Genomic DNA, 60948 nt, shown 5'->3' on the forward strand with positions numbered 1-60948 from the left:
CCCTTGGACGGAGTGACCCTCCGGTGCCATTGGTTTACTGAGATATATATGTATATCTCACCCCTGTTTGGGGCACCATTTCAGGTTCAGGTGAGCACATTGGAGCTTCGGGCAAGAGGCCTACCTAGTGGTGGAGATACATTTTGGTGCATGAGATTTATACATCATTTTGGAAGATTTGTATATGTAGCATTCATTGTGTAGAGGACTTAATATATGAACATGCTATTGCATGTAGTTGTAATCACCATGCTTTTGTTGTTCGTGTGTAATTATAAGTCTCCTGATCATTAGTTGTATTTTGGAATCCAATTGTATATGCCTCATTTTATCATTTTGGATATTGGTGAGTATGGGAGATGTCCATGCCACTTGGATTATATTTAAGACTTGGTTGTTGTAAAGAATATCATATGGAGGTGTATAAATTGATGAAAGGGTCAATGACCTATTGGATGTATTGAGTTGTGAAATAACCAAGTAAATATTGGATGATAATTGATTAGGTACATGATTGAAAAATTGGCAATGGTTGAAAATATAAATAGAGTGCTACCCAATTTTCATATCCCATATGACAGAATTAGACCCCTTGGCCTTCTTGGAATTTATAGATCTTTCTTTGTTCTTTCCAACGAGACCAAGATTGTGTAAATTAGATTAGTATAACTCAAGTTATGAGTGAAACTCCAAAGTAGGTTGAAATCCCTTGTTTTGGTGCCTATCTCTAGACCTACAGCGCTTTTGGCGCCACAAACTTTGAAAATTTGTATCCTCTCGCTGTTGGCGTCGTACCACTGTTTCGTAGCACTATTAGCGTCGGGTTGGCGCTTTCAGCGCGGGGCTCTTGTGAGTTTCAGCATCCTTTTCTTAGAAAATTCATAACTTGAGCTACGGTGCTCCAAATTGAGCGAGGTTTGAACCCACGTAAAGCTAACGAAGAAATCTATAACATGTTAAGAAATGCGAATCATTTGGTAAGTATAAAATTCCTAGAGTAAATAAAAAAGTGAAGGCATTTAGTGTTAACATGGATAGAATGAGTTTGAGTTTTGTTGGTTTATGGGAACCACTTAGCAACCTTCAAATGTAAGTTGTATGGTATTAAGATATTGTATTCCTAATTATGCTATAAGTTTTGAGATATGATCACAGATTCACAGTTAGTATATTGTCTGATACGGTTATTTTAAAATTGCAAACGATATTAAAAAGAAAAAGTTTTTTCTCATAATTTCAAATAACTATTGTAATTGTGACTGCACTTAATATCATAATTGATGATAACACATCGGTCTAGTAACAGGGTCTTACAAATTACATATGGTGTTTATAGATCTTGAGAAGACGTATGATAAGGTTCCAAAAAGGTTATATGGTGGGTTCTTGAGAAAAAATAGTACCATCAAAGTATGTAGAGGCAATTAAGGATATGTATGATGATGCTACTATATGTGTGAAGGCTTCTAACGGAACATCAAGTTATTTTCCTATCACGGTAGTTGTACACCAATGTTATACTTTTAGTCAGAACCAAGTGATTAAGGATTTATGGCTTTGTGAGAAGCCTAAAGACATGAAACAAAAAAGAAAACGTTGTTGTTATGTCTTAAACTATTAGATGATGGATGTTGATATGATTGCTGGTCTAAAACAGATTGTGATTGTGATGTTTGTGGACTTTGAGCTAGTGTGGACTTTGGCTTGGATTGTTAGCTTGCGAGATAAGCTTTCGTGTCCTCGGTTTAGCCATTGTTGGTTCCACCATACCCCATTGGGGAATGGTTTATATGCATGATGTGTTTTCATGTTTGGATATTTGAAATGTTGTTGAGCTATTATGTGCAAGTGCCTTATGGTATGCATGTGTTGTTCCACCTAGACGGTAAGCCTGAGTATGTAGGAGACATACAATAGGGTGATTTTGTGGGTGGGTGCAAGTGGTGTCTTGCACTGATTGTAGGTAATTGACGTATGTAAATCCTGCATTTCTCTGGCCAGTAGGATATTTGACACACATGACATGATTATTCTGCTGCATTGCACTGATTTTGGAACTTATACTGTTTTACTATTTTTAGAACTCATATTGCACATATAAGTGAGCTTGGGGTGGAGAGATCCTTGAGGACCCCTTGTCTTACTGAGATTTCTGTTTAGAGATCTCACCCCACGTTTGGGGCATTTTTTCAGGTTCAGGTAACTCGGGGGTTGATACCTCGGGCGGCAGGAGGCCGGAGCTGAGTTGAGATTTATGCTTTTATGATGATATGACTTGGATGTTGACGTGTTTTATATTTATTACCATGTTATTTCATTTGAGGCTCTGATGGACTTTGTTGCCTTATTTGGTGAGCATGGGGGTTGTCCATGCCACATTGATTTGACTATGTGGTTTTAAATTCGAGTTGTATAATGTATCAGGATTATGGTCCGGACTACGTGTTGTAGTTCAGTGACTTAGATACTCACTTATTTATATACGAGGTATTTGAGTTAGTTGTTGAATTGCAATTTACATACAGATAATGTTTTGAAAAAAGATTAAGTAATCAACTTAGCTAAGATTAATGACGTCATAATTGAGAAGAAAAAGTTATTTTCGCATTTTAATTAATCAGCGCTTAATACGATGATATGATAACAAACCGGGTATACATGGGTGTTACATGCTCCAACGAGAGATGGAGATAAACATTCCATACATTTGCTTGGACAAGAGTTACTAAAAAAGATGATTTCTGATATCTGGGATCAATTTTGCAAAAAGATGGAGAGATTGGTGAGAATGTAAATCATAAAATTAGATTAGGGTGGATGAAATGACATAGTGCATCAAGATTTTTGTGTGACCGTAAGATTCCTCTTAGGCTAAAAGAAGTTCTATAGAATAACATTAAGGCATGCAATGTTATATGGAGTTGAATGGTGGCTAGTACATAAACAACATATGTATAAAATGGGAGTAGTAGAAATGAGGATATGGTGGATGTGTGGTCATACAAGGATAGATAAAGATAAGATATGAATATATTTGTCGAAAGATAGGAATAAGTACCAGTGGTTGAAAAGATGAGAGAAATATATTGAGATGGTTTAAGCATATAATGCGAAGACCCTTAAATGCTCCCATAAGAACAAAAATATGTTAGTAAAGAGCTTTACACAAAGAGAGGAAGAGCTTAGCTGAAACTTACTTGGAAAATGTAGTAAAAAAACTTAATGGAGTGAGATATAAATTGGGGGATGATGTGTCTTAGGATGAATTGGAGGAAAACTATTAGCATCACGAAAGGTTAAACCCGTTTTTCTTCTTATGTTTCACACAATTCCTTTTTATTCTTTTTTCGGTATATCTCCCTTTATTTATGTCTTTACATCTCCCTTTTTTCCACTCTATTTTTCTTCTCTTATTTATTTATTTTTTCTCTTATTTCTATTTTTTAATTTTTCTAAAGTATTATTTATATTTATTTTTACTTTCTTTTTTCTGTTATGTATTTTTCTCTCTTATTTATCTTTGTTTTTTTATATTATTTTTGGTAAACTACTTTATTTTTAATTTTTTAATTTTTTGTTGTTAATTTTAAATTTTTAAAAATTTTTACTGTTATTTATATTTTTTTAATTTTTTATGTTTTTCCTTTAATCTTTTCATACTCTTCATTTGAGTTCATATGCTACCGAGCCTAACTAAGTTGAGATAAAGAAATTGTTGATGTAATGATGTTGATAAGATAAGAAAGAATAATAAATTGGTTTTCCAAAATCGACTTTCCAATTTATTTTTTATTATATGTGTAGGGAAGTCAGTTTCGTATAAACCGATTTCCAAAGATATTGTTTATAAATATTAAATTTACAATTAATTATTTGAATTTAAAAATATTTTTATTTGTGAACTACAAATGATAAATGGAAAAAATATATTTAATATGCAACACTTATTAAGTTATCATATAAACATTGAACATAACAAAAAAAAAAAGTATAACTTTTGGGGGGAAGTTATACTTACTACATTTTTTTCTTACTACCTCTTAATGTCAAATCTTAACCGTTGATTTCCGTCAATCTAACAGTTATAGTTTTTGAAAATTAATAGTTAGTTAATAAGTGTGACCAAAAAAATTATAATCGTTACATTGACGGAAATCAACGGTTAAGATTTGATAGTAAGAAGTAGTAAGAAAAAAGGTAGTAAATATAATATTTTTCTAACTTTTAACAATATAAAGGGATAAGTTATTCTGCCTACCTTTGCCTACCTCTTTCAACACTGTTAGATTACAATTTCATCCAACAGTAGAGATTTGTGGAATAAAATAAATATTTTTTTTCCTTTCTTTCTCCTCACTGTCTCCCACACTCTTTTTCTCTCCTCCCCTTCTCTCTATTGATTTGCGTAATTTACGACCTGAATTTATATTTGAATCTAAATCCATGCAATGATTAATGGCACGATAGTTTTGCTGGATGAGTATAATTTTCAAAATTCCTTGAATTTGATATAGTTGAACACTGCAAAAACCACAAAAATACAAAAAAATGAAAACCACGAATAATCCCTTCATTTGAATTAATCCACGATTACCGTAACGTTTCTACTTTGTTGTTGAAATTTAAAATCTAATCAACTTATCTCCTTATTCTTATCTTGTTTTTCACCTTGAAGTGGGGAAAAGATTTCGATTCTCTCTATGTTACGCCCAAAACAGGCCTACCTGGTTCCATAACATAGGGCATCTGGGTTTGTTTCTTCTTAACACCCTATTTCAATATTTTATGTAAATGCTCATATCAATGGTTGAGTTGGATAAATTGAGAAAAAAACTTGCACTTTTTTTTATGCTGAAGCGCCATTGAAGAAAGAGAAAGGGGACGAGAGAGAAAGAGTGAGAGGCAGTGGGAGAGAGAAAAGGGATAAAAGAGTTTATTTTATATTATAAATCTTCACCGTTGAATGAGATTGTATTCTAGCGGTATTGAAAGGGGTAGGCAAAATAAAGATAGGTAGAATAACCTATCCCCAATATAAATTACTCAATTTGAGGTGGTATGTGCAGAATTCACATTTAACAAATGTTTTTGGAATCTATTATGAGTGGCCAAGTCATAAAAACATTAAGAACATAATAATAATAATTTAAAGAAAGCGGTTATATTTACTATTGAAAAGTTTTACAACTCTTACTACTAAACTAATAATAATAATAATAATAATTTAAAGAAAGCGGTTAATTTCTACTAATCTAAATGTTATGATTTATTGGGAATTAATAATTAATTAATAAATGTACCCAATAAATTATAATTATTAGATTGACAAAAATCAAGTGATTAGTTTAGTAGTAAGAGTTGTAAAACTTTTTAGTAATAAGTATAACATCTCCCTAATTTAAAAGAGGAAAATAATATTATATTAAAAGAAATTAAACTATAACAAAGACAAACTGAGTTCCAGTTACTCCTATTCTCAAATGTATAATATAGAAAGACATAATGAGGGTGGGAATAAAACTAATGCATTCTTGGGGAGGGGGCTGAACCTTTAGCCATCACTGACCCCCGCACTCCGGATTAGTCCCATAGCCGGCTCAAAGAGTCGAAGCTTGTGGGGATACCGGAGGGAGCCAACTCGCCTCAAAGAGGTAATTAGGGTTTGGTAACTCCAAAAAAAAAAGAGAGGTTGGAGTAGCTTTAGAAGAGACTTCTCAACCCGAAACTCTCTACTAAATCCTCAAAATACAATTGTATATAAAAAAATAGAGGTTCAAAAGAAAAACTCTTGCCAAAGATCCAAGGATCCCTATTTATAACTTTTCAATTGCTATGGCATTTCATTGCTCCAATGGCATCACATTTAATTGGATGTGTGTGATACATATATTCTCTTTATTTCTATGCATTTACATAGTCCAATTCTATATTCGCTCACTTTCCAAAATAATTTAGTGTGTTTGAGTGTGTTCTGATTTTTTTTCTTAAAACAATTTTGTAGAATAGTTGATGAAATATATATATTTTTTAAAGTTAAAAGTCAAAACATAAAACAAAAACAAAAACAACTCATATATGTTCTATAAATTTGATTCTAAAAACAAAAACAAATTACATTTTTAATTTATTTATTTTTTACAAAATAGGCCTTATCAAACATTTTTTTTATTCTGAAAATCAAAAAACTAATTTTCAAAACAAATTTCAAACAGGTACTTATTGGCGTAAAATTGCTCTATTATCCTAAGTCTTGACAATTGAGCGCTCCAAACCTAGAGAATTTCTTGATTTGAAAAAATAAGAGAGATGAAAGTAAGTCACTCAATTAAGAAAATGATAAACCTAAATGCAAATCCTAATTATGAACTAACAGCAACTAAGGCCATGTTTGGTACATAGTATAGGAGAAGGCCTGATAGTATAAGGTATGATTGTATAAGACCTGATTAAATTTTAATACTATCCAGCGTTTGACATGATATTGTATAAGATAATATCATCCAATATTTGGTAATACACTTATAATACTAGATAGATTATAAATAACTATTTTGTCAAAAATAACTTTTAATAATGAATTTACACAATTCTTCCAAATATAACAGATGATATTATTTTTGGGTAAACAACTTCTCCTTTCAAAGGAGAAGTTTTTTTGTTATCAAAAAAAAAAGGAGAAGTTTTTTTTGTGCAGCTAAGTTAATTTTTTGGTGGGTCCATTGGTTGTTTTGGAAAAAACAAAACAAAAAAAATATCACACATTTCAATGCTAGTAGAATGTGTCAGCTGCACCAAAAAAACTTCTCCTTTGAAAGGAGAAGTTGTTTACCCATTATTTTTTATAGAAATATGTTGATGAGTGTGTCCAAAAAATATATTACTTTTTATAAAAATAAAAATCTCCAATATTTTAAAAAATTATATATTGAAAATTTATTTTTTATTTTAATATACTAATATTAAAATAATATATTAATTCTTGATAATTGCATTGGTTAATACATCAACCCCTTATCAGGCCTAATCCTACCCTCCTAGGCCTGATTAAGTTATACATCATTTTGATGTATAAAAGGATCCTGCTATATAAGCTTATAATATACGATGATCACACCAAACAACTAAAACTATTGTAACGTATAGTATAAGCTTATACTATCATGCCTTATACATCACATCAAACAGGCCCTAAGAGCTTTTACAATCTTTTTGCACAAGAAAAGCAAATAATCTAGATAAGATGAATACTAATCTAGAGAGATTCATTTTTTTTTCCAATGATTTTTTTCGTTATTCAATAATTGCCACATACGTCGTGGATATTACATATATAACTCACCGACTAGGTCATTTTTAGATATTACCCACATCGCCAATGTTACCAACCAATTTATATTTTCTTTACCTAGATATTGACATATTGCATGTTCAATGATTATTCAATTCACACCCTAGCATAGGTGTGCATCATGAATCACTTTAACCTCCTTGAATGTCATTCAATCATCCCCCATCACAGCAAGAAGATGCTCATGCTCATCTGCATTTGAAATTGACTGGTATACTTTCATTGTTAGTCAGAATAAATTTGTAACTAATTTCTAACCCATAGACATTTGGTACCCCTTCACTTTTCAAGCACATAGTGTTGGTTTTTCAATATTAGGTATTGTTCTGCCTAAGGCAGATGTGTCCAATCAGGATTGGATGATTGATCTATGATTCAGGTGCCTTCTCTGGATACCTATGAGTTAGGTATCTTGGGAACAGCAAATCACACACTATCTGATGGCCTTAGCCTTGGGAGAGGTGTGTGTGTGTACTACCTAGGCTGCGTAAATAGGTAAAAAGAGATTAGGTCATACCTGTAGCTTTTAGCTCCTACTTATAATGCTTACCTGTGGGCCTGTGCTGATCATGGGCCTTACTGATCATAGGCCTCATTCTGGTCCATAACAGTTGCCCCCCAGCCTGGTATGCTGAGCCTTCAGGATGCCGGGGTGTCATGCCGAGTAGACAGAGCCTTCAGGATGCCGGGGTGAAAGGTGCCTTGCCGATTTCCTTTCTACCGCAACGAATCTTCCTTTTGCAGGCAATCATTACAACCCTCCACGTGGCCCTCTCATATCTGCGCGACATGTGCCACTACGCCTGCTCGAGCTGCTGGCATTTATTGAAACTGCCCCAGCGTCCTTTCAACTGTCTTTCCTTGCGAAGTTACCTTTTTACCCTTGACCTTTGGTTTCGCGGGTTTCATCTATTTGATTTGCGCTTCTTCCTTTCTTATTTTCTTACTTGCTGCATTACGCTGAGAGACTTCCTTCAACATTTCCTGTATTACGTTCCAAAAGACTTCCTTCAATTCGCCAGCTTCTCGTCGTTTGCCACCTCTCGCATCCTTCACTTGCACCAGGTATGCGCTTCAACCTACTTGTTTTCCTTCCTCTCTTGCTTTGATTCTCCTTTTTCTCGAATGTATGTTCGACAGGGGCGCATTTTCTGTCTCTGGGTATTCTTGTTTTAGTTATGCGTACTTAGGCATACACCCTTTAGAATACTTTGCCTGTTAATGCAATGTTCTCCCTTGGGTACTTGACTGTGGGTTTCCTGTTGTCACTTTATTACCTTGTCCACCTGTTCATCCCTTGCTCTCCTCTTAATAGCATGAACGGGGGGAATTTGCACGGTAGAGGGACGTCCACCTGCCCTCGTGTTTTTGGCCGTAGTGATGAGATTCTACTGGAGGAGGAAGAACAAGCCACACGGGAGGAGGAGAGATATGTCCAGAGCCTCCCCCCTGGCGCGAGGTTTTGGTTGTATGGTATACCTCGGACCCAGGACGAAACGCTAGCCGCCCTACTTAGGAGCTATCGCGGCAGTAGAAGCGGAGGAAGTTCTTCATCCCGTCCTCCCACACGAGGACGTCGCCAACGATCTGGCCGTATCCCGGTTGTTCCATCCCGATATTCCAACCCAAATCTAGGTAGAGGCTTAGGTTCCGCCAATTCGGCTCCTAACCCGGCTTCAAGCCTCACCCGGGTTCAAGTTCTTGTTCAGTCCGAAACCATTATCCCAGGTGCTAAGAACATAGATCCGTGTTTTAACTGTGTCTATCTTAGCAGCCGATTTATTGAGGGAGGGAACGACTTTATGGCCGATGTGGTGCTAGGAAGTTGCACCCACTATCCCGGCTTATCAGATCCTGCCTCTGCTTCCTTGTCTTCTTCTGATAATTTGTCCGACTCTTCCCACGATAGTTTGTTTAGCTCAGGTATGTACACTTTTTGTCACGTACTGTTTCTGTTTTTAATCCCCCCCTTTTGCTGTTCTAGGTTTTGATGGAATCCCCTTCTGCAGAATTTGCCCCTGAAATGACCTCGTCAAGTCATGGTCGAGAAGCCGACGCCAGCCCTGCCGAACAAGGCTCTTTTGCCGTTGATACAACTCTTCGTAAGCAGTTTCCCTGGGTGACCGAGGAGGTGCTTAGCTTCCGGTCATACATGACGACTGAGGAGATATCCGGGCTTCCCATAGGCAACCCAGTGGGATTTGATACTTTCTGCCCTGCCGAAGACGAACCCGTCTGCTCGGGCCGGAATCCCGAAGAACCTCCGTTTTTCTTCTGGTATCGTGACTTAATCACCAAAATTGGTATTCTCTTTCCTTTTTCCGCTTTCAAAATTCAACTACTGAATCACCTTCACCTTACCCCCACACAAATTCATCCCAATGGTTCGGCTTATATTGTTGCCTTCGAACAATTATGCACCTCGTTGTCTGTATCAAGCACCGTGCCCCTTTTTTGTATTTTTTTAACATATACACCCCCAGAACTGGGTCTGAACCTGCTGAGCTCAAGGGGTGGACCAGCATCCGGGGTCATGGAGGAAAGAAGCCGACTTCTAGAAGATTGTTTTCAGTATACAGTGACTCCTTTAAGGACTTTAAAGGTGCATTTTTTAAAGTCGTTGCCGAGGTCGGTGCCAAGCCGTGGTTTCTCCACGAGAATGGGGAAGGGAAATTCCCCCTATACTGGTCATATGATCACCACTTGCGGAAGCCGGCAGACTACCGGCTGGGGTTGTCAGCAGAGGAAAAGACACATGCCAAGACTTTGCTGGCTCACATCGGGGCTCAAGGGCATCTGAACGCTGCCTCTTTAGTGGCAAAGTCTACAGCCGACCTTCCCCAAACTAGTATGGATTTACGCGTACATGTTCATATTTTGCATTGTAGGTATGTGTTGCTTACTAACCCTGGCTTGCGTTTTCCTGTATGCAGGTTCCCAAATGAATCCTTCCGCGGACAAGGTTCCGGACTACGTTCTAGCCCGGCGAGGGAAGTCTTCTGCTCGGACTCAATCCCATGCCCTGAAGCGACCACGGACCACTAGTCCTCCTGCTGGGACGAGCAATGTTCCTCCAGCGACAACCGACGTCTCCGTGATGGATTTAACCAGTGATGAAAGCTGGCTGGATATTGGGAATTACCAAACATCCGCCCCCGCAGGGTCAACTGGGGTTGCCGGGGCTGTGACATCTGCGGAGCATGGTAGTCCGGCTCCCTCACCCCTTCCTGCCGGGCTCAGGAGAGGCGCTCTGTGGGCAACTGGAGTGGCTACAGAATTGCGTGGAGTGACTCGTCCCCCGCCAGAATTTTACGGGATCGGCATTTTGTCAAGGGCCCAAGTGAGAGAGCTGGAGATGGCTGAACTGTACACTTACAAAGCGGCTTCTTTGGTGAAACCGTACTCGGTTCTGCTGGAGAAGCATTCCGAGCTTCGTGCTGAAAAGGATACCCTCCAAACCGACAGGGATACCCTCCGGGCCGAGCGCGACAAGCTGGTTGAGGATAATAAGAACTTGACCATATCCGCTGCTGCTTCAGTGGCGTCTTTGGAGCAATACCAGGCTGACATGAAGCTTATTTCGGACTCCTTCGACCTCGAGGCAGATAAGGAGGCCATCATAAACTTTGTCAAGGGAAAATTGTCGTCACTATCCGAGTTGGAGAGGAACAACACTGCTTTGAATCAGCAGGTCCAGAAGCTGGAGACTGATGTCAGGAATTTGCAAGCTGATTATGACAATAGTCAATCTGTGCTGGAGAACGCTACTGAAACTGCGTTCAACAATGCCGTCAATCAGATCAAGCACTTCAATCCAGACGTGACCCTGAACATGGACCGGCTTGATTGCTTTGGATATGTCTTGGGTGACACGTTCTTCCCTTCAGCTACGGAGACCGAAACCACCAACGATGCACCTCCCTCCGGGAATCCAGTGATGGAAGCCGCCGCACAGCAATTCGAGCAAGAAATGAGGGAAATTTTTCCCCACATCCCGGATCAACCTTGAAGACCCGGAATGCCGGGGTATTTTGTAATCTTGATTTTCGAATTAACATTTACGAATTATGGGCCGCATGTTGGTCGCTGTTTTTGATTCTTCATGATATTTGGTAAATTCGGACATACTGTTTTGGTGTATCTCTACTCTTTATATATCGTTTCCTTCTTTCACCTTTGATCCTTTCTTGGGAGAACGAGTTCAAATACCTCGTCCCGAGCTGCGGGGCTAGAACACTAACCTGCGCTTGAGGCAAGGAAGGTTCAAATACCTCGAGTTTGTTACCGCGGCTAGAACGCTCAATTCCACCCTTTGGGTAAGACGGGTTCAAATCCGACAGATTTTCTTACGGGGCTAGAACATTCTATCCTGCCTTTGGGCTGGACGGGTTCAAATACCTCGTGTCTATTTCCGTGGCTAGAACACTCAATCCCACCCTTTGGGCAGGACGGGTTCAATTCCTCTGAATTCCCTTACGGGGCTAGAACGCTCTATCCCACCCGTTGGGCTGGACGGGTTCAAATACCCCGGATTCCCTTGCAAGGCTAGAACTCTCAACCCTGCCGTTTTGGCGGGTTAGGTTCAAATACCCCAGATTTATCTTCTATGGCAGAAAAACTTTAGTCCTGCCGCTTCATAATGTATTCGCAATTGTAAGAGGAAACAGAATTGTTCAAATTTATTCATAATTCAAATTACGTAATACAATAAAAGAAAAGACGAAAGAAAGGCATTGAGGTTTCCTTCAACTGTAATATTTTTTCAGCTTATCCGCATTCCATGTTCTTGCCAGGCGTTTCCCCTGCAGGGTTTCCAAAACGTAGGCTCCTCTTGAAAGTTTTTCTTTTACTCTGAACGGGCCTTCCCATCTTAGAGCCAACTTCCCATCAGTTGTGTTTCGTCCTCCGACATCTGCTCTTCGGAGCACCAAGTCTTTTGTCTCAAACATCCTGGGCTTCACCTTCTTATTGAACCTATTAGCCACGAGCTGCTTGGCGCTAACATTTCTGCAATGTGCCATGACCCGACCTTCGTCTATCAGATCCAGTTCTACGGCTATTTTGCTGCTGTTCACTTCTTCTGCTTGCGACAAGGCTGAATTGTGGTTCTGTACCCCCCTTCTCCAAGATGGTTCTCCTAATTCTACCGGGATCATAGCCTCGCACCCGTAGGTTAGCTTGAATGGGGATTCTCCAACAGAAGTCTGAATTGTGGTTCTGTACCCCCACAAGACATAATATAACTCCTCAACCCACCTTCCTTTGGTGGATTGCTCTATACGCCTTCGAAGACCTTCCACGATGACTTTGTTTGCAGCCTCTGCTTGGCCATTTGTTTGAGGGTGTTCAACCGAGGCAAAGCAATGCCGGATGTGGAAATTCTCCATCAGGTTCTGAAACCCTTTACTTGCAAATTGAGTCCCATTATCGGTTACCACTTCGGCCAGAATCCCAAACCGACATACTATGTTCCTCTCCAGAAATCGCTGAATCCGGGCCGAAGTGATGGTCGCGACTGGCTCCGCTTCAATCCACTTAGTGAAATAGTCAACTGCCACCACTAACCATTTAAGCTGGCCTTCAGCTGCTGCGAATGGACCCAAGAGGTCCATTCCCCATTTGTAAAACGGCCAGGGAGCCGTGATTATATTCAACTCCTCAGGGGGAGCCAACAAGTTCCTGACGTGCTTCTGACACTGATCGCACTTCTGTACGTGGTCCTTCGCATCGTAGACCATGGACGGCCAAAAGTATCCAGCTTGAAGAGCCTTCCGGGCTAACGCCTTTCCCCCAACATGTTGCCCATTGATTCCCTCATGGATTTCCGCTAGAACATACTGGGCCCTATCCGAGTTCAGACACTTTAATAGAGGGGTGAAAATACCTTTCTTATAAAGTTGTCCCTCTATTATGGTGTATGACGCTGCATCTCGGATTAGCTTCTTGGCCTCTGCTCTCTCAACAGGCAACGTTCCATTTTCGACGTACTCAATAATGGGAGTACGCCAATCATTCACCTGGGAAATCTGCATGATGCATGTCGGTTCTGGGATACTTTGTTCAATCACGGTCCGATGGTTTCCCCACCCCTTTGTGCTTGCCAGCTTGGACAGTATGTCCGCTCTGCTGTTTTCTCACTTCTTGGAATGTGACTAACCTCTGCCGTTTCGAAGTCTGCCATTATCCGTCTTGCATGTTCAAGATACTTGGCCAGTAGGGGTCCTTTGACCTGGTAACTTCCTTCAATTTGTGAGGTGACCAACTGGGAATCACTGTAAACCTTCACTTTTCGAGCTCCGAGCTCTTGTGCCTGCAGCAGTCCAGCTATGAGGGCCTCATACTCAGCCTGGTTGTTGGAAGTTTTGAAGTCCATTTGCATAGAGTACTCAATTTCAACGCCATCAGGGTTTTCAATAATTACCCCGGCTCCGCTTCCCTTTGCATTAGAAGACCCATCAACATACACATTCCATGTATCTAGGCTAGCAGGATCTGTCGTTTGGATTGAAGTGAGCTCGCGAACGAAGTCGGCCAACGCCTAAGACTTGATCGCTTTACGGCTCTCGAAAGTTATGTCAAATTCCGATAACTCCACCGCCCAACTCATCATCCTTCCCGCCAAATCCGGCTTATGGAGTATTTGTCGGATTGGCAGGTCGGATCGCACCAGGATCCTGTGTCCTTGAAAATACGCTCAGAGCCTCCTTGCCGAGATTAGAAGAGCAAAAGCCACCTTCTCCAGCTGTTGATATCGAAGCTCGGCTCCTTGCAAGAGCCGACTCACGAAGTATATCGGTTGTTGGCCCTCTTCATTCTCCTGCACCAGAACCGAACTCACTGCCACATCTCCAACGGATAGGTACAAAATTAAAGTTTCTAACTCCCTTGGCTTTGCTAGCACCGGAGGAGAAGCAAGTTGCCTCTTGATATCCTGGAACGCGGCTTAACATTCCGAGGTCCAACCGTACTGAGCTTCTTTCCTCAGTAGCTTAAAGAAGGGCAGCGTTGTCTCCGCCGACCGGGGTAGGAACCTCGTCAGGGAGGCCAACCTTCCTGTTAACTGTTGTATCTCCTTCTTACTTGTTGGCGCCGCCATACTTAGAACGGCCCCACACTTATCAGGATTCGCTTCTACCCCTCTATGCGTGAGCATAAAGCCGAGGAACTTCCCTGCGAAAACCCCAAAGGCATACTTCGTCGGGTTTAACCTGATACGATGTTGCCTGAGTTTATCAAAGGTCTGCTTTAAGTCACGAACGTGTACTGGCATATCAACCGACTTCACTATCATGTCATCAATGTATACCTCAACGTTCCTGCCCAGTTGATCAGAGAATACTTGGTTCATCATTCGTTGATATGTGGCTCCCGAATTTTTCAGCCCAAAGGGCATCACATTATAACAGTAATTTGCCTTTTCTGCGATGAAAGCAGTTTTCTCCTGATCTTCAAGGTGCAGTGGAATTTGGTTATATCCCGAATAAGCGTCCATGAAGGATAGCATTCGGAACCCAGAGAAACTATCCACCAACTGGTCGATGTTGGGCATTGGGTACGCATCCTTAGGGCACACTTTATTTAGGTCAGTGTAATCTGTGCATACCCTCCACTTTCCATTTGGCTTCTTCACCATGACTACATTGGACAACCAGGTTGTGTATTGTATTTCCCTGCTGAATCCGGCCTCTAGTAGTTCTTTCACGTGATCCTCTAGCACCTGTCGACGCTCTGAGCTTAACTTCCTCTTCTTCTGTGCCACTGGCTTTGAGCCGGGATAAATAGCTAACCTGTGACAACAAAATTCTGGATGCACTCCTGGAATATCTGAAGATTTTCAAGCAAAGATGTCATTATAACTCCTCAAACAGGAGGCTAGCTGGGCTTTTTCCTCATCCGTCAACCCCTTTCCTATCTTTGTTGTTTGTCCTGGTGCTCCACGGTTACATCCTTCAGCTCTCCGTCAGGTTCCGGCCTTGGCATCTGAGTTTCATCCCTCATATCCAATTCCACCATATTAACTGAGCTCCGCTTCGAAGATTGGTAACCACTCTGCTTAATCATAGCTACGTCTTCGGGATCTCGGTCCACCACACTGATGAACCCTTAGTTCATCATAGTTTTTAGCAGGAATTAGGATCAAATTGTGTGATTAAATGATGAAAACAAGGTTAATGTCCTAAGATGTCCTCAATTACAAGTTCAAGAGCTTTATTGGAAATTTGTATGATTCTTGTAGGAAAAACAAGCTTGAAAGACAACTGGAGAAGGAAGAAGATTCTGGAGCTCAAGAGGAGAAAAATTGCTTAAGTGTTGAGCGCTAAAACGTTCACACTGAGCGTTTTAGCGCCCTGCTACAGGAAGAAGTCAAAACTTGCTGGTGATGAGCGCTAAAACGCCCACACAGAGCGTTTTAGCGCGCTGCTACACTAAGAAGATGGAAAATTGCTGGTCTTGGGCGCTAAAACGGCCTGCAATATGCGTTTTAGCGCCCTAAAGTGGAAAAAGATTCTGGTCTTCACCGCTAAAATATCCAAATCAAACGTTTTAGCGTTGGAGTCAGTTAAAGTTAGTTGAGCATTCACCAAGTTTGGACGCTAAAACGGTCATTCCTTAACGTTTTAGCGTTGAAATCAGTTAAAAGCAGTTGAGCATACGTAAAGCATGTACGCTAAAACGGCCACTTATGGACGTTTTAGCGCCCACATCAGTTTTCTGTTTTTAATTGTAACACTGTATAAGGCAAAGCCTTGACACTTAGATCAGAATCTGAGGGATCTGAACTCTCTCTCTCTCTTAAACTTAGTCTGACTTCTCTCTAAATTCTCTTAGTTTTTGTATTAGGATTTCCTTGTAATAGTTTGGAGATTGAAGACTTTCAACATGGAAATGAAGTTTGTTTCTTCTTCTCTTATTTATTCCTTAGTCATGTCTGAGTAGAGTCTTTGTAGTCTGAATGCAATGGAACTCCATGATAAGATTATGTTGATTTGATTAATATGATGAAGTATTTTTCATGTGTTGATTTGAGATTTTCTGAGTTAATTATTTCTATCAAAGAAGTAGTATAGAACAGGGATGTTTATATAACTTCTGTATTTGATAATCTCAACATCAGAATTCTAGTACTCAAGGGATTGATGCTAGAATTCTGATGTAATCTTAAAACCTTAGTATTTCATGCATGTATTAAGAAAGAGATCACCAAGGGATTGGGGTTTCTAATTAATGTATCTATCAGGGTAGTAAGGGATTACATCTTGATGATAAGTAAAAGGTTGATTAACATCACATGGAAAGGAATTCATCATATGATCAATTTTTATATGGGTTATCATGGAGGAAAGTTGTTTTCTGACTACTTGTTGTTTTTATTAATTCCTAATCCATATTTACTTTGTGTCAAATTACTTACAATCAATTTTCTGGTGACAAATTATTCATGATTTTTACAAACTCTTATTTGATTCAAATTAGTTTTCTATGGTATATTGGTGTTTGAACACAATTCCTCGTGGGAACGATCTTTACTCATCATTTTATTACTTGTACGACTAGTGCACTTGCTAAACGTCCAACACACACGTACAGATCTGAAGTAACAATCTCGAGACTCCTTCTGGTCCCCAGCTATGGTAAGCATCGTACCCTGCTTACCAATCATCTTTAACTTTTGATGCTTGGTTGAGACTAGCATGTCCCAATCATGAATTGTAGGTCTTCCCAAAATCACATTGTATTACCCTCTCGGATTTGTACGCCTCCTTAGTCCCCAATGTTAATCGGAGATCAATATACCCCTTAGGAGTAGTGTTGCAGCAATTAAACGCAATTAAAGCCGTGTTGCAAGTCTTCAAATCTTCTTCGTCCAAATTCATCTTCTTAAATGCGTGCCATAAAATTATATCGGCACAACTCCCATTGTCCAGAAAGATCTTCCTAACTCTGCAATTGACCAGTGTTCCTGTAATCACCAACCCATCAACATGTCTTGGCACTACATCCTCGAGCTCCTTCTTTGTGAAGTATAACAGCGGCTGCTCTGGTTCCTCTTCCTGTTTAAACTTGGGGCGCTCTCGAATGGAAAGCACCTCACGCAAATATTTACGTCGGGCATTCATTGTGTCGCCACCACCACCAAAAGCTCCACTGATCACGTTGCACTCGAACTCCGGCTCCTGGAATTCGACATCTTCTTTAGCCGGCTTCTTACCTCGTCCTTCCTCTTTAAACTTCTTATCCTTGGGTGGGCTTCCGAGCCTCCCCCCTCTCCTCTTCCTATTTCTCCATCCCTGCGTACGGATCAAATACTGCCGCAACTTCCCCTCTCTAATGTACTTCTCAATTGCATCTCTGAGGTCCCAACACTCATCTGTTGTATGACCCGGGCCATCGTGAAATGCGCAGTACCGGGTCCGATCTAACCCAGCCGGGTTCTGTAGAGGCCGAGGTCGTTCGACTTTCTTCATGTCGGTGGACGCGACCTCGCGCCATATTTGCGACCGAGAAGAGTTCAGGGGGGCATATTTATCAAACCTTCCTCTGGCCTGCTGCCTATCATCCTGCCGTTTTCCTCGAAGGTCATTCATCTGTTGGCCTCCGAGCTTGTCTCCCTGACCAGGTTGTTGCCTTTGGTCCACGAGCTCCAGGTATTTTTTGGAGCGAGTGTTGAACTCAACTAAGGTCCGAGGTGGATCCTTATATATTGACTTAGCTAACCGGGATGTTCCGTGCAACCCGGCTATCACCAGATGTAAATGAACGTTTTCTGGTAATCCGGGTACTTGAAGCGCGGCTAACTTGAACTGATCCAGGTACTTCTGTAGTGTCTCCCCTGGTTGTTGCTTAATTTTCCCCAACGCGAATTCTGACTTCGGCTGCTTCTTAATGGTGGCGAAGTTCAGCAAGAACCGCCCACCAAACTCCTCAAAGGATTTGATGGATCCCGCTAGTAATGACGAGAACCACGCCTGGGCTGCACCGGTTAATGTAGTTGCAAAAAGCCTTGTGATCAAGGGTTCCTCTATCCCTTTGATGTACATAGCTGTATCAAAGGCATCCAAGTGTACCTGCGGATCCTGTGTTCCGTCATATTTAATCAACTCGGATAAATTCAGATTTTCCGGGTATGGAGCTTCTACAATCTCATCCGCGAAAGGACTGTCGTTGTACTGTCCCCTGTTGTACTCTCTTCGGTATACCCCGGTTACGTCATCCGGAGCCCGGGTGATGGGCCCCTGACGGTGGATCTCGGCCAGGCGCTGTGGGTCTGGTACATGCCGGGGTTGCTGATTGTATCCAGCGTTTCCGTGGCCCAGAGGGTGCCGTGGCTGTTGGCGTGAACCCGGGTGCACTAGGGTTTGTGGGACGAACCCGGGTCCGGCATTAGCCCTTGCAGGACGGTGGGTGCGTTCCTGAGTGTCCTGCTGGGGGTTTGCAATTTGCAGATCTGTCACCACCAGCGCGATGGCCCGCTCGGGGTCTGGATTTGTTGCGCGCCACAGCCGATCCTCCAAATATCGGATCTGTCTTGCATCCGCTTGCCGTTGCAGCTCATTACGCTGTTCCAATTCCTCCATCCTTCGAAGTACGGCTGCCATAGCTAAACTCGTCACCCGCGAATCCGGGGCTTCTGCAGTTGGGTCCTCAATTGGCTGCAACCCTGGGAGGTATGAGGCATCAAGGTTGACCGCGGTAGTTGATGTTGAATCTGAATGCACGTCACTAACGTGCACCGCATCTGGATCTGGGATCTGCGGTATCTGCTGCCTTGATTCCGCGGGATCTTCCCTAACAGAAGGAGGAACTTGGAGGTTTGACGTCGAGGGTTGACGAAGACCACTCCTTGTTGTTCTCACCATCAATTTTGTTGACTTTCACAACGTTTGCCGTGGAAAAAGTTTCCCACAGACGGCGCCAATGTTCTGCCTAAGGCAGATGTGTCCAATCAGGATTGGATGATTGATCTATGATTCAGGTGCCTTCTTTGGATACCTATGAGTTAGGTATCTTGGGGACAGCAAATCACACACTATCTGATGGCCTTAGCCTTGGGAGAGGTGTGTGTGTGTGTACTACCTAGGCTGCGTAAATAGGTAAAAAGAGATTAGGTCATACTTGTAGCTTTTAGCTCCTATTTATAATGTTTACCTGTGGGCCTGTGCTGATCATGGGCCTTACTGATCATGGGCCTCATTCTGGTCCATAACAGGTATGGGTCTTGTTTAGTCCGGGTGCATCAGAAATATACATCGGATAGGTGATAATTCAATATGGGATCTGTACACTCACGAGTATCTATGAGAGATATATCGCAAGATTGTATGGATCACTGTGCACCATGTAGTAACGACGTAGCCAAGACGTGGGTGTGTGCACAATGATTGTAAAAATAAAAATGAGCCAAAAGTGTGTACCTGGTCAGGAGGTCCCCTATTTATACTGGGTTACCTATTTTGGGCCTCTACTCATTCTGTTATTAGGTTGTTATGAAGCTCTATTCTTTTTTTGGGATCCTTTGCTATTATTTATCTGTTAGGCTGTTGAGAGTGAGACCTAATATCTAGGTCCATAACAATTGCCTCTCAAATCTGCAGTTCGGATTGCTGAGGTGCAGAGTTCTATGCCTAATCTCGATATGGTTGGGTTACCTTCCTAAGCCTGCAATAGAGAAGTTTGTCCCGAAGATCGAATTGTGCACTCCGGGCACAAATAGGCCCGGACATCTCTGATTGCATTTCCCATAGGGTTGATCTCGTCATGGTTGGTGGCCTCCTTGTGCCGAATTCTATGAACTAGGATCACATCGACTCTAGGGTGTGTGGAGCCGTCACATCAGTTTGACTTTTTGTCTTTTCTCAACTACTGCATTTGTTACGCTTTCCCACGCATCAGTCCCTTATTGGCGGGACGTGCCACAAAGAATGTGAGCCACCTTCATAATTTGCAAGCATGACGGTCTCCTACGCCATTAATGCGTTGCTTCACAAAATTATATTTGTACCCTTGGCATTTCCACTTCCCGACTAAAGGGTTATTCAATTTTACACTTCCTTATTTTGTCTCATTTCTTGTCTTTGGAAAATTTGGTGATTCGTTCCCCATTTCCCTCCTCCTTAAACAACTCATGGGTTTCTTGCTCGAGGCATTGAGAAATCGTTCTCATCTTCATCACTTTAAATATATATTCTTTAAACACTCTTTTGGTTGTCTAGTGCCGTTTTCTTAAAGTATTCCTCCTTCGATGGCTGTTTTTGTTTGCTCTGTGTGACTCGAGTGAATGTAAGCATTGTGAGTGACTATGGGACCTTTCATTGTTCGAGTTTGTGTTTAACTCCTTGGATTTTTATTGGGCTCGACTTTTCTTGTCGAAGCCCTTACTTTTATGTGGTCTTTTTGGTACTCGGCTTTGCAGTCGAGACCCTCGTGTTCCCTTCATCAGGGTCCGATCATTTGCCCCTAATTGAATTTTTAGATTTGACACATCGTAGAATTTGGCTTTTCTCCATAATCCTACGGTGCTTATTTTAAGTTGTCGACTATAGGGGTCAGCTTTTGGCCAAAGTTCTAATCATTGTTTAGTTTTTATAGACCCGATTTTTCACACCAAGGACCTTCTTTAGTTTACACATTGTATGAGATTGATAAAGTGGTGATAAGTTCATCCTTCATTGATAATGATAGAAATTACATAATGGAATTGCATCATAGTGAAGGACTTATAGTTTTGTCCCACTGATACGCCTTAGAAAATGCAAAACAACGAATGGGCTTTCAATGTATTAACAGACCCGTCTTATTTTTGCAAGGAATGAAAACCTTAACTACGAAGGTCGTTCCCTAGCTTTAGAGCTTGGGTCTCCTTTCCTAGCTATAATAACTCTTCGACTTGCTCGCATTCCAAGTCCTTTTAATGGGCTTTTTCAGGAGTGTCTCCAAGATGCAAACACCCTTGCCTAAGCTTTCCTTAACTCGATATGAACCTTCCCAATTTGCGGTGAGCTTCCCATTTTCGGCATTTTTGTTGCTGACATCAGCTCTTCTTAGCACAAGGTCGTTAGTCTCAAAAGATCTCGGCTTAACCTTCTTATTGTAATGTGCTACGATGAGGCGCTTAGCTGTCATGTCTCTGTACTTGGCATTTTCATGTTGTTAATCTAATAGGTCGAGCTCTACATACAGCTCCTCGTTATTCTACTCTTTGGTTCCTTCCAACCTTTGTGTTCTGCGCCAAGATGGTTCCCTGATCTCGACCTGTAGCAGTTTGATTACTCGTCTTGTACTCCCAGAGGATGAGGTGAAGCTGTTGCACTTAAATTCCCTTCGCATCAAAAAGTCATTTCTTGATGCCGTCCATTATCACTTTGTTCACAGCTTCGGATTTTCCATTGTACTGCGGGTGCTCAAACGAGGTGAAGTGGTGCTTTATTTTGAAGTTGGTCATCAGCTCTTGAAATTTTTTCTCGATAAATTATGAGTCGTTGTCAATAATGACCTCCGCCGGTATCCCAAACTGTCATATGACATTCCTCTAGATGAATCTTTGGATCCTCGCTGAGGTGATGGTGGTGAGTGGTTAGGCTTCGATCCACTTAGTGAAATAATCAACCGTGACTATCAGCCAACGCAGTTGTCCCTTAACTGCAGCGAAGGCCCCCAATATATCCATGCATCACTTATAAAACGGCCAAGGTGTCGTGATCGTGCTCAGCTCTTCTAGGGGTGCGTGGTTAAAATGTGCATGTCTTTGGCACTTGTCACACCTCTTGACGTGCACTTTCGAGTCGACCTCTATTGTTGGCCAATAATAGCCCGCTCTCAAGGTTTTTTGATACCCTCATGGATCTCGGTCAGGATATACTCTACTTTGGTTGGGTTTAGGCACTTAAGCATTAGTGCATAGAAACACTTCCTATATAGATGCCCTTCAATTATCGTGTACCATACCAAGTTTCTCACAAGTTTTTGCCCTTAGAAGTCTTGTCAGGTAGTAATCCTTTCTTCAAGTAGGCCACTGTGGGCTTCCTCTAATCTTCAGAACTAATGATAATCATTATATAACTCGTCTCTGGAATGTTTTGTTGGACTACGATCCTATGATTTCCCAGACTCTTTATGATTACGAGCTTTAAAAGTTCATTAGGATGTACTAGACCACGGCCTCATCAAATTCTGCCAACAACTTCCATACCTTGCTTAAGTACTTCTTCATGAGGGGTCCATTTTCCTGATATTTTCCTTCCACACATGAAGTGACAAGCTAGGAATCGTTGAGTATCTTGACCGTTTTGACTCTATGTTCTCTAACTTGGAGTAACTTGGCTATAAAAGCCTTGTATTCTGTTTGATTGTTGGACGTCAGAAAATCGAGGTGGAGGGAATATTCCGGGCTTTCAATTATAACCCCTGCTCCACTGCCCTTGGCGTTGGAAGATCCATCTACCTAGATTGTCCACATGTCGCTTAGAGAGCTTGACTCTCCTTTGAGTGGAGTCAGCTCCAATATGAAGTCTACTAGAGCCAGTAAATTTATTGCATGCCGAGGTTCATAGGAAATGTCAAACTTTGATAACTCAATAACCCAATTTATCATTCTTTTAGCCAAATCTAACTTGTGTAGTACTTGTCTTATCGGTTATATTGTTCTCATAATCACGGGATGCCCACAAAGTATACTTGTGACTGCCCTTTGTCTGTTTCCCTTACAAGGGACTCACAGCTTCTTCCCCACAGAGAGGTATGGAACTAACACCTTTCCAGGTTCTAGCTTTGACAAAATGGGTGGAGTTGCCCAACATTCCTTAATCTCCATAAAGACTACCTTAGTACCTTGCTTTCCTCTCCCCATCCGAACTCGGCTTCTTTCTTTAAGAGTTTAAAGAAAGGGAGTGACTTTTTTGCAGACCTCGGCAAGAATCTGGTCAGGGCGGCCAGACGCCCTGTCAGCTGTACGACAGGCTCTTAATTGCTCAAAGGTCTTTCTCAAGTCTTATTTATTTTAAATTGAGTTAAATGAGGAGTCATTGAGTTAAATATAAGTATCATGAATTAAATTGAACTCTTGCTAACAATAATTATGAATAAAATGCAAGTCATTTTTATTGAAGATATATATATTTCTAAGAAGAAAAATAATAATTCTAAGCATTCATTCTTGCTAACAATATTGTGAATATTGTTTTATTGGAAGATGGAAATTAGTTGTTAACTTGTAGTTCTGATTGTAATTTTTATCTCAACATTGTTGGGATGAAAGTTTTTTTGATAGTTTGGTATAAATTTTAGAAAACAATCAGAGTTGAATGAAAAAAGCATGACAATATAAAATTGTAGACAAGGATAAAACAGACAATTCAATTAAATTTTTAATGGAGTTAGAAGGTAAACTTGATGGAAAAAAATCATTAGGGGATAAATGATAAAAAATAAACATAAAGGGGTAAGTGATTCTAAGAGAAACTATAAGGGGAATTTTTGATTTTTCCCCATATAAAACAATATATACATATTAGGGTATACACTATTATAATTATTATTAGCATATTTTTGGCTTATTACAATAGATTTGTTGTAATGTATTTTCATGAAATTTTGCATTTGTTTTCAATAATGTGTCCTAATTTACAATTATTATATCTTAAATTTTTTAATTATCTTAAATGTATGTTTTGAGTCGCAGCCACCATTTATAATTTACAAATGACATCGTTTCGGGTTGAAAAATTAAAAAATTATAATAAAAAATTATTATAACCCTGAAATAAATTATAATTACAAAAATACTTTAATTTTTGCTTCAAAACGACGTCGTTTTATGTTCAATGTAGATAATTTATCTATATTGAGTGCAGAAAAAAATGAACCCTTAATATTTAAAGAAAAATGTTAGGAATGTCTAAAAAAAAAATTACACAACATAAAGCCCGTCTAAAGAAAACTGAATTCCTAATGTGGTGTTAATAAAAATAAAATTGAAAAGTCAATTTAAAAGAAATTTACTTCACAATACTTAATAAAAAAACAAAATAAAACACATCTTGAAAAATAATCACCTAATATAGGTATTTTCAAAATAAAAAAATAACTTTTTTCGTAAAAATACTAATCAAGAAAAAAATGAAAATGCATAAATGATTTAATAAGAAGAGATTTATCGTATTTTTGATCTATTTTTTGATCTCAATTAAATTAATTAAGTAATCGATGAATATAAAAAAATTAAATAAATAAAAAACATTATTAATAATGCAGTATTCATGGGTCATCATGAGGGCAATCACAAACTTGATGTGAAAGGCAAGATATAAAGTAGGGGATCTTTGTTCTTAATTACTTGTCAGCGAATAACTTTAAATTGCTATTAATTTGAGGTTAAATATTATATAAATTGAGAAGTCACCATCACAAGATTCACAAATATGGCTTCATTCATATTTGCTCGTAATTCAATACACAATGCTTCTCATCAAATTGCACTCGGTTCAGGCCTCTCTACATTTTGTCTTTGATCTTCTAGATTTATTTAGGGTGATCATATGACAATAGAGATGTTGGTACATGAATCTTGTTTGATAAAATCATCATAATCCTTATGATTCTAGGAATAGACATAGAATAATTATGCAATCTTGTGATTCTTGATCTTAATGCATATTTTCTTGAGGAATAATCAAGGAATTAGAGTTCTTTTAAGATTATATAGAATTAGGGTGTCAAGGAATTGAGCCACAATTAATTTAGAGAAATAAATTGGCAATTTATTAAGGGCAATTACTTATAGGTTTAATTCATAATATAAAGAAATAATTGAGAAAATTGAAACCCTGACTGTGTTTTTTCTTATTGCCAAAACAACCTTCAATTAAATTACTTGCTTGTTAATTCTGAAATTTTATGCTATTGCTTAGTTTTAAGTTTAAATACAAAGATTCTCATAATTGTTTGTCCAAATAAAGCATGAATAGTGTATACGAGAATGGCTCTTAAAAAATTGGTCTATTCGGTTGTTACGTACATATAGAGAAGGTAATACTTGCGCTGACTGGTTAGGTAATCTTCCACTGGAGAATTCGGATCAAGAATATTTTATTTTATTTCAGTTTTCCCCTCCTGAGATTAGGTGGTTGTATTTCTTTGATTTTAGCTCTGTTCGCAGGGCTAGACATTCTCTGATGTAATTTTATGTTTGTGTTCTGTTTGGGGCATAGCCCGTCACCAACAACAAAAAAAGCGTGAATAGGGAACTAGTGCTTGAACTCTAATCCTCATGGGAACGATCTCGTACTAATGCACGCTTTATTATTTTTACAACCGGTGCTTTTGCCGAAGTCGTGACACTTACCCTTATGATTTTCCCCCATCCAGATCATCTTCTAACTCCGTTAGAAATTAAATTATCTATTTTACCCTTGTAAAAAGAATCATTGTAGACATAAGAATTTTATACTACAACGTTTTTTTTTCCATCTAACTCTGATTGTTTTCTAAAATTTATACCAAATTGTCAAAAAACTTTTCATCCCAACGATGTTGAGAGAAAAATTACAATGAAAACTGCAACTAATTTCGATCTTCCAATAAGACAATATTCACAATATTGCTAGTAAGAATGAACTATTAGAACTATTATTTTTCTTCTTACAAATTTATATATTTTTAATAAAACTGACATGACTTCATTTTGATAAATGTATTAATATCTTAAATTTAATAAATAAAATTAAGATTATTTAAGTAATTAATTTATATGTAAATATGATTTTTTATTTTGGGTTCAAAAATTAAAATGAAAAATTGTGAGCCAAAGATAGGTAAAAACAAATAAAAACGTTGAAAGAAATATTAAAATATTAAGGAGTAGATTGGTCTATTGTTGTACTATACTCACCAATATTATGCTCAAAGTTATGAGCAAATATGCACATATGAGAAGTGAATTGACCACGAATAAAATATAAAAATCTAGGAAAATTCAAATAAATGATGTGCCAATTGAGTTAAAATACAAAGAGCTTAATGGACTCCTTATTTATTTTAAATTGAGTTAAATGAGGAGTATTGAGTTAAAATACAAATAACATGCATTAAATTGAACTCTTGCTAACAATAATTGTGAATAAAATACAAGTCAATTTTATTGAAGATATATATATTTGTAAGAAGAAAAATAATAATTCTAAGCGTTCATTCTTGCTAACAATATTGTGAATATTATTTTATTGGAAGATGGAAATTAGTTGTTAACTTGTAGTTTTGATTGTAATTTTTATCTCAATATCGTTGGGATGAATTTTTTTTTGACAATTTGGTATAAATTTTAGAAAACAATCAGAGTTGAATAAAAAAAGCATGGCAATATAAAATTGTAGACAAGGATAAAATATACAATTTAATTTAATTTTTAATGGAGTTAGAAGGTGAGCTGGATGGAAAATATTATAAGGGATAAATGATTAAAAAATAAACATAAAGGGGTAAGTGATTTTAAGAGAAACCATTAGGGAATTTTTGAATTTTTCCCGTATAAAATTACACATACATATTAGGGTATACACTATTATTATCATCATTATTATTATTTGCATTTTTTGGCTTATTTCAATAGATTTGTTGTAATGTATTTTCATGAAATTTTGCATTTGTTTTCAATAATGTGTCATAATTTACAATTATTATATCTTAAGTTTTTTAATTATGTTCAATGTTTCGTGATAAGAATTGTATCATAAATGTATGTTTTGAGTCCACCATTTATAATTTACAAATGAATTTTTTGAATTTTTAAATAATTAATTTTATATTTAATATTTAAAGAAAAATGTTAGGAATGTCTAAAACAAAATAAAATTACACAACATAAAGCCCGTCTAAAGAAAACTGAATTCATAATGTGGTGTTAATAAAAATAAAATTGAAAAGTCAATTTAAAAGAAATTTACTTCTCAATACTTAATAAAAAAACAAAATAAAACAAAAAGAAATTTACTTCTCAATACTTAATAAAAAAACAAAATAAAACACATAGGTATTTTCAAAATAAAAAAAATTATTTTCAAGAAAAAGATGAAAATGCATAAATAACTTAGTAAGGAGAGATTTATCGTATTTGTGATCTATTTTTTATCTCAATCAAATTAATTAAGTAATCGATAAATGTTAAAAAGAGGAAAAAGTGTTTCTCTTATTAAATAACATAAAGTTATGTCATTTTAAGAGAAAAGCATACATAAAATATTTTTTTATTTAAATTTTAAATTAAAAAAAATCACTCACTTTCTCTCTCTTATGATTTTCATTTTTTTTGTCTATCTCTCTCCTAGACATAACTTATGTCAATTAAGATGACAAACACCAAAACCAAAAAAAAAAAAACATTATTAATAGTGCAGTATTCATGGGTCATGAGGGCAATCGCAAACTTGATGTGAAAGGTAAGATAAAAAGTGGGGGATCTTTGTTCTTACTTGTCAGCGAATAACTTTAAATTGCTATTAATTTCAGGTTAGATATTATATAAATTGGGAAGTCACCATCACAACTATGGCTTCATTCATATTTGCTCGCAATTCAATACACAATGCTTCTCATCAAATTGCACTCGGTTCAGGCCTCTCTCTATATTTGCCTTTCACCATTCTCAAATTGCAGTGCCAAAACCATCAAATCCCACACTCAGTTACTGTTATGTTGCACTCTCAGTCATTTCATAATGTACTAAAGTTTTTATCTTACAAATCCAATTGTTTATGATTTGCCATATTCTCACTCATCCTTCTTTTTCTCTTTTCTTAACAAACAAGAAAAATACCCCATTAAACACCAAACTTTTAAAGTCTGTTCCTTTCTATAATTTTTCTTTTTCCTATTGTGGGATTTTAGCTCAGTTCTTTTGCTTCATTCTCACAAATGCCAGGCTTTCCTTAACCATAAATTTACCATCTTTCCTTGGTGTTTGAAATTGGGTTTTGACTGTTTCTCTCTGAATATGGCTATAACAGTTTCTATGCCTAAACGCATGGGTTGCTACACCTTGTTCTTGAACATCTCTTTCCTTATGGGGATTTGTGCTTTCATGATTGTTCATTTTCACTCTCATGAAGCTTTGGTTATGAGCAACAACTCTTCCTCTGATGACAATGATGAGGATGATTGCAAGAGCTTACACCACATGGGTGACTACAAAGCCAAGTGCATGTACCTGAGATCCAATGACCCATGTGACTCTCAGGGCTATATTGATTACCTTTACCTTTTCTATTGCAAATTTGGGAGATTCCCTCTATTGGGTCATAGTCTCTTGTTTCTTTGGCTCCTAGTTCTACTTTATCTGTTGGCTAACACAACTTCTGAGTATTTTTGTTCTTCCCTTGAAAACCTGTCCAAGTTACTGAGATTGTCCCCTACAATTGCTGGAGTCACCCTCCTCTCTCTTGGCAATGGTGCCTGTGATGTTTTCTCAAGCCTTGTCTCTTTCCAGGGAAGTGGGACCCAAAGCATTGGTTATAACACAGTACTTGGGGGTGTTTCTTTTGTGACCTGTGTTGTGGTGGGGATAGTGAGCATTTCAATACGTCACAGGAGGGTTCAAGTCATAAAGTCTGCTTTCGTAAGAGATGTTTGTTTTCTCCTTTTGGTTCTTCTTTGCTTGTTTATTATTTTTGTCACTGGTGAGATCAATGTTTTTGGAGCAATTGGTTTTACTTTGATGTATGTGGTGTATGTAATTGTTGTTTATCTCTCGTCTACCCGATGGAAGGAGGGTTATGGTGGTGATGTTGAAAGGAATGTTAATAATATTTCAAGTTATGGCAATGACTTGAGTTTGAGTGTGCCTCTTCTCAGTGGTATGAAGAAAGGACCGATTGATTGTGTTGAAAATGGTGGTCAAGAATATGATTTGAATATCAATAACAATTGCTGCTTGATGAGATCTTCGATATGTCGAATGTCACTTTATGTGCTGAATTTGCCACTTTACTTGCCTAGGAGATTGACAATTCCTGTTGTTTGTGAAGAGAGGTGGTCAAAGCCTTATGCAGTTTGCTCAGTGATACTAGCACCACTTCTCATGTCTGTTATATGGACCACTAACAAGGAAAAAAGTTTCTTCAGCAGCACAAACCTAATTGTTTATGGAATTGGACTCTTGGTTGGAGTTACATTTGGTGTAACTGCATATTTTACAACAGAAATGTCAATGCCACCAAAGAAGTGCTTATTTCCTTGGCTTGCAGGAGGGTTTATAATGAGTGTTACTTGGAGCTACATTTTAGCTCAGGAGTTGGTGGGGTTGCTGATATCAATTGGCTACATTAGTGGAATAAGTCCTTCAATATTGGGATTAACAGTTCTTGCTTGGGGGAATTCAATTGGTGATTTGATGACAAATTTAACAATGGCTTTAAATGGTGGACCTGAGGGTGCTCAAATAGCAATATCAGGTTGTTATGCTGGCCCTATCTTTAATACTGTAGTTGGATTAGGCTTGTCTCTTGTAACTTGTACATGGTCAGAGTACCCACAACCTGTTGTGATTCCTAGAGATCCATATCTCTGGGAAACATTGGCATTTTTGGTGGTGGGATTAGTTTGGGCACTTGTGGTTTTGATAAGAAGAGATATGAAGCTTAATGGACTCTTAGGAGGAGGGCTTTTAGTTGTTTACTTCATTTCTCTGTTTCTGAGGCTGATTCAGACACAAAGGTCTCTCCAATTTTATGATTTTTTAGGCTTAAATTCTTAGCAAAATATCAAAGTTATGATTTCTACATCAAATTTGTATCTGTACTAGCATATGGCATTATTTTCTGTGGAACTAGATTTGCATCTATGATAGATAGGTGTAAATTTGCTAGTTGTAAAATTTCCCACTGCTCTTTTGTACCTAGCTTTACTTGGCTAATGGCGTTTCCTGTAAATCCAGATCACTGAATTACAATAGAAATTCTAGCTTGAATTGGTTTAAACAGATCTTCTGACCTCTTGGCTAGTATATTGTGGTGCACAAGTTCACTGTTCTTTAGCTTAACTCTTGAGCTGATGCTGTTGGTCAAATCCTTATTCTAGAAGAGCATAATAGAGTTCTTGACTTCAAAACAATTATATTTAAACTGCATTAATTTTGGAAGCATTAGTCAACAATTATTTAAAGGGCAAGCCTTGGAGCAGTGGTAAGGTTACTTCTTGTGACGGAAAAGTCATGGGTTTAAAAATATCCTGTTTGTAAAAAAAAAAATACAAGGATAAAATTGCGTATTATTAACCCTACTACTCTCACAAGTAAGGGAGGCTTGTATACCAAGTTTTCTCTTTAATCAACAACTATTCCAGTGACCATGTTGAATTAAGGGTGAATACTTAAACTATGCACCTACCCAGACACGGTAAGGAAAGGCCAAAAGGGTATCCACTATCCACCAATACTAATGTCATATTACTCACACTCATATTAAATTGTGAAACAATAACAAGATTTGTCCGAGTTTGGAGGATATATGTATGGTCATGTGTTTTGTTCACTACTACAAATTTTGAGATGAGTCTTGGCAAATTGAATAACTTAGCCGTTTGTCAGAGAAGTCTCAGTTGTTTACTCAATCTTTTTTTCTTCTAGTGCTGTAGTATACCGATTCACAAATTCACACTCTGCTCTTGAGGCTTAATCTGAAGCCGACAACATAAAGGATAGAAGCAAAATGGTTATGGAAAAGTAGTGGTAGAAGATTTAGATCAGAACAACCGTTATGGCAAAGTTACTTAAGGATATAATCTTAGCCCAATGTTAACTTCATATGCTGTATTTTATAGATAATAGATGGCCAATAAAATATAAATATGTGTGTGTAGGTGTGTGTGCCATAGAAAAGACTCTTGGAAGGAGATGCAAAATAGTGATAGAACTGAACTATCAAACATGAATCAGTTAAGCAATAACAGACAGTTTGAGTGATGCCAGCATTTTTGTTAGTGCTTGAATGAGCAGAATCTCAATTGTCACTATTTAAAGGGCAAATTTTGTTATAAAAAAAAAAATATACAAATTTCTATGCATAAATCTTCCCAACTTTGGAGGGTAAAAGTGAACTTCTGAACCCTCAAGTGTAAAACCCAACATTGATATGTTCCCTCTCAACTGAGTACCCAGGGTCCAAGTACTCAACCCGACTTATAGCCAATCATCAGGCTAGCTTGAGCACAATCCGACTCTGATACCACTGTCAGGCGGGTCTAGGAAGAGCCCATGACATTGGATTTATGGATCTTTTCACTTATATACTTTTCACTTAACCCATTTTTAATCAATATGAGACTCATCACACTTGAATATCTCAACAGTTGTCACTATCTAGTCAAAGGGAAATAATACATAACAAAGCTGAAAGGTTGCATGATTTTTGTCAAATTTAGCTGTGTCCTCATATCTCTATCTCAGTGAGTCAGACCCATATATATTGCAGGGTCCATTACCAAATCAAGTAATTTGCACTTCTATTTTGTAGGAAATAAAACCCAATTTCTAGCCCAAATTGGACTATATTCTACAATATAATAATTGTTTGAAGACTCTGAACTTGTATAATCAGAGAAATCTCCCCCATATAACACCTGTTTCATATAAGGAATGCTCCTCCATCACCATATCATCCTCACCTTATCCTCTACCTCAGCCTTAACTTCATTCCAAAACTCAACCCCATTATCCCCAAACTCATGCTGCAAATGGCCCACTATGACTTGGATTATGGACTTGGTTCATGCAATCAATTTTATTCTACCAATTATTGCCCCCCAAGTTGCACATGGATGTGCAATATCTATGGACTATTTTTTATTATTAGTTTTTTTGAAAAAAATAAATAAATCTTTATTATAAAATAAAATTTAAACAAATAGTTAATAGTTCACCCTATACACATACACGTTATAATACTAGTGTAATTCCTAGCAGATTAGGTTCAAATAAAACTACAGAGGAAAAGAAAGGCTATGATAGTTATGATGGTGACAACATAACATTTTTTTTAATGTTATTTACACGTAAAAAAATTTGTCATTCGCGCTTTGATATTTTTATATATTTTTTAAAAATAAAATAAATAAAGAATATATGTGTTACAATATGTTTATTTGTTGTATTATCTAAAAAAAAGATATATATTTACAAAAAAAAAAAAAAAAAAAAAAAAAAAAAATATAAAATCTAATTTAAAAAGTGATATAAAAGACCGGTTGATCCGATCAATTGAATTGGCACGGTGTTTTTTGGTAAGAGTTTTTAATATGGATAGCTAGGCAACTTTTATTGAGATTTCTATTTAACCATGTTTGGTGCAAGTATTTAACAAATTTTACCATCAAAATTGTTTCCCCATCCATTGCAATTCATTTGCAAAATAGATAGAAAATACTGTTTTGAAAAATCACATGAAACGGTGGTTTTTGAGATTTAGCTGGGCAACTAAAAAGAGCTCAATTTGTAATGACAAAAATGCCCTATGGTTGGGGTTTCTTTTCTCTTTCTTTCATATAAAAACCAAATAAGCAAAGGGGTGTTGTGGTAATTGAATCCTATTTTTCTACTAATATTTCACTTTCAACCAAACATAAATTTTTTCTAATCAAACAACTTTTTTTACATTTTTTTATCAAACTCACTTTCCAACCATTTCCCTATCAATTACATTTTTCTAGTATTTAAAAAATTTCTCCTCAACCAAACGCCCCCTGGAAATCAAATTACTCAAGGGTCCCCTCCATTAGTTGATTAGTCATGCACTATATTGCATTGACACTGACACAGGATACGACACGATACGACACTCCGACACGTTAATTTTAGAAAATGTTAAATTTTGACACATTAAGACACGTTTTGATATTATATAATACTTTTAATTTATGTAGTATATATTATATTTAGTATTCAATAATTTAACAAAAAATAAATCTAAACTTATAATACCCATCAATTTTGCAAAGAAACATAAGATATCTCAAATGTTTATATTAAACTCAATAAAATCGTAATCGTAATCTAACTAATCTAATAGTTGAAACTCAAAATGCAACACAACGTAACTTTTGAACTTTTTTGAGTCTTTGTAACGAGTACTGGAGTGTCGGGAAGTGTCAGAGTGTCGTTGAGTGTCGAAAAGTGTCGGACACGACACGTCAGGATTTTGAAGTATCGGTGTTTCATAGGTCATGCATACAAATCGATTAAGAATCAATAGTCTTAAAACAGATTCAATGGTACTAAACGGGTATTGATTTTCTAGTTGAACCGAAATTTAAAATCAATTGCAAAATATCTCACCACAATTAGTCAATTACACATATTAAGAAAGGGTTTTATTTCTCGCATTTCATGTAAGAGAAATTTTTTTTCCTACTCTCACTTCAATTTTTGTGTTTTTTTTTATAAATAAAGTGGATTCCACCACTTGTTCTATGTGCAAGAAACAAGATTTCTCTTATGTGAAATGAGAGAAATAAAATCCATTAAGAAAAGTGAGTGTAACGTTAACTAATAAACCACAATTTAATTGTCATATTCCTTCTATTACTATATTTATTAAATATCTTTATATAAATTCAAATTGAAAAGATTTAGAGGATATTTATTTGGGGGGACACGGAGGAAACTTGTAGACACCACGCTATTGGATGTGATACTCTAACTCTGTCAAAAGAGATTGGTGGGTTGGGATTGAAATAGTTAAATGTAATTAATGATGCAACCCTATCGAAATTGGTTTGGTGCTTCCACAATGAAACAGATTCTCTGCGGGCAAAATTCCTGAGGGGTAAATATCAGAGTAGCAGTGCTGGTGTTTCTACATAATCGCGAGGGCTGGATGCTCCCAGTTATGGGCATCTCTTTGTCAGACTTGGCATTATATGGAGGATAAGGTAATCTGAGAGATTGGTAATGGCTCTTCGGTATCATTTTGGAAGGATAGGTGGGCACCGGGGCTAAAGCCTTTGTTTGAGGAAAGAGATCAACCTAGTATCGGAAGTAGAACTCCAAAAGTTAGTTTGTGATTATGTTGATGACAACGGAGATTGGCAGGTTGAGCTATTGCGAACTTGGTTGCCTGCAAATACTATTCAGCAGGTTCGAAGCTGTTTGCTGCTGGCAACCGAGGATGGGCTGGATCTTTGATTTGGAAGGTTGGAAAATATGGACTTGGTCACATTAAAAAATTGCTACTTTGATTTATTAGGAACCCTAGCAGATGATGCTCAATTGCCATGTGCATTTTGTAAAAATTTGTGGACCTTGCAAGGTCCTCGACGCATGAAAATTTTTCAAAGGAAACTAGCCTATCACAAATTTCCTACCAAAGTATGGAGCGCATATTGGTCACATGGATATCATCGGTGCCCCATTTGCAATGAACAAACAAAATCCTTGCTGCATGTTGTTTGGGACTGCTCTAAAATTAAAAGTATTTGGTCTGCGCTTCTACCACCTTCGAACAGAGAGACTTTCTTTGGGACAGATCTTCATGAATGGCTACAATGGAACTGGAAGCATAAGGTTAAATTTATAGGTATGATTCCTTGGACTACAATTTTTGTTGTTGGCTGCTGGTTGATTTGGAATTGGCGTAACAATGTTGTGCACGGCCAGCCACCCCTTCCTTTGTTACACTTGCATTTTGTTATGATTGACCTTGCACAGCAAGTGTGTGCTGCGTTTGAAAGGGACACTCATCTTCCATCTCAGCGTCACATTCTTTGGTTGCCTGCTCTAGCAGAATTTATAAAACTTAACATAGATGGTGCTTCTCGGGGAAACCCAAGTGTGGTTGCATGTGTTGGGGTTTTGCGCGACTTAAATGGTAGTTGGAAATGTGGGTTTGCTTACAAGATTGGTTCTTGATTAGCATGGAATGCAGAATTATGGGGTATTCTGAAGGGCCTCCACCCTTCTTGGCACAAGGGTATCATGAGGTTTGTTCTTGAAAGCGACTCTAGCTCTATTGTTGCGTTGCTCACCAAATATGATGACATAGCTCGAGAACCATCTTTTGTGACTTGGATTCGAGCATTAATCAATTAGAATTGGCAAGTTCATTTCATTTACGTGATGAAGGAGGCTAACAGCTGCGCTGGTTGGATAGCGAATCTTCTGCTCGATCACCCGGAAATGGATGATGACTGTGCTTTTTCGGATCCCCCTTTTGGCCTTATATTGTATTTGTTTGCGGATTCTTCAGCCACTCCTCGTATTAGGGGTGGTCGCTGACTATTTTGGTTCTTTTTTTGTTTCTTTTTTTGTTTCTTACCTTTGGTTTTTCGTAATTCTCTTCATGTATATATATAAGAAATTCAACCGGTTCAACTAATATTCAAGTTAAACAAGTGATCCATTGACTTGATATATCGATCGAGTCAATGCCCGATCTGGGTTTAATAATACTTATTATTATATAAATTTTTTTTATAAAACTTACAAGTTTTTCATTACATCCATTTTTTTTATTTTTACAATTATGAATGGTTTCATCTTTTTCCGGGAGAAAATTCTTAAACCCACATAAAAGTAAAAAAAAAAAAACAACGAGGAATCTTTACGATTAATTTCTATTTACTAGTTTTTTCTCTCTGTATCACCCTTTAAACCAAGGCTTGAGATGATCTTGGAAGAACAAAAACTCTTCCTTGAACAATATGGAGGGACTTTTCTATTTTATGAGCTCTAAATTGAGTCTCTTATGTAAATATTTAGTTGAACCATAATCATTGTGGTTAACGAGGGTTGTTTCAAAATTAGTGTATAAGCATTTCATTTAAAAGATTTTTACACTATTCGCCATATTTTCATGGTATTATTGCAAGCATATATTTAAAATAGTATAATCTATAAGTATTATTGCAAGCATATATTTAAAAAAAAAAAGAAAAAAGATTGCTAACATTTGTTGAAACTTTTTTCTAAGTTTTGAATATGATATTTTCTCTTCTTCTTAAACTTTTTTGTAACAAAAAAGAAAAAGAAAAAGAAAAAGAAAATCATTGTGGTCTTGATTAGCGTGCAATATTATGGTGTAAAACATGGATAAAAATTAAGTAATTTCCACGAGTTACATCAATGAGAATGGGACCTTTTTTCCTATGAAAGTGCAAATCTAGAATTTAAGAAAACCAATAGCCATGGCTAATCTTATAAACAAAAAACATAGGTATATGGTCAAGAGCCCAGCCCCCAAGGACTTATGAAGCCTCATATTCTTCTTCACCAATATCACAAGGGCCCAAAGCACCCCTACCATCAAGAACAAAAGTGTCCCAAAGAGGGAAGGGTCCTTAGGAATGACATAAGAGTCTGGATATTCAGACCATGCTGATAGAACAAGAGGCAAGCCCAAACCCATCAAAATATTAAACATTGGACCTGCATAACAACCAGAGACAGCTATTTGGGTCCCATCTGCCCCACCATTCTTGGCCATTGCACCATTGGCTATCAAATCCCCTAGAGAGTTACCCCAAGCTAGGACAGTTAATCCAAGGATTGAAGGACTAACCCCTATGATATTTCCAATTGAAACCAAAAGAGAAACCAGTTCCTCAGCAATAATATAAGTCCATGTTACACTCATAGAAAACCCCCCTGCTAGCCAAGGAAACAAGCACGTTCTTGGTGGGCTAGAACTCTTGGTAGTCACACATGCCATATTCCCAAAAACAATGCCAATTAAAGCAGCTATTAAGTAAGAAACTAGACCACTCCTTGAACTCATGTTTTCCATCTGTGTATTACAAAGAGCTGCAAACAAAACTGGTGCTAATGTGACAGATATAACTGCATATGGCTTTGACCAATTCTCCTCACTCACTAATGGTATAGTAAGTCTTCTTGGCAAGCAAAGAGGTAATTCTAGTACTTGTAGAAGAAACTTGCCCAAGTAAGTACAATCAAATGAATCATTATCAAAACTTTCCTCCTTATGATCAATAGCCACTTTATTTGCTAAATTTGGTTTCTCCTCATCAACATAGGCCAGCAATGGCAAGCCAGACTCTACTATGTCATCAGAAGAGGCTGTGAATTCGCCATCTTTCTTGTCCCCTCCATAGATGAAATGTGTTGCAGATACTGCACAGACATAAAGGAAGTAGATAGAAACATAGCAGATTGAGCCCAACAAGCTAATTTTACCAATGGAAATGATGACAAGGAGGATTAACAGAGAGAGAAGGAAGAAAATGACATCTCTAATGAAACTGGCCTTATCAACTGCAATTTCATTTGGGCTAACTAGAATACTTATGATCCCCAAGACAGCACTAGAGACAAAAAAGGCCCCTCCCAGAATGCTATTGAGACCAACTGCACCATTGTTGGATCTTGTGAAAGAAACAACACTAGCAAAAAAATCAGGAGCACCATTCCCTAGAGAAAGCAAGGTTACTCCAGCTATTGTGGGAGATAGTCTCAGGATATCAGACAAACCCTCTATGGAGGTGCAAAAGTAATTTGAAGCTGTGTCACCCAAAAGATAGAACAACACCACAAGCCATAGTACAAGAAGGGCATGACCCAAAATTGGGGAATGTCCAAGATTACAATAGAAGATTTGAAGATAGTTAATGTACCCTTTTGATCTGCAGTCAAGATGGGTTTTGACATATAAGCACTTAGAGCTATAATTTGAGTACTTGTGAAGATCAGTGCAACCATCAACTCTGATGTCACTTAGCATTCTTGCATGGTTGAAGATGGTTGTGGAGGCATGAAAATTAGAATTTGAAGGGTGGAGATAGGCTTTGAGGAAGAGAAAGAGGAGGAAGAGAAAGGATACGTTGAGGAGAAGAATGATTTTTTTTCTTGGTTGAGGTTTTGAGTTGGAAATGAAAGCTGCCATTTAGAGAGCAAGTTCTTGAGGATATGTTAATGGTGTGAATATATTGATGATTGAGAAGCTGTGTCTATGTGGTATAGTGAACTTGTGTTGTGGAATTTGATGTGTGTTGGTTGAGGTTAGAAGATCATGGCCAGTACTAAAAAGAAAGGAAAGTAGAATATGAAGACAGAAAAAGAAGGTTCAATTCTAAGAGTTCTTGTAGTACTATCATTGGAAATATCAGTGGTTGACAAAAAAATGTTTTGATGAACTAAGATTTGGTTTATATGGGAAGGATTCTATTTGGAATGTGATTTGATATGTTTCCTTAATCTTTTAATTATTAGACTGGTTTGAATTTTAATTATTTTCTTATTTTAGATGTGTTTAATGCTTATTTATTTGTAATCAGCCATAAAATTTTATTTTTTAGACATATTTTAATTGTGTTTTAGGTTTTTTTGACACCTTATAAAAGGGTGTTTAGCACTCTATTTATAGGAAGTTAAATTTTGTTATTTTAATAATATGAAATCCTAACTTTTTATTTAGGCATTTTTTTTATGTAATTTGGGGATCATATTTTATTTATAGATAGAAGTGCATTACAAAGCAAAGCTATGGTGTGTGAGCCATTGTCATGTGCTGGATGAGTAATGTAAAATGTAGTTTTCACTTGTGCTGTGTAGATATTAAGGGGACTTACTTTATGTACATAAAAGGAAACGTACGTATAACCTCAACTTTTTAATGTATGAAAAAAATGAGAGATGGATAAAATAAGAATAAAGAAAACAGGAAGTTAATGTTTACCGAAAAAAAAAGAGAGAGGGCATTAATAATAATAATAAAAAGAAGAAGAAGAATGGCTTCCTCTCCATGGCTTTTATGGGTCCCACCATTATAAAAAGAAAAAAAGAGAATATACAGATTTCTAGATATCACAACTAGAAAACACTTCTCCTGGGCATATATAATGAAAAGGACCAATGACCCAAAAATAAAAATGAATAAGGACCGAACGAAGTTTCTTTTCTTTGTGATAAAAATGTGCTAAAGCGTAACAGGAATAAGTGGGCTTTTTTATTCTTTGTGAAAATAAGTGGTTTTAGAATAGATTAAGAGCATGTTTGACGTAATTTTTTTTAAGTTAAAAGTTATTTTTTTAACTAAGTTAAAAAAAAAAAACTTAAAAAAAAGATATGACGATTATATAAAATTTTAATAGTGTTTTTAGTGTTTTGAAGAGGGGACATGAAATGATTTGCCATTAAAATAAATCATTGAGGTAAAGGAGAATTTTTAGCTAGATACTAAAAAATAAAATGAGGATGCTAAAAAGTTGGCATACATCTTTAAAAAAAAAATTGCTCGTGAGAGCTTTTTCTTTTTTAATCATTATAAAAAAAAAACTCTTTTTATGATAAAAGATTTTGTAAAATGATATTTGGCTCAATTTCCTATTTTTAAAAAGAGAAACTAAAAATAAGACTTGTCAAAGACGTATTATTTTGAATAGATCCCAAAAGAAAAAAATGTTTATCATTTTAAACGACACAACTTATATCATTTCACTCTCACAAAGAGGTGAGACTCACACCTTTATTTTTTTTTTGTCAACTCTCTTTTCTCCTTTATATATCTCTTTCTTTCTCGTAAAATGACATAACTTTATATCCTTTAAAATGACACATATTTTTCCCATCCCAAAAACTATATTTTCTTATACTGTATTTTTTTTTTTTTTTTGGTAAGGTTCTTATACAGTATCTAGTTGAAGAAATAAGTGCAAACACCAAGAAGAGTAAATATACTTTATACCAAAAAAAAGAAAAGAGTAAATATACTTATCTAGTTGAAGATGAAATTCAGATGATCATCATATTTTCTTTTCTTTTGGATATTATTCATTAGATCTACTAATTAAGCTCAAATAACTCCTTATCAATTGATCCACATACTTAATAATATTTCATCATCACATTTCAATCTTAGAGACTCAAGCATGTGTCACTTGAAATACAAACTTTGTTAGCCATAAAATCCTAAATTTTAAATGCAAATAAGATAAGGGTTCATTTTTTCTGCGGTAACGGTAGATAAGTTATTTGTAGTAAGTCGAATACGACGTCATTTTGGGATGGAAATCATGGTGTTTTTGTAATTTTTATTTATTTCAGGATTATTATCGTCTTTATAATTTAATTTTTAATTTTTTAATCTTCAAACGACGTCGTTTTAGGAATAAATGCAGATAACTTATCTGCAGTAACTATAAAAATATTTTTCTGCTAAGATAATATTTAAAAAAAAGGCTTACCCAAAGCACTGGTACTAAAGTTTCATATATTCTATTTTAGCATGATATATGCAATTGCATGTCAAAAGAAAGTTTTGTATAGAAGTTATTGTTTCAAAACTTTGAAATAGATCTTATTTTAACTCTATCCGTATCACGCACTCAGATTTTAGTACGGACTTGCAATTAAGAATTAAATAATTCCTTATATATTAAAAATAAATAAATAATTTCTTTCACTTCAGCCATTTAACAAATGATTTTTGAGTTTAAATTTTAAATATGTAGCAACTACCCCCTTTAAAATATCACAAATTCACAAACCATAGTTGAAATATATTCACCCATAATACGAATTTAAAGATGTTTGCCAAGGGATTAATGTTCCGATGTTATAGGAAATAACTTTATCTTCTACGTACACATAAAAGTGTATAGGCCATCTGGAGTCATATGAAGAAAAGAGAGAGAAAAAGAAAACATGAGCTTCATACACTATTTTGTGTATATAGGAGATAAAATTATCTCATGCAATATAAGAAATATATTTCTCATTTACTAAATGTTATAAATATGTAAATCGTATATAACTAATGTAATGAGCTATGAAGCACCGACACTTTAAAATCTCTGACGTGTCATGTTTGACACTTTCTGACACTCACCGACACTCCGACACTTTCCGACACTCCAATACTCATTGCAAAGACTCAAAAAGGTTCAAAGATTATATTGTGTTGCATTTTGAGTTCCAACTATTAGATTCGTTGAATTACGATTACTATTTTATTGAGTTTAATATAAACATTTGGGATATATTATGATTTAGTTTTTGTTTTTTGTTAAATTATTGAATATTATATATAATATACACTACATAAATTTAAAATATTATATAATATTAAAATGTGTCCTGACGTGTCAAAATTTAACATTTTTTAGAATTAATGTATCGGAGTGTCGTGCCGTATTGTATCCTATATCCCGTGTCGGTGTCGATACAACGTAAGTAATGAGAATAATGTAATCACCTAACATTTCGTAGCATATAATGCACAAATGCTAATTCTTAAGTTTATTAACTTTATTTTTAGGTTTAAAACAAAACAAGGGTTAGGTTACACTTATTGTCGTTAATTTAATTTTAATCCAATGATAATAAAGATTCTTATGTTTGTAGTTTTGTGAGCATTATGTGAAATAGTGCGTGCATTAAGAAGCTCGTTTGATGCTTTATCCTTTATTTTATTTTAAATAAAATAAAATTATTATTTTAATAATTTTAAATAATAAAATAAATATTATTTTAATTTGACAAAGCCTTTGTTTTTTTTTTAAATAAATCATGTCAAGCTTGAGTACTCAAGTCTCGAGACAACTAGTTAAGTTAGAACAACCTCCACTAAAATTAAACTACATGCTTGATATTCGTTATGCCTATAATTTAACCTATATCAAATTAGAATAGGAGAGGCTCAATATATTATACATAAATCTAATTTATTTAGGTCCAAGTTTAACATAACATAACCTATTTACACCTCTAAATCTCTAATCTCCTCTTATTATCTTACTATTGTTTGCCCAAAACAGGAGAGAATATTTGAAGGGCTCGGTCCTCAAGATTCTTTTAGAGAGAATTGGATAGAGAGACAAGAGAGATAGGGAAAAAAAAAACCACTGAATAAATTTCCCAAAACAGAGGGATGATTTAATTCATTATGACAACAGCATGACATATGTTTCCATCACAATCAGATATCCAATTATTGTCAGTTTTTATGTATATATAATTGAAGGCCAACGGCTATTGCTTGCTTAAATGAAAAGCATGAGTGGAAGAAACACTTTTTAGAGACGTAAATCTAATGTATTTACCTTAAGTACGGCATCTTGATATGCAATGAAAGGGGGTAATGAAGACTACAATGTCCATAAAAAACAGGGTAATTTGTGTTTTTGCTCCGTTTGCCTTAATAATCTAGATATTGCCATGTGAAGCAGACAAGAAGCGAGGGTCGCAAGTTTGTTGCATTGCAATAACTTTATTCTCACTCAAATTTAATGAGGTCCAAGGAGCATATGTTGGGTAAAATGTGTATAACATCTGTGAACTTTGTTCAATATATGTGAGTAACCCTTGGTGTGTTATCATTTACATAACTCATTTTTATTTTTTTTTGGGTTGGGGGACATTGACCATTATGACACACTTGTGACTAAAAAATATCGGTATGCCACATTTTAATTAAATTTTGCCAAAATGTCACGTCACATTTTCGTTACGCCACCCAGCGAGAATGGACTGTACATGTGGCAACGTCTGCATGGACAGCCATTCTCGCTGAGCAACCCCGCGAGAATGGCAAGATGCTGACACGTGACAAAAGTACAGTCATTCTCACTGGGCAGCTCAGCGAGAATAACCACTTGAATAGCTTTAGCAGAAAATACATATACTTTTGCCACGTGTCAACATCCTGTCATTTTCGCTAGACTGCTCAGTGAGAATGGCTGCCCATGCATACGCTACCTCGTGTTCAATCCATTCTCGTTGGGTGGCGTAGCGTGAATATAACCTGATATTTTAGCAAAATTTGATTGGAACCCGGTATACAAATAAATACTATTTATAAGAATGGCATATTGATCAATGTCCTGAGGTATTAACATTGACTTTATATTTAGGTCATCCTCTAGACTTTATACCCTTGTTTGATTATCTCTTAAATAAAGTACTTTTGTATAAAAAAAATATAGTAATCAACTCTGATATTATTATTATGTAATGAACTAACTTTTGTTAAATATTTAGTATATTTAACATGTCAGGTCTAATTTTTAGGAAATTTTATCCAAAGTAACATAATTATATATATAAATTCTTCTTTTTAAGTGTTGTGTCTTGTTACTTTTTAGAAATTTCAAATACCGGTACCTTCAAAGGCTACTATATTCTTTTAGTTATATAATTAAAATTAATTGAATAAACGAGCTTCTATAAAAGAAAAGGTAACTAAAAATGTTTCATAAATTAATTACTTAATTTTGTAATGTTAAAGTAAAATGAAAAAATTTACGGTGAGAAGAAGTTCTCCCCATTTAAAATAAAAATAAACCACCAACTTCAATAAGGATTCATATTGAAATAATTTAGATGTGTAAATAGGTTGAGTAAGGTTCAACTTTGATTTAAAAAGGACAAATTTATATAAAATATTTTGAGCCTATCATAAGTCCATTAGCTTATTTAAGCCTATCAATCCTTTAATACGTATTAGGAATTAGAAAAAAGATATAAAATAATATTTTTATGAATTAAAATTATTTAAATAACTATTTTATTTTTAATTAAACTAAATAATATGACATAAGTCGGTCAGTAAATTTATAGGCAAGACCTTGTAAAAACAGGCTTATAACTTCTTTTATAAATAATTTTTTTTAAACCAAGTCTATTTTATTTTACTAATTATATTAGGTCATGCTTCGCCTAACGTAAGTCCGGACATATCCCCTAATAGGTCATTTGGTCCATTTATACCCATGTGAATTATGTATCATTTATAAATTAGAAATTACTAAATGCAAGCTCAAAATTATGCTATTATTATGACACAAAGTGGATCAGATTAGTAGACCTTTATTGAATAAGAAATTTAGTCTAGTTATGGTTACACCATAAAAAATACGAGAAGTCAGTAGAATAGTTATTAAAACATCAAATAAAGTTGTTTACCAAAAAAAAAAAAAAAACATCAAATAGAGTGAAAGAAGATTGCGTATATTACTGTAGTTCTAATAACAACTTCTACTACAGTATATCACCAACCAATGCCTCTTAAATTGTACCTCTCTAAGCGTGCATTCTCATCAAGTTTCCCATTTTGGAGCATTAGTGAAGGAAACTTCCTAAGGCCAATAAAGAAGAATGGATGATGTTACTTTATGGGTCATTGGATTTATTCGTGTCTAAGAAGCCAATTCTATCCATAAATTTTATTGTTTGTGTCTGCATGCTCCTTGTCGTAATTTCCTACAATTTCTTTGTAAATTAATTAAGTTGCCCTCACTTTCTCATTATTTTCTTCGAGCCTCTCTGTGTGTATGATATCAAGAAACCCCAATTCTTAGGTCCTAGCAATAATATTCTCAAATACAAATACCCATAGAAATTTCTAACGAAGTTGGGCCTTAGGATTACTATTAGGAGCCAAAAGAATAAAATGAAGCAAGGAAGTGGGTCAACCTTAAACACTTTTTCTCCCTGGTCGAGCTTTCAAATTATATATATATATATATATATATATATATATATATATATATATATAGGATCCTTTGACACCAGTATCAAATTTGAAATTTGACACTTCATCTGAGAGCCATTAGATAAAAAAAGATCAATGATATCACATGCTTACAAATCAGACTCATTGATCTTTTTTGATCTAATAGCTCTCAGATGAGGTGTCAAAGGATCATACCTCATATATATATATATATATATATATATATATATAGACACACACACTATGTGAGAACGCATTCTCCTTATCTGATTGTTAGTAATTGTCAACGGATATAGGTGATTTTGTTCTCAAGTTATTAAGGGAGTTGGTCATATCCAATTTCATTTCTTAACCACAACGAGGGGATGTCAAGGGCCCAAAATTTCAAAGCATTGAGTTTATGTTCTCACGTATATAAACTTCACTTATTCCATTATTAACTAATGTGAGACTCAATCTCATTTAAATATTCCAACAACTCTCCCTCAAGTGTGAAACTCATATTGATATGTTTTCCCTCAACGGAAGCCCAACCCCCCTCTAGCCTAACACCTAGGTAACCCAGGCCGAACCTAGCTCTGATACCATTATCAAGCAGGCTGGGGGAGCTTATGGTGAGGGACCACCATGAATGGGTTAATCTAGACCAAACACATTAAGTGAATCCAACACCATGTCTCAAATCAAAGTCTTAAGGTTTCAGATTGAGACATAGTCGCAGACCCACTAGCTATAGTTGGTGTATCTTAGCCCATTGGTGGTGGTTTTTCATTGGGTGCTTCCCTTATACCTGCCTAACACCATATTTGAAGGAGCAACTACATCATCTTTCTTTTTAGGGAGAGCTAATGCTTGATATATAATTTGGTTTGACATTGCTTCACATTCAAAAAGAAGTAAACTACTTTTGAGTAAAATCGAAATAAACTTTGATTATTAAATATGACCTCAAAATAATAAGGGTCAAGGTCGACAAGTAAAATGATGGGCATAAACCGTATCGTTAGGAGGGGAACTGGCCAAATCACCAACTAAGGCCCCTAATTGCATGGCAGCACAGTAACAAAGGAGGTAGAGGTGCAAAGACAACTAGGTTGTTTGCCTACAAGCAACATGTCATAACCCAAACTTGAGTCATGATCGACACAAAGGTTTAATTTAACTTTATCACCTGTTCGACATAATTACCTTGGAAAGCCTAATTATCAACATAATAAATTTAGGTTTATCAAAACTTACAAATCCAAATAATAGAAAAATGAAGCAACTCTATAGGGTTGTAAATGAGTCGGACTAAGTCAGACTTTAGTTGTAAATAGGTCGGGCTTATGTAAAATATTTTAAGCCTAACTTGGGTGTTGGGCAAGTGGCTTCTTACACAGGATGCTTACGGAACACCTAGAGGGGGGGTGAATAGGTGTTCTAAACTTTTTCAAAAAACTTTTTCTTAGTAGATCCTTAAATCTGTAAAGTCTAGACAAATTTGAACAATTAAGCTCAATCACCACACCAACTCAACAAGATTGACAGTTATCAAATTATTTTGCAAGTTCAGTTCAGATAACAGTCACTCGGCTATAACAATTTTACTAATTTTACCTTAGATCCCTATATGCCCAAAATGATTTCTATATGATGTATATCAATAGAAAAACGTACCTGACCTTTTATTTTATAGAGAAAACGCAGCAACAAGCTTTCTTACTCAAAACAGAAAAGAAAATTAATTTCCAAATACTAGAAAATAGTTTAAGTGCTACAGCAATTATATCAGAACCAGTAAGGTGCTACAACACTCTAAAAATATACTAGAAAGCTGCTACAATACTTTCAAACAAGAATTAGTGTAACTATGAGTCTCTAAACAGAATATTCAGAAATTAAATCAGAGAGACAAGAGACACACGATATATTCTGGTTCACACCCACTAAGCCTAAGTAGGGTTCTACGTCCAGACTAAAGTCGCTGCAGATATTTTATTTACCACAAGTGTATCTGTTTTACAAACACATGTCAGACAAGCAATCAAACAAAATATCAAAAACTTTCCTAGTGCCTACACTGCTCCAAGCTTTGAGAATACTCTCAAGCCGAACCTACGGAGTTCACCAACTCCTCTCACACAAGATCTCCACTCTCCCTAGTGGATTCTTGAGGCTCTAGGCCTTGAGACACACTCTCAAGCCAAGCACAAGGTTGCCAACCTACTCGGTTGCACCCACTCACCTAGGACAAATTTTACACACACGTGCACTTCACTTTAAACAAACAATACAATATCTCATGTTTAAAACAGAAAATTTATCAACCTATTACAAAGTCCTATCACACTTGATATATCAAATAAGGCACAAAAACAAGCTCCTAAATGATATGATGTATGCAGAAAATTTAGAGCACAAGTATATGTATCACAAACTGCAAATTTAAGCAATAAGGAACTTGTATTTATTAATATCAAGTATCTAAATAATGGACACTAAAAATTCAGATTTAAACAGAAACTATCACACTATATCCAGAAAATTCAGATTTGTAATTGCTCTCAAAATTTCACAAAAAATTCAGAATTAGTTCTAGATAAATCTTTTAGTAATAAACCAGAAGAAATCTGAATTTTAAGCACAATATACCACAATTAAAACAGAAAATTCAGATTTAATATTCCAACTATAAAATTTCTAGAACAATTCAAGATTAGGCTTCTAAACAGTAAATCCCAAACAAAAATCTGAATTAACACAATGTATAGCAAGGTATAAAAAACAAATTCAGATTTAATATTTTTAAATGATCTTTCACAAAAATTTGAAACACAAATCTTACATAAAGAGCATCAAGATTTCTATTATTTTCACTTAAAATCAAAACAGAGAAATTTGAATAGTCACAATGTACCAAAATAAAATAAAAAACAGAAAATCAATTCAACAATATCAAGTCTCAAGAATATACCAAAGGATGCTCAAAATAAGGATTAAAACTTTACCTCAAGAAATCTCAAATTTTCAGCTAATTAAAACAGAAAATGTGGTTAGGGTTCTTCAACCTTAGTTCCAAGAATCTTGAATTACTTGTAGAATCATGAACAACACTCCAAATCACCCAATCTTGACTCAGAAATCAATCAAGAGACTCATCAACAGTGGTGCACTTTGTTTAGAGTTGAAGAAGATAGAAATTGTTGATGGAAATTTGAGAATTTTTTGGAGGAAGATGAATATAAGGTGTTGTATCGAACACTCACACATATTATTTTGTGCAGATTGAAGATGAAAGAATGAACAACAATTTTTCAGAGATGAGGAAGTGAGCTCTGTTTTCACGCGATAATATCAGAGAGAAAGAATGCTTTTCTAATCGCAAGCCTGTGAATTGAATTTCAAAAAATGATTCTTCTATGTTTTTATTATTATATAGTATATAGCTTTTAAAGAAAGCTGAACTATGACAGCGTTGGAAAAGTCAATTGGTAAAACAATATTTTATATATTAAAACCAAAAGTATATATATATATATATAAATCAATCAACGTAACCAATGCGAAAAGAACGCTGTAGACGTAGATTTAGTTTCATTTCTTTATATATATTACTTTTACTTTTTTTAGTTTTTATTAAAATATATTTTTAATTGACTTGGGTTTTATTTTAAAGACCTATTCATTTAATTTTTTAATAAGTCACTCAACATAGCTAAGCAATGAAATGCAATGATATGCAATGGAGCTTGAAATCATGCTTAGTGATATATCTAATGTGTTACAATAAATCTAAAAATTATCTAGCCCGAAACTTTAGCATCTTCAAAATGAGTTCTTCATGCTTTGACATCATCAAAACCATCTAGGCATAATCTACTTGAATTTAAGAGGTCCTTCAATCTCTCCTTTTTTTATGATGGCAATATTTACTCAAATTGAGACAAAATAAAGGTTAGTAGCAAAGGTTAGATAACATGTAATATTACAACTTTAAAATTTCTTTAAGCTCCCCCTATCAATATGCATAAGCTCAATTTGACATTCATTTACCATATTTTCTCCCCTTTTGACATTATCAAAAATAATAGTATATAGCAAGGATACATGTTGGATAAGGCATATAACAAGCGTATGATCATATATCCAAAAATTACCCATGTTTTGTACCAAGTTTTGATTCTTTGCAATTTTTGGGCTTATTTAAGAGGTCCGTCAATTTGCTAGCATCTTCAATGAAATCTTCATATTTTGATTCATTTCCATTATCTCTCAAATACCTACAACATCATCTTCCACACTTACCTTTTTCGGCACATTAGCAAGATCAAGCATTTATCAAATAGTACAAGTAATTGCAATGAAAGATAACTCATTTATGATTGCTAATAGGCATTATTTGTGAAAGATACATTGAAACAGGCTTGCTGTCCTATTTGGATAGAATTGAGTATAAGAGTAAAAACAGGGAATTTTTCAACTATATAGGCATGTAGTGCATGAAGTAAGTTTTCTATCTACATATAGATCATTAATATTGAACATGTATAATATAAGATGTGTTAAAAACAGTGTATGCATGTTATATTAAACACCAAACAACAACTAGACATCATGTGCAAAATGATTTATCAAATAAAACAGTCCATGGAACATGATGCATACATGCTCACTAAGTTTTCTTAGGAACATATATCATGTTCTTAACCTTGGGGCTAAAGAACATGCTAGATGTGTTAGATGTTGAGGCAATGTTGCCCATATTTATAGTCCTCTTAGGAACCCACTTAAGATTAGTTCCTTTTAGGCCATATTTCTTAATATTGCATTGATATACAAGATGACCACTCATGCAACAATATGTACATTTCTTAAATGGTAGTTTATACATGAACCTAGGGGGATAATGATTTGTCTTTCTTAGTTGAGCAAAATGAGGTTTTTGAAAACCAAGTCCATATTTAGTAGATTCAACCCTTTGTCTACCAAGGAGGACATTCAAGTTGTCTATCCCACTAGTCATTCTATCAACCATTATTTTTAATCTATCCACTTCATTAGATAATTCAACACATTTAGCACATGAAATAATGGAAGGAGGATTCACATCATCACAAGATCCAACAAGACAATTCATAAAAACATTTTCATTTTTAAGATTCTAATTGTCTTTCATTAGATCATTTACAATGGTTGTCAAACTATCAACATTGTTTTGCAAGTTATTTTTCTCCTTTTTAATTTTCTCAACCTTAGAGGTTAATTTTTCATTTTCAATTTGCAAGCATTTATACGCATATAATAGATCATCATAAGATGGACCAATCATAGAAGAAGTATCACATGAACTAGTGTCACACATAGAGTTAGAATCATTGCATGAACTACTATCACATAAAGAGTTAGAAGAGTGACAAGAGTATACATCGGTATGTTCATCCTCTAGATTTTCCATTAAGCACAAGTTTGCTTTTTCACTACTTGAGGAGCTTGATGAGCTTGATGAATCATCCGAGAATGCCATGTAGGCCTTCTTTTTCTTTTTGCCTTTACCTTTCTTGAATTTGTCGTTGTCGTATTTATTCTTTTTGTTAGGGCAATCCTTTTGGAAGTGGCCTTCCTTTCCACACTCAAAACAAGCATTGTTTGAGTTTGCATTGCTTGAATTATTGTCTTTTCTTCTTTGGCCAGCATCTCTTCTTCTCCTTTTGTTGAACTTCTTGTTGAAGAATTTGGTGAATGACTTGTTAAATTTTTTCACAAACATTGTCATTTCGTCGTCTTTATCGGTGCCTAAATCATTTGATGATGTATCAGTACTTTTCTTACTTTCCTTTGAATGAGATGATGATACCTTGAGAGCTAATCCTTTTTGTTTCTTCTTGTTAAGCTCACGGTTAGCCCTTCTGTTTAACTCCAACTCGTATTCCTGAAGCTTTCCAAATAAGGTAGCAATGGACATTGTGGAGAGGTCTTTAGCTTCATAGATTGCTGAAGCCTTTGCATCTCATTCCTTAGTAAGACATCTCAGAATTTTGTTAACTAACAGTTCATCATCATGAAAAATATTTAAAGCATTCATTGATGTAACTATATGCATGAAACGTTTTTGCTTGTCAAATATAGATTCACCCTCATGCATCTCAAAGAACTCAAACTCTCTAGATAATGCATTTTGTTTATAACGCTTTACTTCACTAGCACCTTCATGGGTTGTTTCTAAAATAAGCCACATCTCATGTGCAGTCTTACAAGAAGATACACAGTAGTATTTGTCTTTGCCAAGTGCATTAACTATTAAGTTTTTTGCTTTTGAGTTGTATTGGGCTCTCTCTAATTCTTCTCTAGTAAAATCTGTGTGTTTTTAGGCACAGTTATTCCATTGTCATCTACTGTGGTTGGAAGCTGATATCCTTCCTCTACACTATACCAAATTTTAAGATCTACCGACTCAAGAAAAATCTGCATCCGAGTTTTCCAATAGGGATAATCAATCCCATTGAAAAACGGAGGACGGTTGGTGGAACCACCCTCAAGAGGAATATCCTGATGGAAAGAAGCCATAGGATCTTTAACTCTTTGGCAATGGCCAATCACTCAGAGCACGAAGCTCTGATACCGCTTGTTGGGCAAGTGGCTTCTTACACAGGACACTTACGGAACACCTAGAGGGGGGTGAATAGGTGTTCTAAACTTTTTCAAAAAATGATTCTTCGATGTTTGTATTATTATATAGTATATAGCTTTTAAAGAAAGCTGAACTATGACAGCGTTGGAAAAGTCAATTGGTAAAACAATATTTTATATATTAAAACCAAAAGTTTATATATATATATATATATACATATATATAATCAATCAACGTAACCAATGTGAAAAGAACGTTGTAGACGTAGATTTAGTTTCGTTTCTTATATATATATATATATATATATATATATATATATATTACTTTTAGTTTTTTTTAGTTTTTATTAAAACATATTTTTAATTGACTTGGATTTTATTTTTAAAGACCTATTCATTTAATTTTTTAATAAGTCACTCAACATAGCTAAGCAATGAAATGCAATGGAGCTTGGAATCATGCTTAATGATATATCTAATGTGTTACAAGAAATCTAAAAATTATCTAACCCGAAACCTTAGCATCTTCAAAATGAGTTCTTCATGCTTTGACATCATCAAAACCATTTAGGCATAATCTACTTGAATTTAGGAGGTCCTTCAATCTCCCCCTTTTTTATGATGACAATATTTTCTCAAATTGAGACAAAATAAAGGTTAATAGCAAAGGTTAGGTAACATGTAATATTACAACTTTAAAATTTATTTAAGCTCTCCCTATCAACTTGGGTTGTTAACCTAGCAAAAAATAAATTATAGGTTAAACCTAACTTGTTTTTAAAAAATACAAGAGTTGACTCAATCTATCAAGCTTACAAAATCTTCAAAAATGACATATTACACTCGGGAAAATATAGATTGTGATTATTTTATTTCTATTGTATATTTAAGTTAATGAAAAATTGAAGCAGTACAATAACTAAAGTCAGACCATAACATATTGATTGTTTAACTATTTATCTAGAAATAAAAAACAAAATCATGCCAAGGATGTAAAAAGTTTAATTAATTTTTTTTTAAAAAAATATTCACTCAGTCATGCATTACATAAAATAATTAGGTTAGAGGAAACATAGGAGTCTAGGAGGAGGTTAGAAAATTTAAAAATCATAAAATATTATTTCATTAAAAAATAATAAAATAGTATTTTATCCAAATATAATAAAATATTATTTATTAAAAATACAAGTTGAGCTTGGAGGCTTGGAGTCTAGGCCTCTTAAAACATGTTTGTGGACTGATTTTTAAGTTAGCATTTTAATATGTTCAAATCTATACTATTTTTAAATAGGTCAGGCTAAGTCAAATCAAAGATATACCAGGTTATAGACCCTTGACAAGTTATTTAACCATTTACAGCCCTACATCTCTATATTAATGATCTAGAAGGCATCTAAATGAAATGTATAATAAACAAATTAACACATAACAATTGTCTAAACGGACAATGTGTTGGACTGATCAGTAATAATAACCAAAAGAAACTTCCTCAACAAAATTGAAGGAGTGGAATCAAAAGTCAACTATTTGAGTTTATCTACAAAAACAAAATATATAATTCAATCACGGTGGTGAGTTCCAATGCAACTTAGTGAGCAAATAAAAAAATTATAACAAATAATATTAGGCAACATACAAATATTGTATTTAAATCAAATTGTAAAGGTGATAAATTCTCAAATTTAGATTTTTACCAAATCATTTTATATGCATAATCAAAACCAAAAATTTGTCAAATAATACATGAATAAAATCCAATTTTAAAGATAAATGTTTTTTGTAAAATCCAAATCAAATTATTTCTACAAATTAGAATTCTATATTTTATTAAAATAGTATATGCATTTAAGTGAAGATTTAATTAGATGTGACTACGTACACCATGACAATCTCAGACTCTTTGCTTGAGAATATAACAATATCAAACTAACCTTCTAAATAAATCAATAACAGACTCACACCCATTATGTTGCACCGACACGAGACATGACATGATACGATATTTTGATACATTAATTTTAAAAAATATTAAATTTCAACATGTTAGGACGTGTTTTGATATTAAATAATATTTTTAATTTATGTAGTGTATATTATATTTAATATTCAATAATTTAACAAAAAATGAAACTAAACTTATAATATCCATCAATTTTGCCAAAAAACATAAACAATCAAATTGTAAATCTCTTATACACTACAGTGAAATTTATTCGGTATCAAGTTTTAATTTTTATTATATCAGTTTGATAAAATATCAATCAATTTTTCATGATATGTAATGAAATTTTAAATATTATAGATGACGGAGCATGTCAGAGTGTCAAGGAGTGTCGGACATGGCACTTTAGATTTTTTGAAATGTCAGTGCAACATAGTCCACCCGTAAATAAGTCATGATTCATCAATACTAACAGCTATTGTGAACATCCTATTTTGACAGAATCTACTCTCATTTTATTTTATGATTTTTTGATAAAAATAAAATAAATATAATATGCATATATATGTGTGTGTGTGTGTGAGGTTATAGTTACTACTTCTTATTACTAAATCTTAATCATTGATTTCCATTAATGTAACAGTTGTAATTTATTGGGTCATACTTATTAATTAATTATTAACTTCCAATAAATTAATTATAACCGTTAAATTGACGAAAATCAAGGGTTACGATTTGGTAGTAAGAGGTAGTAAGAAAAAGAGGTAATAAATATATAACCTCTCCCTATATATATATATATCCCCCATTTTTTTGTGAAATTTTCTAAAGGCTAAGAAAAGTATAACATGAATTTTTCTTTTTTTCTTTAACAGAATTTAATTTCTCAATTATGTATTGAATTTGCTACTTTTAAGGTGAGAATTAAAAATAAAAATAAAAAAATAACAAAAATTAAAACATCCACATCTTTTTAATCTTCAGTGTATGATTGAAGGGGGTGGTACTTAAAATCCCTGAAAGGAGTCTCTGCACTAAAACCTAAATGGTTTCTTGCATAATTGGAGAGGACGAGTTTCCTCCATTCCTTCTCCTTTGAAATAGTGAGATTCTGGATATATCCTACATAACAAATACTCTCGTCAATGGTTACATGAAAAAGAGAGGACATGCTTCGTTGAAAAGGATATCTCCTTAATTTCTTTTTTTTGAAAACCAAAGGAAATAAAGAAAACTAAAGGGCCTCTAGCAAATCTAGGCCAACCCACCCCTCTCAAGTCACTGTCCAAAACACCCATACATCCCTCCGCGGGAGAATCAAACAGACTAGTATCCCAATCTAAAAAAGTAGCAGCATTAGCCATCCAATCGGCTACTTTATTCCCTTCTCTAAATATATGGACATATTCTACCTGCCAATCTCTATGATTAAACTAAACTACCTTGTTAATCAAACTCACAAAAGGATGACTGTCTGAAACTCCATCCTTGATCATGTTGATAGCCACCTGGGAGTCCTCTTCAATGATGAGTTTCCTAAATCCAAGGTTCCATGCAGTTTGGAGACCAACTAGAATTCCCTAAATCTCAGCTTTCACAGCACTGCAAGCTCCCAATTTTTTTGCAAAACCCATCTTCCACATACCATCTCCATCCCTCAAGACTCCACCACACCTCCTTGCCCGACATATCTTTTGGATGATCCATCAATGTTCACTTTAATCCATCCAATAGGAAGGGGGAATCCATCTCACTACCAGTTCACATCTGCCAACAGCCTGCAAGCCAGCTTTCCTATACAAGTTTTCAGCTTCTGCAAAATTTGACCAGTAAATATAAGCCAATCTACCTGTACCTCCCTCACTAGGCCTTTCATTCTCAAATATTAGCTTATTTCTTTCCTTCCATATGAACCAACAAACTATGCCAAAAAGGATACTACCATTAAAACCTCCTAGCAATCCCTTCTTCGGGTCCAGATTAGTTGACAACCAGGAATGCAGAGAAGATGAAAAAAACTCAGGCCACATACTTTTATTGACTAAATCATTCCAAACCTTCCTAGACCAAGGGCAGTCTCTCATTACATGAAGACAACATTCAGGCACCTCTTGACATCTGGGGCAGAGATTGGAGCTAGCAAGGTGCCTCTGAACTCTTCTTTGATTGGTGAGGAGCATCTCTCCAAGGAGAAGCCAAAGAAAATATTTGACTCTCGGTGGACCTCCCCCCAGATCAAGTTCCAATTCCCTGGATTAAGAGCAACAACTTCCTCACAAAGAGAATTATAAGTAGATTTGGTGGAAAAGCTTCCATCCTGGGTGTGACCCCATATCACCATGTCCTCTCCAGCGTCATGGTTTTGAGGGCAAGACCCAGCTAAGAGATTAAGGGCTTCTTAATTAAGCAAGGGGCTGAAGTCCTGCCATCTCCACTCCCCATTAGCATTCACCATATCTACTACCTTGGCTTCAAGAAACTCTACAAGGATCTCTTGGATGGTATGGTCCCTAAGAGGTCCAATTTCTAGCCATTTATCATCCCAAAAAGAACTCTCATTCCCATTACCCACCATGATTCTGGACCCTTCATACACCATAGGCCAAACTCGAGCCAAGCCTATCCACAAGTTAGAGCCACCAGACCTCCTAGGCAGATTCATGATCAAGCCATCTCCCACTTTATATTTATTCTTTAAGACTCTCACCCATAAATCATTCTTATGGGTCAGAATCCCGTGACCAATCTTCATTAAGCATGCTTTATTCATCAATCTCAACTTCCTTATGCCCAGCCCACCATCATTTTTACTCCTACAAATCACATCCCAAGGAGTGACATGTATTTTCCTTCTCCCCATATTGGAACCCCAAACAAAGCCTCTCATTTTCTTCTCAATTGCATAACAGGTGCCTAAAGGGAGCAAGGCAGTTTGCATTGAATAAGTGGGCATAGCAGCCAGCACTGATTTTGTAGTCTTCTCCTTCCAAGCCTTCAGTCTACCATTAGTTCTATCTAAAGTGTAGCTGAAAGTGTGCTTATTGACCATATTGTGAAGAACAGGGACACCAAGGTACTTACCCAAGTCAACTGAGATGTCAAAACTCATAATACTGCTCAGTTGCCTCCTTTTAGTGTGATTCACATTCCTTGAAAAACAACACTTAGTTTTGCTGTAACTAATTTTCTGACCAGAAGCCAAGCAAAACCGATTCAAAATATTTGAAATCAGGTTAGCTTGATCCCTATTGGCCTCTGAGAAGATTAAGAGGTCATCAGCAAAAAAGAGATGAGATATTGGTGGGCCCTGCTTCCCCAATTTCACCGGTTTCCAATCCTTCCTCTCAACTGCAGAATTGATCAAATGTCCCATTCTTTCTATGCATAAAACAAACAAGTATGGAGATAGAGGGTCTCCTTGTATAATCTCTCTCACAGGTGAGAACTCTTCTGTTGGACTCCCATTCCACAAGATATTTATAGAAGAAGTTGTAACACAAGCCATTATTAACTCCACCAAGGAACTAGCCATCCCAATTAGCACCAAAGTCTCCTCCAAGAAAGACCAACTAACCCTGTCGTAAGCTTTCTCTAAATCTACTTTAACAGCCATCCAACCTTTTTTGCCTTTTTTAGATCTCATCGAATGAAAAATCTCCTGGCTAATGATAATATTATCTGAGGCATGCCTACCCTTCACAAAACTGCATTGGTTTGGCATAATAATAGCACTCATGTGGTTCCTCAATCTAGAAGCTACCAGCTTGGTTACCCCTTTATATATCACATTACAGAGGCTTATAGGCCTAAATTGACTAACCAACTCTGGATTATCAATCTTAGGAATTAGACAGATCAGAGTCTGGTTAATGCTTTCCACCTTCCTGGGGTCTTCAAAAATCTGAATTATAAAATTAGTAACAGACTCCCCTACCTTATCCCATTGAGTATGCAAAAACACAGCATGCAAGCCATCAGCTCCAGGAGCTTTATAAGGTTGCATCTTAAAGAAGGTGCTCCTTATTTCCTCCCTACTAGGAATATCACCAATTCTCCTCCACAGATAATTATCAATAACAGGAAAATAATTGACAACACTCCCACTCTGAAGAACTTGACAGTCTTCCATATACAAGTCCTTAAAGAACTTGATAACAAGAATTTTCAACTCCTCCAAATTCTCCTCCCAACTTCCATCCTCCTTTCTAAGGGCCCTAATCTTGTTCCTCCTGGCCCTTGCTTTGGTTGCTGAGTGATAGAATTTAGAATTTCTATCCCCAAATGCCAACCAATTACTTCTAGACCTTTGGTACCAGGTAAGCTCCTCCTGGACATAAATTGCATTCAGCTCCTACCACAAAGCTTTGTGCAACCTCTCTAAGGATTCATCTGGGCTCCTGTTCAGCTCAATGTCCACTCCTCTGATCCTCTTTTGAATTTGGAACTTCTTTCTCTATTCGGCTTTAAATACATTTTTATGCCAGATAGAAGCTTCCACTTTAAATTTTTCTTTAGCCGAATTCCAATTAGCATTTCTATCCCAGTAGTCAACCACCACATCATTGAAGCTGCCAACAATCATCCAAGCTGTCATAAATCTAAATGGCTTAATACCACCAGAGTCTCCATCCAGCAAGTCATCTTTCAGGACAATTGGTCTATGGTCAGATCCATGGAAATGGATATAAGAAATGGATCTGTTGGGGTATTCCAGAAGCCAATTGTCATTAACCACCAATCTATCTAACCTTTCCTGTAATCCACCTCTTCTCCAAGTGAATTTAGGACCAGTGTAACCCAAGTCAGAAAGCCCACAATCACTAAGGTAGTCCACAAAGTCTTGGACACTCCCCCAATTCACTACAGCACCTCCTTGTTTATCTCCCTGCTCCACATAGGCATTGAAATCACCCATAATTGCCCATTTCCCATCTTCATACCCAGCAATTCTCCCCAAGTTCTCCCAAAGCACTTTCCTCTCGAGCCATCTAGGACTCCCATAAACAAATGTAATTTGCTCTTCATCTCCAGATCCCAACCAACACAATTTAGTATGCACATATTGGTGGTCCTCTTCTAGAATATGCACCTCAGTCACCAATTTGTTCCAAAGGATCCAAATACCTCCAGAAAATCCTATAGCTCCTCTTAGAAAAAACTATCGAAACCTAAACTTCTAGCAATCCGATCAGCCTTGGATCCACTGATTTTGGTCTCCAAAAGCACCAGAACCTGAATCATATTCTGGTAAACAAGATCTTTAATAAGAGTGGAGAACCCTTTTTTCCCCACTCCTCTACAATTTCATGTACAGACTATCATAAAAATAATAGACTAAGAGAGGACACCATACCTGCTACACCAGCTCAGAAGTTCTTGGTCTCCCCCCCGTAGCATTTGTTATGTCATCCAACACCATGGCTTCTCTCACATCAGGAATCACCAACTTCCCACCATCCCCTCCATCTAGAGGTTTTTCTTTCAGACCAGACTTCTGCAAGGTTGTAATGTCTACCCTGCTACTATTAGGTCCATCCGAGCCTCCCTCACCAGGATCCATGCATGAGCTGGCTGCTTTCTCACCACGATTTCCCACCAGATTAGGATACTTGTTCACAAGAATTGCTTCTCTCCCAACCTGAACTTTGAACACTCTTTTGGTTTGTCCTATGGAGAGAGAGTTACCCCCTTTCTTAATCGGTTTGGAGACTTCTCCTCCTTTTGCTTGCAGATACAGAACACTATCCCCATTATTCTTCTTCTTCCTCCCACCTTGGACCCTTTTCTGGTTACCTGAATCCCCAACTGACTTCCCCTTACTGCCTTCTAAACCAAGCTGAGCTACAGTAGGATTTGGACTACCACCTCCATTGTCTTCCTCTAAAGGTCCAAACCTAGAGCCTTGAACCTTCTGGGGATTAAGCCAGATATTTCTGGCTCTACTTTCATCTTTTCCACCAATGATTCCTTGGTTTTAAGATTCTGAGATGGCTTTTTGATCGTCCTTCTCTAGATTGTCATCCAAGTGCCAAACCCATCCACTTCTTGGCTCCTTTCCACATCCTTTCCCTGATTAGTTCCCTCCTGGGCCTGAACCTTATGGTGACAGGTAGCTTCCTCACTAGCACCCCCTTCCGCTTTCTTCATATTAGCCGAGTTAAAAGAGCATTGGTCTCTTCTATGCCCATATTGTCCACAAAGGAAGCAAATTAGGTACAATCCTTCATACCCTATATAGAGTTGCCTCTGACCGATTCTGAATTTTGATAGTAAGCTCTTACCCAAGTCAATTTCAACACAAATGCGGGCAAATCTGCCTCTGTCCGTTATCTCCTCAAGCTGACCTTGACCGCTTATCCTCAAAGAATTTTCATCAATCCTCAAGGTACGACCCACCATATTACCCATTCTCCACAAATCCTTGTGTGTGTAAAACTCCCTTGGAACTCCTGGTATCCTTATCCAAACCGCCATTTTCTTGACCCTATCATCATAAGGATCAAAATTAGGCCTCCATCTTTGGACAATAAGGTAATGATCAGCTACGATCCAAGGTCCCTGTTGCTGGACAAATAGAGTCCTGCACTTTCTCAAATTCGACCATGTAGTTATCATTCTCCAGATCAAGCACTTTATACTCCCCTTCCAAATTCCAAAGCCGGTGTAGTCTAAACCACAGAAACTTAGCTCCTAATCTCTTACCCATCAGCTTGACAATAAGTGTCTTTCTCCACCTCTTGCATTGTTCCAATTTTTCCAGCACATCAAACTGGTAAAATGGATTCAGTGGATCGTCCTCACCTACTTGCTCGTAAGCTTTCAAGGCTTCTTCATCTTCCAGATCCTCCCTTTTGCACTGCGCAAGCCAGTCCTCCTCATCTTCCTCAGCAATCCCATCCCAAACACCATTAACCCTCAGCAACTGATCCTTATATGAAATCAGCTTCCGAGGATCACGACGGACCCCTACATCAGGAGCATGAGTTGCATCTGCAACTTCCACGTCGATCTGATGAGACTCGTTACCCTCCTCCACCTCCATTGTGCCCACAATCAGAGGTTCACCTTGAACGTCCAGATCCATCCCCAATTCAGCCTTAGCTTTCTTCGTCTCCCTCTTATTTGAGGTTTCCCCCTCAGAATTGAGGGATCTATCCCCTCTCGCAACCATCAACCAGAAAAAACCCTAGCAGAGAACTCACAACAGAAACCACGCGCCTCACGCACTCTTTTTTTTTTTCTTCATATATCTCCTTAATTTCTCGAACATATGAAAATGATAAGTTTTGAAGAAGAAAGTGGGCATAAGATATAAATGGGGTCCTGATATTTAAAAAGGGGGAAGAAAAGCGAAAGATGGGAAGTTTCGGCTACATAAGGTTTAAAAAAAAAATTAAATACAAAGAGACAAGTCAGTGAATGTATATAAGAAAAAACCAAATCCTTGATTGGAATCACTAAGCAGAAGGTATGCTTTCTGAATGTATATCAATCCTCGAATGTTCCTCGATAATTTGCATATGATTCTATACTAGATATAGTTAGGTATTTGAATCGAATTTGCTTGATAAGTAATATATATCCATGAGATTGTTAGTAATGATTAACCG

The 60948-nt window shown here is 36.2% G+C and overlaps 4 protein-coding genes across 4 annotated transcripts; 1 reads left to right on the forward strand and 3 right to left on the reverse strand.

The window, feature by feature from the left end:
• Positions 1–28328: 28328 nt before the first annotated feature.
• Positions 28329–30132, forward strand: LOC133307387 (cation/calcium exchanger 2-like). The gene has a single exon (XM_061507888.1). The coding sequence runs from the start codon at positions 28329–28331 to the stop codon at positions 30084–30086; it is 1758 nt and encodes a 585-aa protein (XP_061363872.1). The 3' UTR covers positions 30087–30132.
• Positions 30133–36472: 6340 nt separating this feature from the next.
• Positions 36473–38220, reverse strand: LOC133307386 (cation/calcium exchanger 1-like). The gene has a single exon (XM_061507887.1). It carries the CDS (start codon positions 38218–38220, stop codon positions 36481–36483), a length of 1740 nt encoding a protein of 579 aa, XP_061363871.1. The 3' UTR covers positions 36473–36480.
• Positions 38221–49141: 10921 nt separating this feature from the next.
• On the reverse strand, positions 49142–50731 carry LOC133307380 (uncharacterized). The gene is made up of 2 exons (XM_061507882.1): positions 50195–50731; positions 49142–49201 (listed from the first exon to the last, which is right to left on the reverse strand). Exons 1-2 carry the CDS (start codon positions 50729–50731, stop codon positions 49142–49144), a joined length of 597 nt encoding a protein of 198 aa, XP_061363866.1.
• A 5005-nt stretch (positions 50732–55736) lies between these two features.
• On the reverse strand, positions 55737–59812 carry LOC133307381 (uncharacterized). Its single transcript, XM_061507883.1, has 5 exons — positions 59373–59812; positions 58699–59232; positions 58507–58634; positions 57810–58414; positions 55737–57665 (listed from the first exon to the last, which is right to left on the reverse strand). Exons 1-5 carry the CDS (start codon positions 59810–59812, stop codon positions 55737–55739), a joined length of 3636 nt encoding a protein of 1211 aa, XP_061363867.1.
• Between the last annotated feature and the right edge of the window lie 1136 nt (positions 59813–60948).

Source organism: Gastrolobium bilobum, unplaced genomic scaffold (assembly GCF_033153095.1).
Source record: "Gastrolobium bilobum isolate Gb01-03AN ecotype WA unplaced genomic scaffold, APGP_CSIRO_Gbil_v1 utg1102, whole genome shotgun sequence".
Classification (NCBI taxonomy): Eukaryota; Viridiplantae; Streptophyta; class Magnoliopsida; order Fabales; family Fabaceae; genus Gastrolobium; species Gastrolobium bilobum.

Coding starts and splice junctions, on each gene's coding strand:
- LOC133307380 (XM_061507882.1), bottom strand. CDS start 50,731: ATGTCCATTGCTACCTTATTTGGAAAGCTTCAGGAATACGAGTTGGAG. Junction 49,202..50,194: donor TAGAGGATGAACATACCGAT/GTATACTCTTGT, acceptor CTATCCAAATAG/GACAGCAAGCCTGTTTCAAT.
- LOC133307381 (XM_061507883.1), bottom strand. CDS start 59,812: ATGGCGGTTTGGATAAGGATACCAGGAGTTCCAAGGGAGTTTTACACA. Junction 59,233..59,372: donor AGGAGCCAAGAAGTGGATGG/GTTTGGCACTTG, acceptor TCAAGGCTCTAG/GTTTGGACCTTTAGAGGAAG. Junction 58,635..58,698: donor CCAAGAACTTCTGAGCTGGT/GTAGCAGGTATG, acceptor ATGAAATTGTAG/AGGAGTGGGGAAAAAAGGGT.
- LOC133307387 (XM_061507888.1), top strand. CDS start 28,329: ATGGCTATAACAGTTTCTATGCCTAAACGCATGGGTTGCTACACCTTG.
- LOC133307386 (XM_061507887.1), bottom strand. CDS start 38,220: ATGGCAGCTTTCATTTCCAACTCAAAACCTCAACCAAGAAAAAAAATC.